General features: G+C 35.9%; 3 protein-coding genes and 1 long non-coding RNA gene across 4 annotated transcripts; 1 reads left to right on the top strand and 3 right to left on the bottom strand.

Moving 5' to 3' along the window:
• Nucleotides 1-39,836: 39,836 nt before the first annotated feature.
• LOC113309493 lies at nucleotides 39,837-41,282 on the bottom strand. Its single transcript, XR_003340625.1, has 2 exons — nucleotides 40,823-41,282; nucleotides 39,837-40,716 (listed from the first exon to the last, which is right to left on the bottom strand). It is a non-coding gene; the product is annotated as an uncharacterized LOC113309493 (long non-coding RNA).
• Nucleotides 41,283-41,872: 590 nt separating this feature from the next.
• Nucleotides 41,873-45,833, top strand: LOC113308415 (syntaxin-61-like). The gene is made up of 8 exons (XM_026556877.1): nucleotides 41,873-42,018; nucleotides 42,400-42,475; nucleotides 43,464-43,577; nucleotides 43,912-44,025; nucleotides 44,341-44,519; nucleotides 44,615-44,705; nucleotides 45,275-45,340; nucleotides 45,585-45,833. The coding sequence occupies exons 2-8, from the start codon at nucleotides 42,422-42,424 to the stop codon at nucleotides 45,693-45,695; spliced, it is 729 nt and encodes a 242-aa protein (XP_026412662.1). The 5' UTR covers nucleotides 41,873-42,018; nucleotides 42,400-42,421; the 3' UTR covers nucleotides 45,696-45,833.
• A 378-nt stretch (nucleotides 45,834-46,211) lies between these two features.
• LOC113313357 (CASP-like protein 4C1) lies at nucleotides 46,212-47,544 on the bottom strand. The gene is made up of 3 exons (XM_026562117.1): nucleotides 46,989-47,544; nucleotides 46,759-46,894; nucleotides 46,212-46,638 (listed from the first exon to the last, which is right to left on the bottom strand). The coding sequence occupies exons 1-3, from the start codon at nucleotides 47,219-47,221 to the stop codon at nucleotides 46,414-46,416; spliced, it is 594 nt and encodes a 197-aa protein (XP_026417902.1). The 5' UTR covers nucleotides 47,222-47,544; the 3' UTR covers nucleotides 46,212-46,413.
• A 4,375-nt stretch (nucleotides 47,545-51,919) lies between these two features.
• Nucleotides 51,920-54,624, bottom strand: LOC113314427 (ubiquitin-conjugating enzyme E2 7). Its single transcript, XM_026563221.1, has 6 exons — nucleotides 54,453-54,624; nucleotides 54,246-54,348; nucleotides 53,735-53,832; nucleotides 53,546-53,646; nucleotides 52,458-52,535; nucleotides 51,920-52,342 (listed from the first exon to the last, which is right to left on the bottom strand). Exons 1-6 carry the CDS (start codon nucleotides 54,499-54,501, stop codon nucleotides 52,265-52,267), a joined length of 507 nt encoding a protein of 168 aa, XP_026419006.1. The 5' UTR covers nucleotides 54,502-54,624; the 3' UTR covers nucleotides 51,920-52,264.
• Nucleotides 54,625-67,010: the final 12,386 nt, after the last annotated feature.

Raw genomic sequence — 67,010 nt, 5'->3', positions numbered from 1 at the left:
CTACACTAAATTTTCCTAAACCGAGACTTAGCTATAAGTAGTCTAGAAATCAAGACATATAGTTTTGACAACTAAACTTGACAAAAATGCTTGAGATGGCAACGCATTCGAGTTCGACCGAGCAATGCTCTAACAATCTCCTCCTTTGTCAATTTTAGTGGCAAAACTATCAATACATATGGATTATAAAATAAATAAAACTTTGTAGCTTCTCGTCCACATGCTTGATCTCCTTGGTGCTTCAACATTACTCGAAAAATTCGTTTTTTCCAAGTACTCCCATGATTGCATAGATGTTCAATTCAGCATCATAGTTGTTGAAGATCCGTAGCTATAACAATGAGAAAACAAACGCTCTCGATCATTGTTATACAGTGTCATAGTATTATTACAGAGTATCAAAGTTCTTATATCACAACTTCGACAACAATATTATGGTGATACGTATCACTCCCCCCTTAGTCAATACTTTAATCTCAACATGAAAACCACTCCCCCTTACATAATGAACTGTAAAACACGTAAACCATATGTATTTGTAGTGTGAACTAAATATTAATTCTCCCCCTTTTTGTCAATAAAATTGGCAAAGATACGAAAACGGGATCCTAATGAAATTTCTACGGAGATGCTTCAAGACCAAAGAAAAGTACATATCAACTTGTTTAGATGCAATCATAAAGCCGAAGCTAAATGCATTCATCAAGGAGTTTATAAAGATATAAGATAACCCCTAAAATATTCCACAGCCGCACTCCCCACAAAGATATGGAAATTAAGCGCAAGTTCAAAATAACTCTCCCCCATTTGATATCATTCCCGAAAGAACAACAAGAGCGACCTTACTTTTACAAGAAAAGAAGGACTTCTTTGGACACCAAAAACCACAAAATGATTTTGTACCCAAAAATTCTCAATTAAACTAGTCACAAGAGAACCCATGATTAATTTAATCAGAATACACAACCAAATTAATCACAAACGAATCTATGATTTGTTTAGTTGGAAATGATCACATAAGAAGACTTATGGAGCCGCACAGTATATACATAAAATATGGATCAGGGAAGATCAATACTGCGGAATATACAAAGATTCATTATATCTTCATTACTATTTGCATAACGACATATAATAGACATAATCTTTGTAAACAAAAGATTTTAACCTATCTTCCATCAAAGAATTGACATAATAGGCTTAACTTTTGTTTGTCAAAAGTTCATCGATCTTGTATCAATACATGAATATCGACATATGAAAGAGATAACTTTTGACATCGTATGGGACAATAATAGTTCACGGACGCAAACACACATATCCCATAACATATTGCAATATATAAAACCATAAAGATTAATACCACAAACATCATCTTCCAAATCACTTTAGAATTTAAATAAATAAATCTAAAAACATTGCAAGATGAAAACGTTGGACATAGCTATGTGTACTCACAATAATGGCTATTCCAAACCCTAGTTATCCTTCTTAAAAAAAAACAAGAATAAAAATTCTCTTAAGAAGTTTCCTAGAAAAATAAAAACAAAAACAATGTCTTCCAGAAAACTGATCATAAGCTGCATCAAAGTTCACGTTCGACAGCTTCACGGGTTTCGAGACCTTTGAGCTTGCGATTCATATCATCAACTGCATCTTCAGAGAAGATATCCTCATTGAGAAGTCCTTTAACATGTGAATTTATGAGACCAAGGTCAATAGTAACCTTTTTCAACTCAGTTCTAATCACATAAAGATCCTTCATAGTATCAACAAGTTGCAGCTTTGTTTTCTCAAAATATTTAAGAAAATCATGAACCACTTCAGCAGAAACCATATCCTCGGTCTCAACATCTTGATGTGAGTATGCATAGTAGCATGAGGCATTGGGTACACCATCTTCTACCAGAGTTCTTTTCTTCCTCCCTTTTGATTCGAAACCGAAGCCTTTCTCAAGAAATCCCTTTGCAAAATCACCATTGATTTAGATTAACAATCTGTAGTTGCAGGAAATCAATGGTGATTTTTCTCATGATTTAGCTGACGTCGTTTATTATTTCGTTTCTGAAGTTTTTTTGCGACGCTGTTGTGTTGTGTTGTTAATAATTTCGCTGAGGCATTACTATTGCGAGATTCTGATCCTACATCTTGCCTCTTCTCATATCTTCTCTGCGAAGTAGAGAATGATGTGAGAAATACCGCAAATGTCCATCTCTTCATATTCTGCATTTATCACACGTATCCTTTCTTCCATTTATTTTTTGACACGTCTTCTGTAACCGCTGCTTTTTAACCGCTCACGTCTTTTCACATTAATGGTGTTTATTTCTTCGAGTAAAAAAAATTTTTCTCTATATATTCTTCTTACTCTTCTTTCCATTTTCTTTTTACTTTCTCTTCTCTTTTTATTCTCTCATCTCTGCAACTCTATTGTTCTTCCATAAATTCTTCCATTGCAACTTTTTCTTCTTTCTTCTTCTTTTAGTCCTTTTTAATTTCTTCTCCATCTCCATACTGTTCCCTCTGTAGATCTTCACTGTTCGTAACTTTCTTCCTTTTTAATTTTTACGAATTAATCTCCATGCTGGTGTTTTCCATGGATTCATCGAGGTTAGTTTTCTTTTTTCTTTCTTATGGGTTTTGCTGAAATTGATCTTGCTTACTGCCTTATTTGATGATGCTGCTTATGTGATTCCCATACTTTTTTATTTCAGCAAAAACGCCTCTAACACCAAACTTACGGTTCAGAACCCTAATATTCCCAAATCGCAGCATAAGATTGTTGTAAACAAAAGAAAGTCTGCGAATCAGAAGGTAGTAAGAAACATTATTCTTTTATAATAACAATATTGTTGCCTCTGTTTCTTAGGACTGTGATTCGCAGGGTGATAAGGATGCTAACAAACCTCTCAAGAAATCTCGCCACCTTAAAACCGTTGAAACCTCTGTTCCATTCCACTTACTTATCTCTTCAAAATCTCCTGCGACATCTTCGCAAGTTAAACCATTATCTTCAAATCGCGAAAAGGTTGCCTCAGATTTCATTTCTTCAACTGACCTTTCAATGATTGAAACCCCCCTTATTAATCCTTCTGTGAATGAAACTTCTTCTCTTCCCATTGATAATGTTTCTCAACCTTCTATCATTGCCAGTTATCTACCTGAGCCTCTTCCTTTTTCGAAAAAAACCGTGGAAGGAATAGATATTGCTTTCAAAGTTTTGTCTGAGGTCCTGGATGATGGCAAGAAGTCTCCCATTGATCCTGTCAAGTCTGGTATTTTCGAAATTCTGAGTAAGTATTTTGGCTCTGACAGAGCTGCTTCGCAGACATCTTTGGAAAACGAGTGTAATGCTCTTCGTCTCGAAAATCAAAAGCTCCAGAATATTTCGCTGGATCGGGAAAATCTTCGCAAGAAGACTGATGAACTAAGAGGTATGATTTCCTTATCTGTGTCTTCAATTTGCCTTTCTAATGATTTTATCCTTTCCATATTTAATTATCCTTGAAATCCCTCTTTCTCATGTTAAGCCTTAAACCAGAAACGAATAATGGAGAGATATCAATTTGAATCTGATGTTGAAGAAGCCCGTGTTGATAAAGATATTTTGATGGGTCAATATAACCAATTAGATAACCTATATTCATACTCTGTTGATCATATAAATAATCTTACTAATGAAAATACCCAATTAGTTCGGAGGAAAGATTTATTAAGTAATGAAATATCTCGCCTCTCTTATTCTTTAAATAAAGCTAATCTAGGGATGGAATCTTTATCATATGAGAATAAAACTCTATCTCAAGAGAATCGAATTTGTTTAAACAAGATGGCGATATCTTCGCAACAACTTAGCATTCTTCAGAAAGTATGTGATGACCAAGAAAAATCTCTTCGCTCTTTGAGAAATGAACTTAAAGAAGTAACAGAGTCATCTATGGCTGAAAGAGATACACTCATTCAAGGTAGAATAGCTTTAAGTGTAAAGGCAAACCAACTTAAAGAACAATATTCCAAATTAGAAGAATCTTATTCTTCTCTTGCGAAGAAAAATTCCTTTCTTATTTCTAAAGAGAAAAATCTTCAGTCTCGACTTAAAGGTTTAGTTGGAGATAAATTTGATGATGCGATGGACCGTTGGGAGAATAGTTGTCTGACCTTGATTCGACACCTTATTTCGCAAAAGGAAGGTAGTCATAATAGTTTGACTGCCCTAACTATCTTGTCATATCTTTCTGAGTTCTTCATCTTACTGAAATTTTGTATTCTACTTTTCGCAGAGTCTGAGAAAAATCTTTATTCCTCCATTTCTATTTTGGAGGCTAAATATGCCAAAATTCGCAAAGAAAATGCACTACTCTTCTCTGTCCTTACTGGTTCTCGCGACCGAGCAGAAAGAAGACTTGATTATCTTGCTTACTTTAAGGATATTCAAGATAGGAATCATCAGAGAGCACTTCTTCGTCAAGTTCATCTTCGGGCTGAAGTCCTTGTAAATGATATTTTATTGTCCAAATCTCTTCCTCCTACATCAATCGAACCTTTGGAAGTAGATGATGATGAAATTCCTCGTCCTGCTGATAGTGATTATGATTATTAAAGTGGTGGAGAGAATAGTCTTTTGGAAGATGGAGAAGAGATCCCTTCTAAGGAAGCAGCTGCTGGTGCTAATCAAGATGAAAACGAAAAAGAAGTATCTTCTAAAGAAGTAACTGCTGGCGATAATCAAGGTGGCGGCGAAAAAGAAGTCCCTCTCAAAGGAATTATTGTTGGTGAAGATCAGAATCGAAATGAAGAAGAGGTTGGCGATAATGAGAACATTGGCGAAGAGCGTCCATTATCTCCTTCTACTGGAATTAATACTGAAGCATGATCTTCTTGTCTAGTTCTATCTTCTTGAATTGTTTCATATTTATTATTTCTTGCGAATAATATTCTTCAACCAACTTTGGAATTAATTTTCTCTTTTAGTATTTTGCTGGTCGAGAACGATAATGCCTCTTGTTTACTGATTCCCATACTTGCCTCTCATTATCTTTCTCGAGAAATGGTTTGTTATGAATACTTATAAATATTTTATTTTGTCATGTGGTATTATTTTTCCTTCCTAATTAAAGGTCTTATTATGCCACCTCTTGTCATTGAGACAAAATCGCAGGACGTCCTTACACTTTCATGCAAAAACCCATTGATCTTGCCTTAACTTTTTCTTTTGTATTATTGCCTCTTCAGGAATGTTGCGACAATATGATAGGCCTAACTATATATTTGCGAAAATAAAGCCCCATTACATTGTCGTCTTGCGACGAAATCGCAGGACGTCTTCGCACTTTCATGCGAAAACCCATTGATCTCGTCTTATCTTTTTCTCTAGTATTATTGCCTCTTCAGGATTGTTGCACAAATGACAAGCCTTAATACCCTTGCGAGTAAAAAGCCTCATGACATTTGCGTCTTAAGACACTTATCAGCTCCCTAATGGAGGGTGCCGCCCTTATCTCCCCCTGGTTGCCCCTTCAAGGAGGCGTACTTCTACCATACAAGGTCTCCCCCTCCAGTCTTAACAACAACCAGTTTTTTCGCAGCCTCTTATCCCTTTTACCTATAGGGTTTATGGTTACGAGACTGCACCCTAAGTGGGGTTTTCTTCGGGCCGAGTGCAGTATAAGCCAAGACTTGTCAAGAATGGCAAGGTACGCTCCAGACGCCCCTGGCACTCTTGACTCAACCGTGTACCTCGGCGCCTTGATCAGATTCTGCACTCCTTGGGAGAGTCCTTATTACCTTAGTCGCCCAACCTAAGTCATATGCTTAAGCTGAGAATCCAAGGTGCCTCTCCCGGATGGGCTTTATTGACCCCAAATCTCCATGACTCAGGTTCCGGTGGCGGTGTAGCCTTTCCCTGAGCCATGCAACAGGTACCCCCTTATATGACGTACTTTAGGTCTTACATTTGCCTCTTGCGAAATTTTATTCGCGAACTAGGGTGTACGCCATAAAGGTTCGCCCCTTTCTTTTATGTCATTGTTCTATGATTATCTCTGCGAAAGTTTCGCACATCATGATCTTGTTTTGATATGAATAATCTCGCAACTATTCTTTCAGAATCCATAACTTCTCAAAGCTTCTTACGGATAATATCTTTTTAAGTACAATCTGTTCCATGGTCTGTCAAGTCTATGACCAACATCTCTACCTTCTGGATCCATTAATTTATAAGCTCCTTTCCAACTATCTCCTTAATGATGTAAGGTCCATCCCATTTTTTCGCTAACTTTCCACCATTTTCTCGCTGATATATTGGTGTCTCTCGCAGAACTAAATCTCCTGGTTGGAATTCGCGTACTTTGACACGTTTATTATATTCTCGGGCTAATCTTCGCTGATAATTCTCCATATGTTGTAAAGCTCTTTCTCTTTTTTCTTCTAATTCATCAAGTTTGCTTAAGATCAAACCCGCACTAAGATTTTTCTCCCAAGCTTCTCTCTTTGTTGTCGGAATAACAACTTCTGTTGGTAACACCGCTTCAACTCCATGTTAAACAAAAAGGTGACATTCCAGTAGCTTCTCTTCTAGTTTATAAGCCCATACTGCATTATGTACTTGTTCGCACCATGCTCTATGATGTCCTTCTAATTTCTTCTTTAATATATCTGCAATTGTTTGTTTGTTGCCTCTGCCTGCCCATTAGCTTGTGGATACAAAGGAGTAGACTTTCCACATTTTATCTTAAATGCATTAAGTAACATTTCTATGTTCTGTCCTTCAAACTGTTTCCCATTATCAGATACCAACTGCGCAGGAATTCCGAATCTGCAAATGATATTTTCGAATATGAATGTAAAGATATCTTTGTCGCGAATATGTGTACTGCCTTCACTTCTGTCCATTTTGTGAAATAATCTGTTGCGACTATTAAGTATCTTCTTTGTCCAGATCCTGGTAAAAATGGCCCCACAATATCTAAGCCCCACTTTCCAAAAGGCCACACACTGGTTGAAGATGACAATGGTGCTCCAGGTGCATGTATTTTCTTTCCATGCCGCTGACAATCTTCGCAACGTCTTGATATTTGTTTTGCATCTTCGTGCATGTATGGCCAATAGCCTTGCATTTTTGCTCTATGTGCCAAAGATCTTCCCCCCTATGATTGCCAGCATCCCCACTATGTAACATTTTTAGCACCTTTTCTCCTTCTTCTCGTGTCAAACATCTGAGTGATGGTCCATTAAAGGATTTTCGGTATAGAGCCCATCTCTTAATTCATAATTTGTTGCGCGGCTTTTTAACTTGTGTGCTTCCAATCTATTTCTTGGTGTTTCTCCTTTCGCCAAATATGCATGAAGTTCTGTTCTCCAATCTGCGATATTGTTCGTTTGTTCTTCTTCTCCACCGTCTATTATCATCACGTTCACTTCTTCTTCTTCTTTATTGATTGATGGTGACAGAAGTGTCTGTATTTTTATGCATCTCGCAGTTGGATCTGTCATCATGCTTGAGATGAAAGCAAAAGCGTCTGCGAGTCTGTTATCCTTCCTTGAAATGTGCCTCCATTTTATTTTTGGGATTTTCGCTGACAATTCTTCAACGAGCTTCTTGTATTTCTTCAAGGATGGTTCATTTGTAGTGTACTCTCCCTTTATTTGGCGAATAACTGCGAATCACTAGTGATCCTGGCATTTTCTAGTTTCATTTCTATTGCGAACTTTAAGGCATGTATCACAGCTTCATATTCCGTTTCGTTATTAGTGGATGCGAATTCCAATCTGAATGAAAAAGCCATCTTCACTCCTTCTGGCGAAATTAAAACAATTCCAACTCCATTGCCTTCTCCATTTGATGATCCATCTACCAATATCTCCCATCTATTTGGTTCTGTTAATAAGTCTTTTGGATCTCCGTGTTCTTCTTCTATATCCATCATTTCTTCTACCACCGCTTCATCTTCTTCTAAAGGAAATTCTGCCAAGAAATCTGCAACAACTTGTGATTTTGGTGAAGACAAAATTTCATATTTAATATCAAAGTGGCCTACTTGTGCATTCCATCTCTCCACTCTTCCTGATCTTTTTGAATTCTTCATCACTGATTCAATTGGTACTTTTGTTAATACCTTTATTTTGTGCGCTTGAAAATATATGCGGAGCTTAAATGATGCATAAACTAATGCTAAGATTAGCTTCTCAATCTTTGAGTAATTCTTCTCGGCAGTATTAAAAGTTTTGCTAATGTAATAGATGGGTTTCTCCACTCCTGTGTCTATTCGCAATAACACGACACTTAATGCATGCGACGTCGTCGCAAGATAGATTAATAATTCTTCTCCTGATTCTGCTTTTTGTAAAATAGATGTATTCATAAGATGTTCTTTGATCCCTTGAAAAGCTTTTTCGCATTCATCAGTCCATTTGAATTTCGCACCCTTCTTGAGTATATCGAAAAAATATTGGCATTTGTCAGATGATCGCGAAATGAATCTCCCTAGTGAAGCTAAAAGTCCATTCAACTTCTGTACATCTTTTATTGTCGCTGGTGTTGGCATGTCACGAACTGCTTGCAATTTTTCTGGATCAACCTGTATTCCTTCCTTTGACACAATGTAGCCTAAAATTTTTCCCGATGCATCTCCAATGGTACACTTATCAGGATTCAGTTTAATGTCATACTGCCGCATTTGTTCAAAAATCTCCCTCAGGTCCTGTACATGGTCTTTGGCTTCTTTACTCTTTACTAACACGTCGTCCACGTATACTTCTAATGTTTTGTGTATCCATTTCACGAACACCTTCTCTACCATTCTTTGGTATGTTGCTCCCGCATTTCGCAAACCAAATGGCATTTTCGTGTAACAATATAAACCTCTAGGGGCGAAAAAAGCAGTATGCTCTTGATCTTCTTCAGCGAGAGGATCTGGTTATATGCTTTGTACCCATCTAAAGACGATACCCTATCATTTCCCGTTGCTGATTTCACCATTTGAGGAATATCTGGTAAATGAAAGCTATCTTTAGGGCAGGATTTGTTTAAATCTGTGAAATCTATGCAAATCCTTATTCCTTTGTTTTTCTTTGGAACAATGACCATGTTCGCTATCCACTCTGGGTATTTAGCTTCTCTTATAATTCCTGCATCAAGCATTTTCTGTAGTTCTTCTTCTATTTGGGAATGGTAGGCTGTTGCGATTTTTCTTATTCTTTGTTTAAATGGTCTCACATTCTTGTTAATATCCAACTTGTGACATGCAATTGATGGATCTATTCCTGGTATCTCATCCATGCTCCCTGCGAAAATGTCTTTATATTCTCGCAAAAGGTTAACAGTTTTTTCTTCTTCTTCTTCTACATCCATCTTGGTTCAATTCTCAATATTAGAGGTTCTTCTATAGTCCCAACGTTTACTTCTTTTTTTGGTTCTACGGCAGTGTAACTGGATTTGGGTTCTCCCATTGGTGTTGGTTCTTTTATTGTTTTCACAGGTCCTTCTCCTTCTTCCGAAATTTCGCTGGGTATTCCCCTGCCTTCTTTTCCCCTTATTGTGTACACTCTAAATTCTTCTTCTTTCTTTGCCTCCTTTGCCAACTTTCTGCGAAATTGTTTCTTTTTTGCTCGTCCTTCATAATGATTTACTTCAATTTGATGACCTAATTTCGCATTGTCAACATCTCCTCTGATTTCACCTATTCTATTTGGTGTGGGGAATTTAATACATTGATGCAACGTTGATACTACAGCTTTTATCACATGTATCCATGGTCTTCCTAGCAACATATTATATGGCGACTCCATATCCACCACGCATAGTGTCACGTGTGTTTCGATCTCTCCTAGTGGAATTCGTACCACTATTTCTCCTTTAGGTTTTGTTGAGGATTTTCCAAAGCCATGAACAAGATATGTTGAACTGGACATTTCTTCATCTTTAAATCCCATTCCCCTAAACGCATGATAAAATATTATATCCACTGAACTTCATGTATCGACTAAAGTTCTGTTCAATGTTCATTCTTACGTGGATTTTGTTGTTGTCCCCTTCTTTTTCGCGCAATAGGTACCGTAATAACCAATGGAGATGTGTGGTTCAAATTTTCTTTTGGTATTTCTGTCGCCATGAATGTGATTTTTTGCTTTTCCCAATCTTTCAAGGGTGATGTCTTTTCTACCGCCATAACCTTCCTTCCTTCAAAATCTCGTTTAAGTATCCTTCCTTTGATGTTTCTATGGAATTCATTAATCATTGTTTTTGTTATCATATTACACTCCAATCTTTTGTCATCTTCATTGACTCTAATCATTTTTCTTTTAACTGGTTCACTAATTTGTTTAATCACTTTCTTGATTTGAACAATCTCAACAACAATCTTCAACTTTCAATCTTCAGCCTCCCTGTTTCTAGCGCCATTATGTAGTTGCAGGAATTCCTACACTACACCCCTCATAAGATTTCATGAACATTCAACTCATTTTAGATTAACAATCTTAATTTTATTGATCAATCGTTGAACAATCTTACAAGAAAATATAAAAGAATAAAGAATAACCACTGCTCTAGATTTTCTCTCTCCTATTTACTTACTTCTCCCTCAGAAAAGATCTTTCCCTTTTCCTTTACAACTGAACGGCTATTTATAGGGAATTACATAGTGGATGACAACTAATCTGTCCTTTATTTTCAGATATAGATTGCGACATTCTCACAGCCTTACAAATGTTAATCTCGCAAACTCTCTAATTTTCTCAGGACCATCACATTTTTCTCATGATTTAGCTGACGTCGTTTATTATTTCGTTTCTGAAGTTGTTTTGCGACGCTGCTGTACTGTTACGAGATTCTGATCCTACAAGATCGAGTACTTAAAGGTTTCTTAGGGAAGAAGTTTTTTAGGGTTTCCTTAATTGATTCGTGCCAAACACATGGGTAGCCCGTACGAGATCAATGTTGACCCAAACGAAGGACAAGAGTCATTTGCACACGACTTTGCAGAAAACTATTTGCCATGAGGGAATCAAAAAGACTCCAAAACAAATGTCTCATAAGAGAAGCAATTTTAGAGTACAAGAGTAACACCAAGTTTAACCAAAAAAAAAAAAAAAAACTGATCACAGTAAAAACAAATACTTGTGCAACAATTTTCGCAAAGATACTCATGTTAAAGACGATAAGAAAATAGCTTGAGAAACCGAAAATACCATTGCCAACAAGTATACCTGAGCATATCTCTCAACCAGGATTTTTTGTGTGAGAGATTTCAACCTTGTGATTAAGTGGCACAAGTATGAGCTTTTAGCTCATCAAATAAATATTTTTTTTGGTTAAATCTATTCCTTATGTATTTTAGAGGAAGGCTGCCATGATGTGAAAAATTATCATAAAACTTACTATAATCATAATACGACACATAGTGAGGATTCTTACCTGATGAGTGTTGTCTAGATGGAGCAGTCAGCCTGTTGATGATTTCCTTATATCCTTCAATAATCAATTTAAGGTTGTCATCCATCTTCTCATATTTGCATTCTTCACTTGATGCAAGTTTCACACATCAGGGTTATCATTATCTCCATTTCTGACAGGAGAGAGAATATGAGTTCTTCTTGGACGATATTTGTCAACAGGTCTATTCTATTTTTGTGCATTTGAGGAACTCATTGAACTGACTTTCCTGGTAGGAAACACAGGACGTGTACAAAAACCAATTGGTTTAGACATTCGAATGTCAGTTAAACCTTTAAGAATCAAATCTAAGGTGTGTTGAAGTTGAATTAGCGATTTGTTTTTCAACTTGGGTTTCCTCGTTTGCACTCTATGCCCTTTTGATTCACAAAAGAGACACACTTTCTGATCACAGAAGTGATTAGAGATTGAAGACCTAACATTATTGTTTGGAGATTTCTCTCTTCCAATTGATGTGTGAATCCTTTGTGCATCAGTTTCAGTGGGAAGAGAATCTTAAGTTACTTCTGAAACTGGAGATCTTTCAGTTTGTGTAGAAGTAGATGATATAGAGGACCTTTTTGAACATTCTTGAATGGAGAGTTTACTCAAGAGATGTTCAATTTCTAAAGCATCCTTTTTAATTTTTTCCTCAAGTAAGATACGAGTTGATCGAACTTCAGGTTTTTCCTTATAAGAGGCATTTTCACGGGAGCCACAGTCTTTTACTACACCAAGAAGGACATTGACATGTTTTTTTAACTGTTCGAATCTATCATCTTGAATTCTAACAAGATTTATAATTAGTTTACTCTCTCTAGATGTTTCCTCTTAAGCAACAGAGTCAGATTCATCAGGATAACACATGTCAGTACTGGTCTGTTTCATTTGAATACTAGGTTCGTCTATAACCAAGACTGACGGATCTTTCTCTTTGATAGACCTATTAGAAACATTGTCTTTATTTCTGGTGACGCGTTTATCAGAGATAGTACCTCTGTCCATAGAGTCAGATCGCTACAAACACAGACTTTTGAGGTCTTGAACGTGTTTGCCTGCTCTGATACCAATTGAAAAAGCGGGGGTCTAACAACCTCACCCAATATTTCGATTAGCAATCTGCATGGACTAACTCCAATATACTCTCTAGAGAATCAACTAGACAGTCAGACTCAAACTAGATAAAAGTATATCAAAGAGTTAATATCTCTATCTCTCGATTTGATCTATACTCAAGCAAATGGAAGTCTGCGAGTCTTTATTAAATACTAGAGAGATAAACTTGGATGGTACCAAAGACCAATATCCAAGTGCCAATCAATTTAAATCAACAACCAAAGGTTGGATATTTTAATTGATTGATCTTAACGCACAACCTGTGATATTTCAATTATATAACAAAATATGATGTGAAATAGAAATAACACAGACACCAGAAATTTTGCTAACGAGGAAACCGCAAATGCAGAAAAACCCCGGGACCCAGTCCAGATTGAACACCACACTGTATTAAGACGCTACAGACACTAGCCTACTACAAACTAACTTCGGTCTGGACTGTAGTTGAACCCTAATCAATATCACACTGATTCAAGGTACAGTTACGCTCCTTACGTCTCTGATCCCTGTAGGATACTACGCACTTGATTCCCTTAGCTGATCTCTCCCACAACCAAGAGTTGCTACGACCCAAAGTCGAAGACCTTAATAAACAAATCTGTATCACACAGAAAAGTCTACAATGATATATAAATCTGTTTCCCATAGATAAACCTAATAATTTTGTTCCGTCTTTTGATAAAATCAAGGTGAACAGAAACCAATTGATAACCCGGACTTATATTCTCGAAGAACAGCCTAGAATTATCAATCACCTCGAAATAATATAAATCGTATGGTAGCGAAACTAGATATTGCGGAATCACAAACGATGAGACGAAGATGTTTGTGATTTCTTTTTATCTTGTCTTATCGGAGATATAATCTCAATTCAATTATTCAATTGAATTCGTACGATAGTAAATGGAAAGATCATATCGCTCAACTACAAGAGAAGTAGTTACGTCTGGCTTCACAATACCAATGAAGTCTTTCAGTCGTTAACCTACAGGGTCTCGAGAAGAAACCTAAGGTTAAAGGAGAATCGACTCTAGCAAAACCAACTAGTATCACATAGGAAGTGTGGGGATTAGTTTTTCCAGTTGCTAGATGTCTCCTTTATATAGTTTTCAAATCAAGGTTTGCATTCCAAGTTACCTTGGTAACAAAGCATTCAATATTCAACGTTAGATGAAAAACCTGATTTAACCAAGCTAATATCTTTCGACCGTTAGATCGAAACTTAGCTTGTCACACACAAATGAAATGTATTTCATTTAGGTTTGAGTAACCGTACCTAAACGTGTACACTTAGGTGGTTCACAAATAGTTAACCAATGTTTATCCATATGAGTACTTCCATATAAACCGTATTCATCTTCTTCACATAACTAGTTCAAATGACTCATACGAACTAGTTGAAGAGTTGTTCAATTGCTTAGGTCTTTATGAATAGACACAATTGAAACAAAATTAGTTTGATTCACTTGAATAAATTCATGAACAATATAGCCACGATTTACGAAGATTGCATTACTTAATGATTTATTTTTTAAGTTCATGATCTTCCGATTTGAGAAATATAACCATCTTGGGTACGCGTACGGTTACGTGTACCATGGCTACCGGATTTGAGTTTAGAAACTCAGCAGAAATTTTCGGTTGAAAACTTCTGTGGGTACGCGTACGGGTATGCGTACCTAAGGTGACTGGTTTAACAGTTTTCAAACTTACAAACTCGACAGAAATATTCGGTTCGAATACTTCCGCTGGTACGCGTATGGGTGCGCGTACCCAACCAGTCTCCTTCACCAATACCGCATGCACACACTTGGTTTCTGACACATGGATTTATATACTAATGTGCGAACACACTATATATGCTTATATCCATAGTTGGTTACGTAATCTCAACTCTACATTTCAATCATTGAAACATTCTTGTATAATGTTATAACATTCGTTATTCACAACTATCGTCATCAAAGTTATTTTCAATATTGAAACGTCATCATGACTTTCGTCACGGGTAAAGATGAAAGGTGGTTAAAGAGAAAGCTTACCAACACATATTTCGAGAAAAAGATAGGCGAGTAAACTCGGCTCAAAATAGCAAATGTGTATGTATGAAAACTATCATACTTATACGACTTTGTCTCAAGAGTAGGAGATAGAGTAGATAGACTTTTGAGTGATAGATAAGTTCAAGTCTCCACATACCTTTTAGTCGGATGAAGTTCCACTGGTTCCTTGAGTAATTCTTCGTCTTCATAAGATAATCGCAATGGAATCTGCTGCTCAACTACACTAAACTGTCCTAAACCGAGACTTAGCTATAAGTAGTCTAGAAATCAAGACATATAGTTTTGACAACTAAACTTGACAAACATGCTTGAGATAGCAACACATGCGAGTTCGACCGAGCAATGCTCTAACAAAATGATTTTTCTAGAAGCAACACGTCTGAGGAGGAGGAGTCAAAGGAGGAAGTGAGTAAATAAATTCAAGAAGGTGAGACTGGGGATATAGGGATGCGTCGATGCTGCCAAAGCCTGGGGACAGTGATTCCTATATAATCGAAGAGCTTTTGGGGAATGTCATTCTAAAGGGCTCCTTGAGACCATGGGTTCTTAGTAATGGCCAGAGTGTGCTTCCTATAGATGATAAGCTCGTCCCCCGCATTCTTAATTCATGTGTTGATGTATCCTCCTTTACCCGGATGGTTTATGCATCCTGAGTCGGATGAGCCACCTCTCTATTCATTCAAAAAGGTTATGCACATGGATATTCACCGCGGTGATTATCTTCTTCCCTCTATCGAGTTCTGCTCTACTTCCGTAATGCAGCCCGTATAGAATTATTGTGTGAGATACATCTTCTCCAGCCCCGACTGCTTAGATATTATCAGGTCAGCGGGCATCGAGGATGCAATAAACGCATCTCTTCACCGGGAGGCAGTCAGATATAAGCGCGATGTCATGCGGATTTCTTGTCGTTGGGTGTATCATGTTCACACTTTTTTTTCTTGTGGGGGTTTGTATAGTAAATTGGACTTACTCTGTCATGACATCTGTCGGGTGGACGGAATTCATAAGGATAAGACTTTTATTCCTGCTTAGTTTATTCAGGCGTGGGCCTGGGATCACCTCCCCGGGTACAACCATGAAGATCATCAGTTGGAGGTTCACCGCGAAGAGAAGGTCAAGCAAGCAGATGGTACTATTACCATGGTTCCGGCTACTTATAGTTATCCGTGAATAACTCTTTGGAGTGGTAAGGGAAATAAGATCAAGGATGATATAATGAATTTCATGGATGTATCCAAGGACTTTAAACTCTTTCCTTATCACGATGATCACTCTGAACCTGCGCGTGCATTATGACTTTACATCCCCGCTGGAGGGTACAATGTTGAACTCCTAGCAGGTTCTTTCTGCATCGGATTTTTATTCGGTGATGGTGGTATTGCCTGGATATCTTCCTGGACTTTACACTGGTAAATTTATGGAGATGTCTTATAATCCTAATCGCACGAATCGACGTTCGACCAAGGGGTTCCTTCCAATTTCCCTCCTCCGTTTGACTCTGATATTCAAGCGGTTTGTGCTAGCTTTGACCACTTTTTTTCCAAGACTGCAACTCGTTTAAGCGATCGCGGGATCAATATTTCTTTACAATATCATGTCTCGGAAGTACTCTTAGACGTTATTAAGGCGGCTCACGAATATCAGGATTTTATTCGTCGTTGCGTGTTAAATTACATTTTGCGCCATGCGGCTCTCCTTCCCCAATTGATTTATGATGATCTTAAGTGGTTGCATGTGTCTGGTGATGTTAATCTGAATGAAGAAATAGCAGAAGAACATGGTTTTAAACCCAGTACTAAGGATTGTCCCTTGGAACCGTTGGTAACTTCTTGGGATCCACCGGAGGGGTATAAGACTATAAGGAATGAGTTGAAGAAGAAGAGCGCCAAGCCCCCTTCTTAGGGCAGGAAACCCGCTAGGATTCAAGTTTCAAGACCTGTCGTCAGCTCTCCGGCGATGCAGGTGCAAATTTATAATTACCTCAAGCCTTTTTCCTTTCTTTCTCTTTTTTTCTTTTTTTTCTTAAGAAATGGTGGATGTCGCATTCTAAGGGGGCGTTTCCATCCGACCCCGTGGGATGCAAACCACCTTCGTATATGATCGAGGAAGACCTTAATGTGCATGAGTGTGAGTGGTTTCAGAAGAATATCTCCAAGAAGGCCAAACGGGACGCGGCTATATCATCCGCCGCACGCACTTGTTCCTCCTCTAACGCATTGCATGTATTTGATAACGAGGTGTCATATGTCTCTTGATGGATTTCTCCACGTTTGCATGTGTCATCGGTTAATTTTTTGAGGGCGGAAACCTTTCGTGCTAGGGTAAAATCCCTAGATTACCCTAGTGATGTGCTCGATTCTCTTAGTCCTGCTGGGTCAAATCGTTCATTCTTAGGTGGGTCTTCGGATCATGTGGAACCTCAACCAAATCCTCCCACAATTTGTGGTGTCCTTTACTTTCGCTCTATTTATATGTCAAAATTTTCTACTCAATTTCATATTTTCTTTGTTATGTAGGTTCTTCCAGCGATTCTGGGTCATCTTGCGGCTCTTCTTGTTCTCACTCGAAGCCTTGCGATCATTCTCCGGATCCCCTCTTTCCGAGGTTAGTTCCTTCCTTTGTTTCCTTCCGGTGTGTTTGTTATTGTTTTCTTGGATTACCTCGTTTTCTCGTGTATATATATTTATCATTACTATTTATATATATTTTTTATTTTAGAATATGGGTAATAAGCGCAAAGAGTCCACAAAGCAGGACAACTCTGGAAATATGAGCGGCGTGAAGCGCGTGAGACTTGGAGGGGATGGCTCTATGCTGAGTGCCCGTCCGTCAGAGAATCATAATACTTCTGACTCACTATCATTACCTTAGGATGTCCAGTTCCGCTTTTCAAAGTAGTGGACGCTGATGAAGCTGGCGTCGACCCGCGGGTTTACACGCGGGTACATGGCTTTTGGGTCCCTTTGCCTTAACCTCTACTTACAAGAGTATTGTCGAGATATGTGGCCATATGGTGAAAGAGTGTATTCTTGATATAAGGACCTTGTGTTACATAAATAAAAACCTTTTGGAGGTCGCTGACTATCTTTCGCGGGTGGGGGATGGTCATATTGACGCGGGGGTGTTAAAAAGTTGGGAGGTTACCATTCGCTCGGATCTCTCTCTCGGTTTTCTTGTGAAATGGTTGGACGAGCTCTTGACTAAGTTCCGATATTGGCATAATCCCCGCGAGCACCTCCCCGAACAGATTGCCAAATTAGAGAAAGATTTGACCATTCTTGCCAGCACAACTTCCGTAAAGAATGAGGCACTGAACTTGCTCGTTGCTAATGTAGCGGGGGAACTACTGCAGCCAGCAAGCAGAGATGGCTGAGAAGGAGGTTCGTGCGGATATCTAGAGGAAAAGGCAGGAGTGTGTTGTGTTTTAAATCGTTTAATTTGTTTTCATCGACATTGTTGTGTAGTTGATTCTGCTTTGAGTATATTGTGGATGTTTTGCTGTTGTTGTTGTTTTAGTTTTAGGTTATTTGGGATTCCGTTATTGATGTTTATTTGGGTGTTTGTCTATCTTAGTATATTCATGTGTTCGGAGTTTACTAGTGCCTTTTACTTCTTTCTTCTCCTGCTCACCCTCCCCCCTTTTTATGTTAGGCCATTTTCTATTACGAGTTCCCGACCGCATGTCGCGTGTGGGATGAGCCGGGGTAGCCTATCAGAGTGGCATAGTGTTAGAGCACTGCTCGGTCGAACTCGCAAGCGTTGCTATCTCAAGATTGTTGTCAAGTTTAGTTACCAAAACTATAAGTCTTGATTTCTAGTCTACTTATAGCTATGTCTCAGACTAGGATAGAATGCGTAGTTGAGCATTAGACTTCACGGTTCATCGATTGAAGAAGAAGAACTACTAAGGGGAGCTTGTGGGACTTCATCAACAAAAGGTATGTGGAGACTTGAACTCATCTATCACTCAGAAGTCTATTTTTATTCTATCTCCTATTGAGACAAAAGTCGTATAGCTATATAGACTTTATATACACATTTGATATTTCGAGATGAGTTTAAATCGCTTACATATTTCTTGAAATATGTGTTGGTGATGTAGTTTTGTAGTGGTAAGTAAAGTGTTCGTTGCTCGGACTTGAAAAGATTTTTAAAACAAAAATATATACAAAATTTGTCACAGGATCAAGAGATACTAGGACTCAGGATTCCACCAAATTCTTATACTCATGCGAAACAACTATTAATTCTAGACAATTATAGCTTATATTGATAACAAATATCGACTCTTTTCTTTGCGAAAATAGATTTTATAAAGTATTAGATGTAAATCATAAGCATGATGCATCAAGAGTTCCTATACTAAGCATACATCATCAGATAAAATCACAAATAATCAAGAAAAATCATAAATCAACTCATAATAGTGCAAATAGTCATAAAAGAATTAAATAGAATTACTCATGCATAAAGAATGGTTTCCTCCATCATCCCAGATTGGGGTTTAGCTACTCATAATAATCATGTTCTAAAAATACATACTTGATGCTCAAAATATGATTAAAAGAGTGAAAAATATAAAACAATGAAACTACGACCTTCTATAAGTGTCCAGAGAAGAACGATACGTACTGCTGCTGAAGAACAATACTTCAGCGCTGCTGTTGAATAACGACGCAAGTCTGCTGCTGCTAGCACTGTTTGAAGAACGACGGACCTGGAGGGTCCGTTCTTCGTCTTCTTCTTCCTCCTCGAGCAGCAGCAGCAACAGCAGGAAACTTTTCCTGCAACTCCTATTCTTCGCTCCTCCGGTCTCTCTCTGGTCCCTGCTCGACCCCAAACACTTGATAATCTTCTCTCACTTCGCACCAGCCTTTATATACCCAATCATCTCCAAAAATCCCGAGAAAATCTCCTCTTCATCCTTTCTTCCAAGTCACGGCTTTTCTTTTCTACACGGCTGCTGATCCTTGTTCAAACTCTTCGTACGCGTCTTCTGTTGTTACCAAACTTTCCCAAGATATAAGGGAATCGAATAAGAGAAGATATCCTCCCTAATCCTCCACGCAATTGCCAAAACTAGATCCAACAGAATCCCGTGAAAACAGCATTCCCTGTTGAACTTTGTTCTCTTTTCACAACTTATCCAGCCCAATTTGCTTCGTGAAATCACTTACACTATCCATGTTTAGCTTAATCACGTTCATCCCAACTGTTTCCAGCGATTGAATCTCTTCAAATCTGCTCCAAAATTCGAACCCTAAAAATTGTTCTTTGCTGCCCATAGTTTCCCGCCAAAACGAATGTTTGAAAACGTGAAGAAATGTGACCTTCCCCTATCCAGTCCCGGTCTCCCTTTAGCAGATGCCTGGAAATGGGTCACCCCTTAATAATTAGGTTACCCCTTATCCAAAGTGAGAGTCTGTATAGTAATTTTCTCCCACGAGCGCAAAAACCACTTTTTTAGCCAATTTCGCCGCAAAAGCTTATTTCTCCAAAAATACCTACAGGGACATAAAAATCCATAATAAATATAAAATCGAGCACTAATAATATATACAATTGAGATTATATAAGACACAGAAATGTTCCTATCAGTTGGTAAGATTTTGCTTTAAACAAGTTCATCTTTATTCTTGACGAAAGTCAAAAGATGTTCATGTGAAAACCACCTTGTAACATCTTACATGATTTGTGTGAGACAGTCATTTGATGTAGACTCAAAATGTTTCGTATTTATCTATTAATCACTTGAAAATTGCTTGAAGCTAATAGTTTGTGTGAGACAGTTATTCCCGTCTTCCAAGAGTGTTTCAATGATTAATATGGAGTTTAGAATGATTAACCATTGATTGAATATAGCACAGTATGCGTACTTGTTAGAGCACTGCTCGGTCGAACTCGCATGCGTTGCTATCTCAAGAATGTTTGTCAATGTTAGTGATTAAAAGTATAAGTCTTTATTTCTAGCCTACTTATAGATGTCTCAGACTAGGACAGTTTGTATAGTTGAGCTTAGACTTCACGGCGTTTCTCACTTGAAGACGAAGAACTACTAAGGAGAGCTTGTGGAACTTCATCGACAAAAGGTATGTGGAGACTTAAACTCATCTATCACTTGGAAAGTCTATTTCTACTCTATCTCCTATATTGAGACATAAGTCGTGTTACGATATAGTTTTCTCTATACACATTTGAGATTTCGAGTTGAGTATGTCTCGCTTACATATTTCTCGAAATATGTGTTGGTAGGCTTTCGCTTCGACCAAGTTCATCTTATATCATGAGAAAATTTCCGAGTAACATCTTACATGGTTTGTGTGATACAATTATTTGGTGTAAGACTTGGAATGTTTCGATAATGATTATTTCAATATCTTGAAAATTGCTTTGATGCTAATTGTGTGAAAACGACGTTTGTCATTATAGAAGAATGTTTCAATGATTGAAATAAAGAGTTTAGAATCTTGTAACCGTCTTTGGATATAAGCATGGTGTGTTCACACATTAGTGTATAAGTCCAAAACCGGGAGCCTAAAGTATGCATACTTGTGTGTATACAAAAAGGTTATAGGAGACTGGGTAAGTATGCGTACCCGTACGCATACTGGTGGAAGTTCACGTCCGTGAATTTCTGATGAGTTTGAAAAACAAAACCAAACTCATACGGTTACCTAAAGTACGCGTACCCGTACGGATACTGGCGGAAGTTCCTTTAACCTTAGGTTTCTTCTCGAAACCCTGTAGGTTAACGACTTGAAGACTTCATTGGGATTGTGAAGCCAGACCCAACTATTCTCTTTGTAGTTACGTGATATGATCTTGCTGTTTCTATTGTGATTGAGTGCAATTGTAAAATTGGATTGAGGTTTATATCTCCGATAGGCAAGATAGAAAAGTAATCACAAACACCTTTGTCTCTTCGTTTGTGATTCCACAATAACTTGTTTCGCTAGTCGATTAAGTTTATTGTGAGGTGATTGATAATACTAGGTTGCTTTTCGGGAATATAACTCTGGTTTATTAATTGGTTCATGTTCACCTTGATTTATCAAAAGACGGAACAAAAACTCTTGGGTATTTCTGTGGGAGACAGATTTATTCAATCTTATAGACTTTTCTGTGTGAGACAGATTTGTTTATCAAGTATTCGACTTTGGGTCGTACCAACTCTTAGTTGTGGGTGAGATCATCTAAGGGAATCAAGTGCGTAGTATCCTGCTGGGATCAGAGACGTAAGGAGCGCAACTGTACCTTGAATCTGTGTGAGATTGATTAGGATTCAATTACAGTCCATTCCGAAGTTAATTGGTAGTAGGCTAGTGTCTGTAGCGGCTTAATACAGTGTGGTATTCAATCTGGACTAGGTCCCGGGGTTTTTTTGCATTTGCGGTTTCCTCGTTAACAAAATTCTGGTGTCTGTGTTATTTCTTTTCCGCATTATATTTTGTTATAAAATTGAAATATCACAGGTTGTGCGTTAAGATCAATCATTTAGAATATCCAACCTTTGGTTGTTGATTTACATTGATTGACACTTGAACATTGGTCTTTGGTACCGTTCAAGTAATTCCTCTTATATTCAATTGGGCTCGCAGATTTCTATTTGCTAATTGCGGATTGAATTAAGAGTTAGAGATATTAAACTCTTTGATATGCTTTATTCTATATTGAGTCTGACTGTCTAGTTGATTCTCTAGAAAGTGTATTGGAGTAAGTCCTCTCATATTTCCAAACGAATTGTTGGGTGTGGTTGTTAGACCCCCGCATTTTCAGTTGGTATCAGAGCAGGCAAACATGTTAAAGACCTTACAAGTCTATGTTTGTAGCGACCTTATATGGACATAAGTGTTATCTCAATAAATGCACCACCAGATCCAGGGATTCCATAAGTTGCTTCTATGTCTGATTTAATTAAAGCCATTGAAGAAATTCTGTCTAAACATCCCCCAGGTTTAAAATCCCTTGAAGTTCTTTCAGGAATTGAAAAGAAACTTGAAAGCCTGTCTTCTGATGATGATATTTATCTCCAGAATGAACAAGAGTCTTTTGACAGGCTAAATCAAGTTATGATAAACAATAGTCATGTTGAGGTTTATATTGATTTGTTAATCAGTAAGAGCATTTCTCCTCCTCTGTGTAATCCAATCAGTTGTAATAAACTAAACGATTTACAAGAGGAGTCTAAATCTCAGTCTTCTGAGTATATCACCCTAAAGCATGAATTGATTCAATACTCAATTCCTGACACTTACTATCAAGATAATAGTATTCTCTTCATTAAAGAAACAAGGACGTCTCTTTTATCAAAAGAGTTTTCCTTTGCAATACTAAAAACTATCCGCAAATATTGTTTCTCATAAGGTTGAATCTAAGAAATCAGAAACACAATTTTTATTGTGCTCTCTGGAGGCTCTTCGAAAAACCTAAAGAAACAATTCCTTGGGTTTTCACCAATATTGTAAGATGTAAGAGATGCTGAAAGGAGACTCTCTCTTGGTGCCACAGTGTTTTATACTTCATTGTTGATTGACTATGGTGGCCGTTTGTAAGAATATTCGTTGAGTTCTACTCCGAATATGTGTTCCTGTTTATCCACATAAACAAACATGCCCTTGTCAGCACACGTGCGGTTCGCATACCCTAAGCCTATCATGTCCATTTTAAAATCGTGTTCCAGGACGTTTTTAAACTGGTTCAGGTTCCACCGATGTCACTTAGAAAAGAGAGAGTGTTCTCTTCGTTCACCACGTCCTCCTCTTCTTCTTCTTCCTCAGCTCGTGGACGAAAGGGAAAAACCCAACAATTCATTCTTCTTTGATTCCCATCAACCTTGGTTCTCAACCTATTTGAGCGCTTTTGGCCTTTTAGGGATCGCGACGAAAAACTACTTCGGGGGTTGGTGTCCGTTTTCCTCCGTGGTGCAGTTTCGGTACTTCACCATTGTTATCAGTTCACGAACCAAGTAAGTTTCTCAAACTTCTCGTTCATTTCTTTACCAGAAATGTTTTCTAGGAAGAGAACTAATCGTGGTGAGAGTTCGGGTATTCAAAATCGTGGAGAAGAAATCCTTGACCTGAGCTTAAGAATTTGGTTCTTTAATCGTAAGGCTCGTGATTCCTATGTGGAATATAGTACTAAGAAACCTATCATGGAAAGGATTTACAATCCCTCTGTTCTCAAGGTATATGGTCTATCTATGTTCTTTGAAAATCATGAATGGAGTATTGTTCATCGTCCCATGGGAACTGCATACATGGTGAAAAGGCGAGGGTACCCAAGTATACCTCAAGCTAAAACTTTTCCTACCTATAAGTCATTTCTCCAAAAGTGATTGTCTATGGACTGAGTCGAGACAATGCAACTAATCGGTTCACACTTCGTGTAATCGTCCATGGATACGAGATCGAGACAATACAACAACGACGTGTGTTTACTTGATAAAAAGGTTCGGACTTAACCAAACACAATAGGGTTGCTTATCAAGTAAATAGGAATTAACGCTTGTGTGATTTACTTTAATTATAATAAAACAAATATAATGCGGAAATATTAAGTAAATGACACAGCAAGATTTTGTTAACGAGGAAACCGCAAATGCAGAAAAACCCCGGGACCTTGTCCAGAATTGAATAGTCTCAGGATTAAGCCGCTACACAAAATTAAACCAACTTCGTATAATTGAGACCAAGCAACTAAACCTATAGTTCACCTAGTTCCTTCTGTATTCCCACGCCTCCAAATTATGAATAAGTCACGTACTTGGAACAATTCCTTTGGTTCGTATTCCAAACAGTAAATGAACAACAAATCTGTTTGGTATCCACTCTCTTCAACCAAGTGAGGTGAGTTCGAAAAAGGATCTTCTGTTTATCTCAATAAACTCCTTCGTCAGGTTCTTAGATATATCTTATGTTCAACTACTGAAGTAATTGTTAAGATTTTGCAATCAATACTTTTAATCACAAAGAATTGTATTGATGTCGATCTACACAAATAATCAATCCAATCTACTACAAGGATAAACCGATTATAGTTGGATCCTCTTATTCCGAAACAAGTATTGTGCACACCAAAGATTATGAACCACAAATCAGAAATCTTCAATATCTTCTTTGTCTTCAAATCTTCTTAGATCTTCAATAAACGCATTCACACACCAACTTGAATCTCTTGTGATCAATCACGCACAAAACGAAGTCTGTTAACAATGGATTATCACAAGATCGTCTTTAGCACTAACAACAGTCTAAAGATCCCTGTCAAAACTTCGATCTAGTTTGATTGAATCTTATATCAGAAGAGAAGATTCTCAAGCATAAAAAAACTAGGTGCAATCAAGGTTCAACCACCGTTAGTTAATCAAATCAATCGAAAACACAAGATAAATCGCAATTATCTAGTTTCCCACCAATGGTACTAATAGAGATTCTCAATCCCAAAGAAGACTTTAAACTGAGCGGCCATAAGAGATTTTGCCTAATTAGGTTACTCTCCTCTACGAATAGGCGGATTCACTAGCAACAACACAACCGAGGAAGTTTGTTGTCACGAAGGATTAGTTTGCTAGAAATGCAAACTTCAAGTATTTATAGACAAGGAAGTTTGGACACCAAGGAATTTCCAAAACCGAAAATATTCCAAACGTGTTGCACATGTCCATAGGATCGGTTCCCCTTTTCCTAAAAACGTGTTGCACATGTCCATAGATCGGTTCTCCTTTCTGCTACAAACTTGTTGCACCTCATATAAGGATTGATTCCTATTTGTGATGTGTTTCACCTCTTACTAGGATCGGTTCCCCTTTACCCAGATTCGGTCATACACAAATCACAAACTCGATCATACCATATCAGGTGATTACTTAAGATCGGTTTGACTAATAAAAGTCATACCAATACATAAGTCAAGCCTTTGTGAATAGTTTTACCAAGAACACAAACAAGTCATGAGTGGTTATACTAAATCACACATATTGGTTGTTCAAAAGATATGCAATGAATAACAATACCAATAACTCCTGGCGATTTCCTTTTTGATTCATAAACAAGTTTATGAACTTACTTCCTTAAAACACATGTAAAACATTGTTTTCTAGGATGAAATCCTCACCTCATATCCATATATAATCACAATAGCATTTAAACGATTATTTCGATGTCTTATCTACAAAGTTTAATGGTTAAGCAATAAACCTCGTACTGTATTCCTTAATACTATGTCTATCTAGAGTGTTCATGCTTCGCAGTTTTGTTTTCAATATGCACGACTTGGAATATACGTCTGGGAATGAAACAGTTCAAGTCAAATATCACTAACCTCAAGCGGAAGGATGATGTTTTCGTTGTAGCTTCTTACTTCTTCACTTCTTCAAGTCTTCGCAATACTTGTAATGTCTCATATCCTAATACTTTCAAGCTAACCTATACGAAGTTGACTCTAGTACATAATCAAGCGACTCTTAAATGAGTTTTGATTCACTAAAATATGACAACCAAACTTGACATACCAACGCTTGGTGGGTTCAACCGAGCTATTCTCTAACCATCTCCCACTTTGTCAATTTTAGTGAAAAAACTCTTACAATCATATGGATAACAAATTACAAGAATTCATTACACATACGCTTGATTACCGAATTCAACAGCACAATAACCTGTATACATTCAGTCCTTAAATGTCGATGTTGACATTATAATAACAAAGCTAATACTCCCCCTAAAGGTGAGATAGGTAGATTTTATCAATCCGCACGTCTTTGTTATACCAATTAATATGATATGTTACTCCACCTTAGTCTATGCTTTCACTCTTCCTTTAGATAAACGTTCAAGCACAATTGTCCTTTTTCTTAGTGATACCAATCAATATAAAATCAATGCAAGTATCACTTGTTTACTCCATATATTTCTCCACCTTTTTGGTCACAAAATGACAAAGAAACGAAAAAATAAAGGACAAGCCGAAAAGAATCTTACAAATCTCAAAATAGATTTGAAAACCTATAGAGTTAAGCACGAGGGTTCCACACACCATTATTGATAACCAATATCAAAATCGAAACTACAAAGTAATTCGTTTTGATATGTTATCAAGGAAATAATTGCCAGAAGAAATTTTCCCAGTTTAGTTTAGCAAACCAAAAATCAACTAAGCACCTTAGTCCCTTTGCTAAACCGATTGTACAAATACAATCGCTTCATTCGATAAGACCAAAATAAAGATAACTCTATTTTTCTCATCAGGTTTTAATTATTTATATAACTTAGACCTTTAAATTTTAAACAAGACAAGTACTATGTTAGTTAACTAGCATTTCTTGTTAAGGCATTCGATTAGACTTGAATAACCGAAATCTCCACTTTGATAAGTCTAACTAAGATAAACTTAGCTTCTCTTATCCGGAATCGAATTGGACTAAAGAATCCATCCCGTAGACTTTTTCTTTCGTTAAGCCATAAATAATTCATACAAACCAAAATAAATCAACTTGCATAATTATTCACCTCAACCGGAAGCAATTGAAACAACATAGACATTATAGCACCGCAATTGCACTGAAATTTTGTAAGCCTAAACAATTGATACCACACAATAAAGCAAGATAACAATAGTTTTCTTAACAGGAACCAATTGAATCACACACACATCCATACACACATAATGGAATAAGTCATCAATTGTACCGAAATTTTGTTAAGCAAAAGCAAAATATATATAATAAAATCAGGTTTTTCTTAAACAGGAAAACAATTAACTAACAACATTATTACCTCAAATTTCGCATCCGCTTCTCCAATATGTTTGCATCTTCTTCCAGGGAGAATTGATATCGAAATATCATTATGTCGTCATCCTTATGCAAAACAAAAGAATAACAACAACCAACCTTTACCACAGAAAGGTTGAAAACCGGTTTTTAACTATTGCAAGCAAAAGTTGAAAACCACCGAAACACATATGCTTTTATGCTAAACCAAAACCGATTCAACATATTGTGACTTTTTCACATATTGTTTCTACCAGAACCTCTCATGATCCTTTGATAAAGCCTACCAACATGGGCTAGAACTTAATCCTGCTAAATCAAAAAGTCACCCAAACCATAAGGGTACACAACATTATGAGATCGAATATCAAGTTAATAAAACCAAAATGAAACATCCCATAAACATCCATAGCAATAATAAAGCATTCAAGCACAGGCTATGTAAATAAAAAACGATCACAAGAAAAATTATAAATCAAATAGTTTTATTAATAATAGATTGTAATACAACCATTAAAAGAAATAAAAAATTGATGTCTATTTTCTTGGATTAAGTATTACAGCATATATCTTAATCTCTTGTGGTGCTCTCATTGTTTACTGAAGTTTCATCAGTATTCACACTGTTAAAGTATGTCTCAAGGATTTTGTTGACAACCACTTTCTGTTTTCCAAGATTTTCAATTTGAATCTTCAAATCAGCTAGCTCGCTTCTTGCTTCTTCCATTCTATCTTTCAGACTGTCTCGATCTTGTAACAAAGAAAAGAGACTTCCTATGAGTTCTTCAAACCCATGCATACCATCTGTAGGAAACCACTTGGTAGAATCTGAATCATCGATCGCAAAAAGACTTATTCCATCTTGAGATCTATCAGAGTTGTGATCAGAAACGATTCTTGAGACGATCTTCCTGATTCTTCGTTTTGAGAGAAAACCTGGACAGTTTCTAACAATTTGAGCTTCCCTTTTATTACTCCTTGTAAAACTTCGAGTTATAAGAGACATGATTTTTAGTTCATGACTTTTTCCAGGGAAGATCTAACTCTTAAGAGAAGATTTTTTCTTATAAAGATAAGAATATATTCAATTCACGAAAATAGGGTTTCCGAGAATAGGTTATTTTACCGAACTTCTCTTTTTATTAAAGGACATTATCCCCTATTACCGATTAAACAAAACAGTACCCAATTGTGCTCTTGTTTTTATGTGCTTCTCTCATCCAAGGTTACGAGCACAAAGAAAAACGGATGAGTTTGCACAGTCTCCCTACAACTAGGTTGTACTGGAGTAAGCCTTTTCTGGATTACAGTGAGTATCAGAAACATAGTTCATGTTTCTCTTCGGGAATTTCTGCCCAAAATATTTTCTCCCAAGACGATGATCTTTTCTAACTCTAGAGATATGATCATGTGGAGAAACTATACTGACATGAGAATTTTCAGGGATTGATAAATCTCTCTTAATTCTATCAACGAGATTTTCGTAAGATTTTCTCATTCTAAGGACTTCCTTGTGATTCAGATCAGTGTTATTATCTGAAATAATTATCGGAGATTCTTGATTGTTTCTTTTGGTAGAGATTCTCTCTTTCCCTTTCTTCTGGAATCGTTCTTCTCAAAACAAGGATTGTTTCGATATGGATGAGGAGGAATCCTTTTCCAGAAGCGATTATCAACTCTTTTTTCTGATTCTTTTGAGTTGGTCTTATCGGGTAGTGGTATGATCTGTCTTTCTACTGAGGAATGGTCTTTCAGTTTTTTAAGACAAGAAACTTCCTTCAATATTTTTACCACCGTATGTTGAAGAAGTATAAGTTTCCTGTCAAGTGACTGAAAGTTGTATTCCTTAAGATCACGCTCACGGAATCGGTTCAAAGTTTTCTTTGCACAAGATTTCGTTTGATCATCAGTAGATCTAGAAGCTGGTTTTTCATCCTCTTCTGACTTGATGTAGTTAGGCAAACTACTATCATATTGATCTGTTTCAGATGTGACTAAACCGGTTTTATCACAGTATGTAAAAGTTGAGCAAGGACTTTTAGTTTCCTCAGCATCAGAAGAAATCAAAACAGCATCATTAGTCAGATTCGTAGGACGTGTCTCTTTAACAAAAGTAATAGATTTACCAAGAACTTCTAGTTTGAAAGTGAGATCCATATTCTCTTTAGCCAGACAATTCAGCTGAATGTCTTTATCTCCGATCTCCTATTTAAGAAGATTTATCCCTGTCTTTAATAACACATACTCTAGTAGACAGATATTTAATAGGCTTTAGGAGTTTTACCAACTCTTTATCAGCATCTTCTTTTCCATCAGATATGGACACAAACGTTTTCGCAACTCCTGGATCATGAGTCAACGAAGTAGTAACATCTTCAACTTTTTAGTAGTCAAACTCTTGCATAACGTTAACCGAATTAGACATAGATTCAATTTCTTATAGGCTGGATCGCACCAAACACAGATTGTTAGATTTTTTCGTGTTTGCCTGCTCTGATACCAATTGAAAAGGAGAGGATACCCAAATATGCCTCAAGCTAAAACTTTTCCTACCTATAAGTCCTTTCTCCAAAAGTGATTGTCTATGGACTGAGTCGACACAATGCAACTAATCGGTTCACACTTCGTGTGATCTTCTATGGATACGAGATCGAGACAATACAACGACGAAGTATGTTTACTTGATAAAAAGGGTCGGACTTAACCAAACACAATAGGATTGCTTATCAAGTAAATAGGAATCAACGTTTGTGTGATTTATTTTAATTATAATAAAACAATTATAATGCGGAAATATAAAGTAAACAAGAATTAAATGCGTGATTTACTTTATTTATAATAAAACAATTATAATGCGGAAATATAAAGTAAATGACACAACAAGATTTTGTTATAGGAATTAACGTTTGTGTGATTTAATTTAATTATAATAAAACAATTATAATGCGGAAATATAAAGTAAATGACACAACAAGATTATGTTAACGAGGAAACGGCAAATGCAAAAAAACCCCGGGACCTTGTCCAGAAGTGAATACTCTCAGGATTAAGCCGCTACACAAAATTAAACCAACTTCGTATAGTTGAGACCAAGCAACTAAACATATAGTTCACCTAGTTCCGTTTGTATTCCCACGCCTCCAACTTATGAATAAGTCACGTACCTGGAACAATTCCTTTGGTTGGTATTCCGAACAGTAAAGGAACAACAAATCTGTTTGGTATCAACTCTCTTCAACCAAGTGAGGTGATTTCGACAAAGGCTCTTCTGTTTATCGCAATAAACTCATTCGTCAGGTTCTTAGATATATCTTATGTTCAACTACCGAAGTAATTGTTAAGATTTTGCAATCAATACTTTTAATCACAAAGAATTGTATTGATGCCGATCTATACAAATAATCAATCCAATCTACTACAAGGATGAACCGATTATAGTTGGATCCTCTTATTCTGAAACAAGTATTGTGCACACCAAAGATTATGAACCACAAATCAGAAATCTTCAATATCTTCTTTGTATTCAAATCTTCTTAGATCTTCAATAAACGCCTGCACACAACAACTTGAATCTCTTGTGATCAATCACGCACAAAACGGAATCTGTTAACAATGGATTATCACAAGATCATCTTTAGCACTAACACAGTCTAAAGATCCCTGTCGAAACTTCGATCTAGTTTGAGTGAATCTTATATCAGAAGAGAAGATTCTCAAGCATAAACAAACTAGATGCAATCAAAGTTCAACCACCGTTAGTCAATCAAATCAATCGAAAACACAAGATAAACCGCAATTATCTAGTTTCCCACCAACGGTACTAATAGAGATTCTCAATCCCAAAGAAGACTTTAAACTGAGAGGACGTAAGAGATTTTGCCTAATTAGGTTACTCTCCTCTCCGAATAGGCGGCTTCACCAGTAACAACACAACCGAGGAAGTTTGCTGTCACGAAGGATTAGTTTGATAGAAATGCAAACTTCAAGTATTTATAGACAAGGAAGTTTGGACACCAAGGAATTTACAAAACCGAAAATATTCTCAAGATATGCAATATAATTCCAAATTCGGTTTCCATAATTCTTCGAAATGCTCTGTCCAAAATAATGAGCGAAAATCTCTTTGGAAAATCTTTAACTAGTAAATGCACATTACTAATTCTCATTTTCCTAAAATAAAATTATGTCCTTAATTAAAAGATTCTTAACTTATTTATGTTTCGATTCTGGGATTTTATTCCTTTGGCTATTAAGGAATAACTTTGAACAATTAAAGATAAACATTACTGCCTGTGTTCAAAGTGTGTCGACATCCTTACTTTGTAACTCCTCTTTTATACTTACAACCTTGAACCGATTTGCCACACTTCCAAACAAGTTTAGAATTGGTTCATTTGACTTTGAAGAACTATGTGATTGATCAAGAACACTCAATCACAAATCATGGGTTAAACGGTTCTACCAAAACAAGTTTCGGTTCTACCTCCATGTGAGTATTGTGCATAGTGACACTAGCTTTCCAAAATTCGGTTGATTGGGTACTAGGATCGGTTTCCCACATATATATGGTATCTAACTTATATGTGTTGCACATGTCCATAGGATCGGTTCCGCTTTGCCTAAAAACGTATTGCACATGTCCATATGATTGGTTCTCCTTTCTGCTACAAACTTGCTACACCTCATACAAGGATCAATTCCCCTTTTTGATGTGTTGCACCTCTTACTAGGATCGGTTCCCCTTTACCCAGATTCGTTCATATACAAATCACAAACTCGATCATACCATCTCAGGTGATTACTTAAGATCGGTTTCACTAATAAAAGTCATACCAATACATAAGTCAGGCCTTTGTGAATAGTTTTACCAAGAACACAAACAAGTCATGAGAGGTTATAATAAATCAAACATATTGGTTGTTCACAAGATATGCAATGAATAACAATACCAATAACGCCTGGCGACTTCCTTTTCGATTCATAAACAAGTTTATGAACTTACTTCCTTAAAAAACATGTAAAACATTGTTTCCTAGGATGAAATCCTCACCTCATACCCATACATAGCATTTAAACGATTATGTCGATGTCTTATCTACAAAGCTTAATGGTTAAGCAATAAACCTCGTATTGTATTCCTTAATACTATGTTTATCTAGAGTGTTCGTGCTTCGCAGTTTTGTTTTCAATATGCACGACTTGAAAGATACGTTAGGGAATGAAACAGTTCAAGTCAAATATCACTAACCTCAAGTAGAAGGATGATGTTGTTGTTGTAGCTTCTTACTTCTTCACTTCTTCAAGTCTTCGCAATACTTGTAATGTCTCATATCCTAATACTTTCAAGATAACTTATACGAAGTTGACTCTAGTACATAATCAAGCGACTCTTAAAATGAGTTTTGATTCACTAAAATATGACAACCAAACTTGACATACCAACGCTTGGTGGGTTCAACCGAGATGCTCTAACACATGGAGCTAACTGCTCAATTTTACGCAAACCTTCATGAGCCTGATACTGTCAACTGCTCCTTCAAAACTTTTACCGAGGGAACAACTTTTATTGTAAATCAACAAATAATTGTTGAATTGATGTGTTTGCCTCTTACTGGTGATTTTCTCTTGCCTCCTCCTGAGCATTTGAGACCTTCTATTGAGGTGCTCTCAGACCTTCTCATGAGTAAGAATGCTCTTAGGCACAAAGGGAAAATTGATGTTCATGATACTGATTTGTTCCTCAATGTTGCTGGAAAACTTTTGGTAGCTAACCTGGTTCCCAACACAATTGACAGACAACTGTGGACCAGACCTCCTGCAGAACTTGTGTATTATGTTGTGGAAGGGAGACATATTGACTTTTGTGGACTTATTGTTCTTCAGATGATAAGTGTCAAACAAATTTCAAAGAAGACTCCGAGTTTTCCTTGTCTTAAAAATTCTATGAAATTGAAAGGGATTATTATGAGCTGAGTGATTAATCTCTGTATTTGCAATATCTTTATTTGTTGAACTCCTTGTGTTGATCTACCTTTGAAACCTTTAATAGTTGTAACAACTCTTATGTTGAATGACTTTCTTTCAAATTAAACTGCTACATATGTTAGATCCATAAGGAGTACAAATACTCATGGTCAAAAGTTATCTCTATTATGTCGATATGAAAGTATTTATTAAAGATATAATGAACTTTTGACATTACAAAAGTTAAATCCTTTTATGGAAGAAAGGATAAAACTTTTGTTTACAAGGATTAAGTCTATTGTATGTCATTGTGCAAATAGTGATGGAAAATAGAATGAATCCTTGTCTATTCTGCAGTATTGGTCGATCTCCGATCCACATTTTTGTGCATATACTGTGTTGCTCCATAAGATTTCTTATGTTTGATCATGACCAGTTGAATTCATCATTATCTTGTGGTCAGTTTATTTGTTGCTCCGTAAGTTCTCTTATGACGAGCATGTCAATTGAATTGATCACTTTCTTGCGGTTAATTTAGTTGTGAAATTCCGATTGAATTAATCATGGGTTTTCTTGTGGTTAATTTAATTGTGCACTTCGATTGGAGTAATCATGAATTTCTTTTGTGGATAATTCAATTGAATACTTTGGATTCAAATTCATGTTTTCATGTGATTTGGTTATGTCCAAAGAAATCCTCCTTTTCTTGTGAAAGTATGGTCGCCGTTGTTGTTCTTTCGGGAATGACATTTTATGGGGGAGAGTTCTTTTTGAACTTGTGCTTAATTTCCAAATCTTTGTGGGGAGTGCGGCTGTGGAATATTATAGGGGTTATCTTGTATCTTTATAAACTCCTTGATGAATGCATTTAGCTTCGGCTTTATGATGGCATCTAAATAAGTTGATATGGTATTCTCTTTTGGTCATGAAGTATCTCTATGAAAATTTCATGAGGATCCCACTAGTTTTCGTACCTTTGTCAATTTATATTGACAAAAAAAGGGAGAATTAATGTGTAGTGTGATACTACAAATACATATGGTTTACGGATCATTATGTAAGGGGGGGGGGTGGTTTTCATGCCGAGATGAAGTATCGACTAATGGGGAGTGATACGTATCACCATAGTATTGTTTTAAAAGTTGTGATACAATTGAACTTTGATGTTGTGTAATAATACTATGACACTGTATAACAATGATTGAGAGCATTTGTTTTCTCATTGTTATCGCTACGGATCTTCAACAACTATGATGCTGAACTTAAAACCTTTAGGATCATGGAGTACTTGGAAATGACGAAGATTTCGAGTCGCGTTGAATATTCCAAGGAGATCAAGCATTTGGATGAGAAGCTACAATTTTTATTTATTTTGTAATCCATATGTATTGATAGTTTTGCCACTAAAATTGACAAAGGGGGAAACTGTTAGAGCACTGATCGGTCGAACTCGCATGCGTTGCTATCTCAAGCATGTTTGTCAATGTTAGTGATCAAAACTATAAGTCTTGATTCCTAGCCTACTTTAGATGTCTCGGACTAGGACATAGTTTGTGTAGTTGAGCTTAGACTTCACGACGTTTATCACTTGAATACGAAGAACTACTAAGGAGAGCTTGTGGAACTTCATCGACAAAAGGTATGTGGAGACTTAAACTCATCTATCACTTGGAAAGTTTATTTATACTTCATCTCCTATATTGAGACATACGTCGTGTTACGATATAGTTTTCTCTATACACATTTGATATTTCGAGCTGAGTATATCTCGCTTACATATTTCTCGAAATATGTGTTGGTAAGCTTTCGCTTCGACCAAGTTCATCTTATATCATGAGAAAATTGTCGAGTAACATATTACATGGTTTGTGTGATACAATCATTTGGTGTAATTAAGACTTGGAATGTTTAGATAATGATTATTTCAATATCTTGAAAATTGCTTTGATGCTAATAGTGTGTGAAAACGGCTATTGTCATTATAGAAGAATGTTTCTAAAGAGTTTAGAATCTTGTAACCATCTTTGGATATAAGCATAGTGTGTTCGCACATTAGTGTATAAGTCCAAAAACGGGAGTCTAAAGTATGCATACTTGTGTGTGTACAAAAAGGTTGTAGGAGACTGGGTAAGTATGCGTACCCGTACGCATACTGGCGGAAGTTCACGTCCGTGAATTTCTCCCGAGTTTGAAAACTAAGTACGCATACTTAAGTGGTTACGTTCTAAAATCAGTTGTACATGAACCTAAAACATTTATCAATAAGGAATGTAATCTTTGCAAACCGTGGCTATAATGTTCATATATTGATTCGAGTGAATCAAACTGATTTTTCTTCAATTGTGTTCTTGTATAAATCCATGAAAATATAACAATTGAACAACTCTTTAACTAGTTTCATTTGGGTCATTTGAACTAGTTATGGTTAAGATAAATAAGGTTGATATGAGAGTAATCATATGCCTAACCTCGGTTCACTATTTGTGAACCAACATGGTGTACACGTTTGGGTACGGTTACATAAACCTAAATGAGGGTACATTTTATTTGTGTGTAACAAGCTAAGTTTGATCTAACGGTTGAAAGATATTCGCTTGGTTGAATCAGATGTTTCATCTAACGGTGAATATTGAATGCTTTGTTACCAAGGTAACTTGGATTGCAAACCCTGATTTGAAAACTATATAAAGGAGAACTCTGGCAACTGGGAAACCTAATCCCCACAACTCCTGTGTGCTACTAGTTGCACAACTAGAGTTGATTCTCCTTTAACCTTAAGTTTCTTCTCGAGACCCTGTAGGTTAACGACTTGAAGACTTCATTGGGATTGTGAAGCCAAACCCAATTATTCTCTTTGTAGTTGCGAGATCCGATCTTGTTGTTCCTATCGTGATTGAGTGCAGTTATAAAATTGGATTGATATTTATATCTCCGATAAACAAGATAGAAAATTAATCGCAAAATAATTTATATCTCCTATCGTGATCTTGTTGTTCCTATCGTGATTGAGTGCAATTATAAAATTGGATTGATATTTATATCTCCGATAAACAAGATAGAAAATTAATCGCAAACACTTTCGTCTCATCGTTTGTGATTCCACAATAACTTGTTTCGCTAGTCGATTGAGTTTATTGTGAGGTGATTGATAATACTAGGCTTTATCAAAACACGGAACAAAAACTCTTGGGTATTTCTGTGGGAGACAGATTTATTCAATCTTATAGACTTTTCTGTGTGAGACAGATTTGTTTATCAAGTCTTCGACTTTGGGTCGTAGCAACTCTTAGTTGTGGGTGGGATCAGCTAAGGGAATCAAGTGCGTAGTATCCCGCTGGGATCAGACACGTAAGGAGCACAACTGTACCTTGAATCAGTGTGAGATTGATTAGGGTTCAACTACAGTCCAGTCCAAAGTTAATTGGTAGTAGGCTAGCGTCTATAGTGGTTTAATACAGTGTGGTGTTCAATCTGGACTAGGTCTCGGGGTTTTTCTGCATTTGCGGTTTCCTCGTTAACAAAATTCTGGTGTCTGTGTTATTTCTTTTTCGCATTATATTTTGTTATAGAACTGAAATATCACAGGTTGTGCATTAAGATCAATCAATTAGAATATCCAACCTTTGTTTGTTGATTTATATTGATTGACACTTGAAAATTGGTCTTTGGTACCGTTCAAGTAATTCCTCTTATATTCAATCGGGCTCGCAGATTTCTATTTGCTGATTACTGATTGAATTAAGAGTTAAAGATATTAAAATCTTTGATATACTTTATTCTAGATTGAGTCTGACTGTCTAGTTGATTCTCTAGAAAGTATATTGGAGTAAGCCCTTTCAGATTGCCAAACGAATTGTTGGGTGTGGTTGTTAGACCCCCGAATTTTCAGTACTTGTATGCTAACTGTTGCAAGTTACTCAAAGTCCGGGAACCATAGTATGCATACCCATATGTGTACTAGTTGGTTAATTGAAAGTCCGGGAACTTAGTATGCATACCCTTATGCATACCGGCGTAAAGTTCGAATCCGGGAATTCAACTGAGTTTGGAGGTATGCGTACCCATTTGCATACTTGACTGGGTTAAGTTCTAAAATCGGTTTGTTCATGAACCAATACATTTATATATTAAGGAATGAAATCTTTTGCAAACCGTGACTATAATGTTCATGAATTGATTCAAGTGAATCAAAATCGATTTTGCTTCAATTGTGTCTTGTATACTTCTATGAGAATACAAACAATTGAACAACTCCATAACTAGTTTCATGTGAGTCATTTGAACTAGTTGCGATTAAGATGAACAAGGTTTATATGAAAGTGTTCATATGGCTAACTTCGGTTAACTATTGTTGAGCCAACTATGTGCACACGTTTGTGTATGGTTAGTCATACCTAAGTGAAGTCACATTTCATTTGTATATAACAAGATAAGTTCGATCTAACGGTTGAAAGATATTGGCTTGACTCTAATCAGGTTTTCATCTAACGGTGAATATTGAATGCTTTGTTACCAAGGTAACATTGATTGCAAATCCAGATTTGAAGACTATATAAGGGAGAACTCTAGCAACTGGGAAACCTAATCCCCGCACCTCATGTGTGATACTAGTTGCGACTATAGTCCGTTATAGATTAACGACTTGAAGACTTCATTGGGATTTTGAAGCCAGACCCAACTATTTTCTCTAAAGTTACGTGTTCTGATCTTACTTTGTTTTATCGTGTTGAGTATTATCTTCTCTAAGATTTGCTCGAGATTTAATCTCCGATAGGTAAGATAAAAAGTAGTCACAAACATCTTTGTCTCATCGTTTGTGATTCCAAAATCTTGTTTCGCTTCCATACGATTAAGATTATTGTGAGGTGATTGATATTACTAGGATGTTCTTCGGAAATATAAGTCTGGTGTATCAATTGGTTCATGTTCACCTTGATTTATCAAAAGACGGAACAAAAACTCGTAGGTATTTCTGTGGGAGACAGATTTATCTATTCAATAGACTTTTCTGTGTGAGATAGATTTGTTTATCAAGTCTTCGACTTTGGGTCGCATCAACTCTTAGTTGTGGGTGAGATCAGCTAAGGGAATTAAGTGCGTAGAATCCGACGTGGTTCAAGAGGCGTAAGGAACTCGACTGTACCTTAATCAGTGTGAGATTGGTTAGGGCTCAACTACATTCCAGTCTGAAGTTAATTGGTAGTAGGATAGAGTCTGTAACGGCTTAATATAGTATGGTGTACAAATCTGGGCTAGGTCCCGGAGTTTTCCGCATTTGCGGTTTCCTCATTAACAAAATTTCTGGTGTCTGTGTTATTTCTTTTCCGAATTATATTTTTGTATAATTGAAATATCACAGGTTGTGCGTAGTTCAATCAATTATATATTCCAACCTTTGGTTATTGATATAAATTGATTGACACTTGGATATTGGTCTTTGATACCATCCAAGTTATTTCTCATATTAATTCGACTCACATATTTCTATCTGTTCGATTGCAGATTGATTTGAGAAATTGAGATACAACTCTTGGATGTATTTTCCTTGATTGAGTCTGACTGTCTAGTTGATCCTCTTGGAAATATATTGGAGTTAGTCCATACAGATTTCCTAAACGAAATATTGGGTGTGGTTGTTAGAACCTCGGTTTTTCACATAGCTGCTAGATTTGTTTTATGTTCTTGTAATCTAGCAAGAGAAAAAGCATCAGCTAAAGTTTGTGGGTAAAACATGGAAACAGATCCACCTATTTCATCTTTCAAATCACTGAGAAAACTTACAAAAAATATAAAATTCATCCAAGGATGGATTCATTTTCAACATTAATACTTTTAATGATTCAAATGCTTCGTAATAATCATCAACACTGGAACCCTAGACTAGTTTATTAAATCTACCAACAAAATTCTCTTCAACGGGGTTTTCAAATAAAGCACATTGATGTTGAGACAAATCATGCCATGTAATTCTATGTCTATTAACATGGAAATCTAAAAAACATTTTTCAGCCTTACCCTCAAGATAGATTGCTGCAATATCCATTTTCATGTGTTCTTCAATGTCATTCAGTTGAAAACATCTCTAGCTTTTCTGAATCCAACTGCTAGGATTATCACCATCGAACCTTGGAAAGTCGATTTTGGGTATTTGATGGATGATAACAGAAACCCTGTGGTGGGTTAAGAACAAAACTCTCTTCTCCCTCATGCTCAACATGAGAACCACTTGCTTGGTCCTCTGTGTGTGGGGTATGCTGAGATTGATCCAATTTCTTCATGAGTAAATCGAACTTAACAGCTAGGTCTGTTGATATTGCAAAAACATCAACTTGTAACTTAGTGATTGTTGTTGTGTTGCTATCAAACTTATCTTGAATATCTTTGAGAGTCATGGTTGAAGAGAAAAAAATTTAACGGATTTTGAACGGCTCTGATGCCAATTATTGTATCGCTACAACAGTCATACAAATAGAAGAATAGAAAATGGTGATAACACCTCCTAAATCCAATGATTCAGACAAAAAAATAGAGAAAAAGACTCTTCTTACATCTTTTAAGGCGAATGATTGAACCCTAATCTAACATATCTGGTTGATAGACGCGTGTTGACATCCTAATGGTCACCCTCAAATTAAACTAAAAACCTACCTGAACTACAAAAGCACTCACACAAGACTCTATTGGCAGACTCTGGGGTGGCCCGTAACTGAGGGATATAATAGTCATGAGAGCATACTTGAACAAACAATAATTTAGGTACTGGTATAAAAGGGGATCAAGGATTGATAGGGCTCTTGGTAATGCTGAATGAAATTCTAGTTTTCGAGCTTCAAAATTACATCACTTTAACTAAAGGGCAATTTTGTGTTTCCTCACCTCCCAAGATTGCTAATTAGCGTTTTCTCTCCAAATAGATTAAAACTAGTGTTTCCTCCCATCGTTAGTTTTTCCATCCATTGTCTGGTTAGCTGAGTCAGCACCTGTGCGCTTGTGGCAAAAACAAATACCTTTCCAATAAACTGCCCAAAATACCCTCACACCTAAAAACAATGCTCAACCATGTGGACCGCTCACGATCCAGAAGTTCGATATCAATAGTCTTCTTCTTCGTTTCCTATCTAATCCAAATCTTCATCATCTCCCGCGATTCGACTGTCGGCAACAGAACAAATTTTACAATCAACATGAAATTGACGATGATGACAACCGTGTTTCAGAATCCTCAATTTGTTTCCTACTTTTACACACCAAAATTTATCGAGCTAAAAAAGTTTCTCAAATTTGTTGAGGTATAGTTTTCGATTTCATCATGACCTTGATCCAATTGCATGAACACCGAATTACCCAGAATTTCATATAAACCAAGCCTAAATCAACAAAAATTAAAACAATTGCAAACCCAATCAACCGTGGCGAACCAAAATTTTGATATCAGAAATCAAATTCAGATGATGAAAAAAAGTTTGGTGATACCTGGGATCGAGATGTTCTAGTAGAATGTGATTAACATTTATATGAGCTCTCATCCATGGGAGAACCAGGATTTTCTTCGATCTGCTTCTGGTACCGACGAATTTCAAACATGGGAAGCAACACCAAAAGATATGGCAAAAGAGAAACCGTTGAATAAATTGAAGCAATTCGATGTTATCATCGGCAACCATAACAGTGATCATCGGTGTAACTTGCTAGCGTTATTAGCATCAGACTGCTAGATTACAAACCCAAAAGTAGATTATTATTATCCTTCACAATTTGGTGTTTGATTGTTGATTGATGGTGAAATTGATGAATGTGTAAGATTCCTAGTTTGTTAGACATCAATGGGTTGTGTATGAATTTGATTTTGTAGGGAAGGACATTTAATAAAGAAGTTGAAGAACTCATAAAAAAAAGCTCTCTCCATCACTACCTCTGAACTGCATATCACTTGTTCGAGAGAAGACCTAAGTGAACGGTACTCTAGTTATATTCTGAAATAGGGTTGACACACATATTTCGCAAAAATCTAAGAGGGTATTTTGGGTAGATTTTAAATAATAATATTAAATTTGCCACATTGCACATGTGCTGACTCAGCTAACCGAGTTATGGATGGAAAAACTAACGATGGGAAGAAACACTAATTTTAATCTATTTGAGGAGGAAACGCTAATTAGCGATTTTGGAAGGGGAAGAAACTCAAAATAGCCCTTAACTAAATGAGTAGTCATCACTACCCAATTATTATTACAACCAACCAAAACTCCATATATTTGTTTCTAATTCGGATCTGACTCGGCTGATTCAAAAATATGCGAGTCAGTTGTTTGGTTCCATGAGTCAGGCTATTTTGTTCCCTGACTCAACCAGATCAAAGTCAAGGATTAGACTAAAGTCTGATAACGAGTCAGCTCTGACTCAGATGTCAGACACTGAGTCAGTTCGAGTGACTCAGATACAAGATCGGACGAGTAAATCACAATTCACACAGCCTATACCAACACTCAACTCACGTGCCTGCCCATAGTACTTGTCAATTAAGTATTTTCTTTTCCTTTTTTCTTTCACACTCTCTGAAATTCCTTTTCCATCTTCTCAAGCTCTCCAAATTTCAAAGAAGAAGAAAAGAAAATTTCGTTTCTACAAGTAAAAATTTCAACCAACAACATAACAGAGATTATCCGCATGTAAGCATCTCCTACTGTTTCCTCTTCTTCTTGTTCATACTCACAGATCCTGCAATTCTGATAGATTTTTCAGTTTTTTTGGGGTTTTTGTGGTAAAACTTCGATTAGTTATGGTATATATTGAGTTTTAGTATTTGGATCTGATGAAAATTAGTGAATAAATCTGATCTAAGGGTTTAGAACTGTGCGAATTGGACTGAATTTAGGTTTTCTAATTCTGGATCTGATTATAAAACGGAAAATTGCGATTATCATCGGGGATTTTAATTTGCATGATTAGTATAGGAAGACTTTTTATGGAAGAAATGTGTGTTGATTTTGATATGTATACGATCTGTTCTGGATGTTGAATTTGAGTTTCTTTTGTATCTAATTGTGCAGGATAATGTAAATAAGGTTAAAAATGTCTTCACCACAGGATCCTTTTTACATTGTTAAGGAAGAAATTCAAGATTCTGTAAGTGCTTCTACTTTTGTTACTCTTATGGTGAAGTTTTCTTTGAATTTGCGTTGCTTTTTAATTTCATCGATGTTGTTGGAATTCATTCGCATGGGATACTTAGCAGTGAGATTGTTTTAAGATAGTGTGACAATTACTGGTTTACATGAATTGTTTGTTTTTCTCCCTTTTCACGTGGTTGTGATCATTGTTAGTAACCTTTCATGTGAAATGTACAACAATGTAACAACTGATGTTAAGCTATGTAGTAAAAGTGCATAAGATTTGCTTAAATTGAGTATATCTGTATGTGCTTAACATCACATACTGTAGAAGTTAGCCGAGAATTGCAGATTGTAGAAGTTAGCCGAGAATTGCAGATTATGTATAGGAATATTTGTGCTTCTAAACTGTGAATATAGTAATAATTAGAATACTGGCACAATATCTACTGGGTAGTAGACTACTAGTGCTGGCATGGTATATCAGATTCGTTCAGTAAAAGATGAGATCAGTAAGTAAGAACGCTGGCATTGTATCATATTTTTTCTGATGGAAATGATGGAATACGTTTGCTACTGTTATTGTTGATGTTGGTTGGCTGTGTTCGATTCTTGTTGTTTTGTTTTGTTTGCTTGAAGGCAAAGTTCATGATTGCTCCACTGACGTTACAGTGACTTGTAATTGTGGTGTAACAACTTGGGTATATTAATATACCCTTTGGCATCATGGAGATTAGCTGACAATTTTTTCTGTAAAGTTTGAATTGTAACCAAAATATGTACATGGAACCTGCTGTATAGGAGTCCTTGGATGTAGTATATCATATTCATAGGAGTGCTGGCATTTTATGGTATCCTTTATGATGACAAAGCTAGAAGAAATTTGTTGGTGATATCTTGCATATGTTATATTATATATTTTAGATTATTTGAAGTTTTCTTCATGATTGTTCCAGTGTCCTTCCAGTGACCTGTAACTGAATGTTTTAAGTTTCTTTGGTCAGATTGATAAACTACAATCTACTTTTCACCAATGGGAGACTGTCTCTTCAAACACTGGAGAGCGAGTCCATCTAACGAAAGAGCTACAAACTGGTTGTGAAAGCATTGAGTGGCAGGTATTACAATCAGTTTGACAAATAATTCGTTAGAAGAATATTTGCTAATATGTAACTAATTTCGTTTCTGTAGAAGAATTCAAAAAGGCACTCGTACTTCCTTATAGAGACTTGAACAATTTTACATTGCAATGCATATTTACTCTAATTTTACATTAAAAGGCACTTGTACTCTAATTGCAGTTTAAGTTAAATGTACCTTTGTTCTTTTACCTAACTACGGCTGCTGTAAACTTTAAAATTTCCCACCTATCCCTTCTACACAGAATAGCATATTTCTTGGCACTTCTTGCCCTCTCTGTATCTGCTGAACATTTAATTTCTTGATAGGAAGGTGGATGAATTGGATAAGGCGATTGCTGTGGCATCTAGAGACCCTTCCTGGTATGGCATTGATGAAGTGGAGCTTGAGAAACGTAGAAGATGGACAAGCACTGCTCGCACTCAGGTATGTTGGAAGAATCCATCCGATGGAGACTTTTAATTAAACACTCCAGGTCCTACAATCATTATTTCAATTTTTGTACCTAAACCTAAGCAAATGAGTGAAGGTTTTCAGATATTCTGAGTTATTTGCATTCTGTAAACTTATTCGTGGGTTTCTTTTTAAAAAAGTCTCCCGAGTTAAATGAAGAAAACTGTTGAACAAACTTAAAGAAAGCTGCCTGGTATGCGGCTTTTTGGGTCGTTTTCTTTCGAACAATTTCTTCCTACAAGTTGATTTAAAAAAAAAAAATTGTTACTTTTTTATGTACTCATTTAGGTGGGTGTCATGAAGAAAGCTGTCGAAGCTGGAAAAGCTAGAAGTGCGAACGGTATGCGCCAGGAGCTAATGAGGGTCCCTAATGATCCTTACCAGGCAGGCAAATCCAGATCATATGCAACACAAGATAATGATGATTTCATATCATCCGAGTCAGATAGACAGATGCTCCTCATAAAGTAATCTCCTCTCTTTTATTCCCCAGTGGTCCAACGAATACCAGGATACAGATTTGATTCTTACCGATTGCTTTTTTGCCAACTGACTTTTCTAGGCAACAAGATGATGAACTGGATGAGTTAAGTGCAAGTGTGCAAAGAATTGGAGGTGTGGGGCTTACTATACACGAAGAACTTACAGGACAGGTAGAATTTCTGATTGTTATTCCTTTTGTAAGGTTGAAGTATTGTCTTGTTTGTTGGAATTTGAAGATACTACGTTACTGAAGTCCCACAGTTGCTGTTCAGCATTAGAGATTGTTAGATTTTCTCAACGGAAACTGTCTCTTAGAATTGCCTTCCCCTGCAGTCACAAGTCTTGTTAACTTCTTTGTAATAGCATATGTTATTTAAGTATGTCAGTCCTAGAACGGGCATAGTTTATCAGGTAGAATTATGGCCATTCCTTTTGTAAGGTTGAAATGTTGTCTTCTTTGTTAAAATTCGGAGATACTAGGTTATCGAAGTCACACCCTTGGTCTTGCTGTCTCTTAAGTTAAGTCTTCCCCTGCAGTCGCAAGTCAGAGCCAACTGCTTATAATCTCATACTTCCATTAAGTATGTCAATGCTATTGCTAGCACAGCCCCAGTTTACCAAGTAGCTGCTGCCAAGTTTTCCTGAATTTATACAGGGACCTTTTTTTTATTATACTAAATTTTGAAAATTTTGTTTCAGTTTTCATACATAGTAACTAATAATGTTAATGGTGCAACAGGAGAAAATCATACATGAACTTGGATTAGACATGGAGAGTACTACAAATCGTCTTGATTTTGTTCAGGTATAGCTGCTTCTGAGCATATATATCAGAGTTACCTATAAATATTTTCTTGAGTTTAACCTTTAAGAGGATACATGAAGGGAGATGAGGGACTTCATCCTGTTACAGGATTACCCTCTTTCTTGTATTTAACAAAGTATAACCTACTTGAAAACCATATTTGATATATTTGACATTTCTCCATTCAAACCTTTTCTGGTAAATCCCAATCTAATGGAGCAAAATCAATTCTTATTTGCTGCAGAAAAAAGTGGAGATGGTTATGAAGAAAGCTGGGGCGAAGGGACAGATTTTGATGATTATATTCTTGGTAGTTTTATTCATTGTTCTGTTTGTTCTGGTGTTTTTCACCTAAAGTTCATAGATAAGAGAGAGATAGAGCGAGAGTATTTGGTAGTCGAATCAATACATTATACATAGATGTGTGCATTGCAGACATTGAATTTCTTGAAATAAATCCACTTTGTCATATCCCTCTTCTGCAGAATTATTATACCACTTGAAAAAAGGAACTGTTGGCAAATTCAGGTCAAAACGTACATTTTTGCCTGTGTTGGTCTCTGACAATTGCAATATGTGAAACTACATCACAAGCGGTGATTGCTTCTGCAACATCCCAGTCGGATGTCCAAGCTTTTCCGACAAAAATTGTCGAACCTGGTTTGAGGTATTGGTTTTTGTTCGAACCTGGCTTGACAATTGTAACATGTGAAACTACACCTCAATGGGTGATGGTTCAGCACTCCTGAGTCAGATGACCAAGCTTACCGTTATTTCGGTTATTAGCCTGGCTCCCAAGACATCGGACATATTGCATCCACATTCTAGCAAGTGTGGTGATTCAGATGAGTTAAATCCAGAAAAATCCTCAGGAAAAAAACAAACAAACATACAATAAAGCCTTTTCCCAGTCTTACAAAGAACTGATACAAATTTTCTTTCATTCATTCTATATCTCACTCTCATCAGACTTCCTATAAAATACACACAATGACAATCTCCCTCAACCACAACAATAACATTGTAATAACAATAATCTTTTTTTCTCTTCTCTTGTACATACATTTTTCATCTCAAAGATGAAACCGAGAACCGTTAATGATAAAACAAACGACTCGAAATCCAGACAGTAACGAAGAAAACCCTAGAAATAAGAACCCAACATATCCTAAACTAATTGATATGGTTGATTGCACACAAAATGAGCTATTAACACTACATGTATCCCCATCATTTCTCAATGTTCTTACCATTGTTGTTCCTGCCACATTTGCTGATACCAGCAAATACGCAAACACCTAATGGGCAAAACAAAACACAATCAATCACTCTCCGGAAATTCAACTTCTGGAGAACCAAATTCCCATCAATTCAATTCCTTTCAACTGAGACTCCATCAAATTAGAAAATGCATATACCTGGTCATGACTGAAATCAAACCAAACTTGAATGGTTTCAGGTAAAACAGTAGTTCCTTTCAAAATCTCCCAAATTGAAGCACCCATTTCAGCTAATGAATATACAGCAACAATCCCATTTGCAGCCACAACAACTCTGTGAAAAAATTCAAAACCCCAGTCAAAATTAGTCAATTTTAGTCAAGATGGGGGCAATTCAAGAAAATAAATGAACAAGAGAAATCACTTACCTAAGAGTAGTAAAATCAGCCCAGGTGAGTGAATTAGTAGCCATGAAAATGGTAGAAGCAAGACAAAAACAGAAAGAAACAAAACGGAAAATGAGAATAAGGGTATTGAATCTACGGAGTTTCAGTAAAGAAACAGTAGAATGGAAATGATGGGGTTGATGATGGTGGTGGTGTGGTGGTGTTGAAGTTTCAAGAACCCCATTTCTAAGTGATTCTTGAGGAGATCGCATCATCTTCTATTTCTTGTTGTTGTTTTTTCTTGGAGAAAAGAGAAGTCATGAGAGGAAGGAGTAAAATAAGGCTCTCACTTTCTAAGAAGTGAAAGGTATGGGAGAATTAAAGGACTGATGTTGTTGATGTGATGATGATGGATGGGGTTGGGTTGGGTTTAGGGTTCACGGGGGAGATGATGGCAAGAGATCCATGAGCATGAAGTGGTGAGAAAAGGATATGAAACAAAGAAAAGGAAACAAGTGATGAAAGATGAGTGAGAAAAACTAACTACTACTTTCTTTTCTATTTTCTTCTACTTGTTTCTTTTCTCTTCTATTCCCATTCCTTTTCTCCACTTTTTCTTGTACTTGGTTATACCATCAGTCTTTATCTTTGGGGTTGGTTGGGCTAGTTTGTTAGTTGGTTTTAGACTAGGAGGAAGTGGATCAAAGGTTCTTCTAACTTGGTTGGCCGTCGTGACAGGTGACAATACCAGTAACCTGAGTTCAAAACTCGTCAGCATCATATTCTTTATCGATGAAAAAACATAAATTGTGTTCGTCGTGTTAGGTATCGTTGTATTATCAGTATTCATTGACATTGATATCATACGTTCGTTTGGACGATACTAGTCAATGCCGGTTGAAACTGAGATCAAAATTCTTGAGCACCGTATTCTTTATCGATCAAAAAACAAACAAACAAAAATCGTCGTGTCAGATATCATTGCAGTCAGGTACGAACTCAAAGTCTATCTAGCTAGGTCTAAAATATCAATAGTTGTCAATGCAATCGAAGATCGTGGCAAATTTTTGGAACGAATTGTATAATTATTGGTTAAGTTATGGGATACCACTGGTTGCCTATAAAATACTAGATAAATATACAAATAAAAGATCAAAATCGACACACTTTAATTACAAAATATGATTGGGGAAAGAAATTTATGGTTTAAGGAAGGAAAATGAGAAAGTAAATGGATGAAAATAAACAAGTTTCATATTTTAAACAAAGGACTAAAGCTACATTGATTAACAAAGGTAGGCTGATTACTAATTTTACAAAAAAAATTTAGGAAAAAAGTAGAAACGGGCTATAGCCCGGGTTAATCCTTTGTTAGGCCCGTTCCTGGGTGTGATATCAGTGTCCTTTGATATTGATATCAAAGGTGTGTTTCGACGATATTGGCCCATGCCAATTGATACTGATCAGGGAAACCAGGTTTGCGGATGAATCATGTTTTGAAGTATATTCAAATATTTTGAGGCATACATATTCATTTTCCGATCTAGAGTGGGTTTATAAGGGATGTCCTAGTAATTGATAGATTACTAAATTACCCTTAATTATTTAAAATTACTTCAGTACCCTTCACCTAAATTTAAAACATACCTAAATTAACCAAAATCCAAAATCGTTTTTAAATAAAAAAATCCTTTCCATTCTTAACATAATTTAATCATTAATCAAAAAAAAATTTATTTTATTTTTCGTCGGTGATTAATTGTTGATTCATAAATCTTTGATCATTGATTAAAACCATAAATATAAATGAGTCGTGTTAAGCATTGCGCAAAGAGATTTAGCTTCAGATCCGAATTTTGGAACCCATATATTTGCTCTTTGTTTTTTTTTCCAGAAAAACATTTCGGCTGATAATTAAACATGAAAACGATAGTCGAACTTCACTTTTTTTAAAGAACACACTTAGTTTGGTTGTTCAATTTTTTATTCGAATCAGCTGAACCTAAATTCATAAGTTACAGAGTTGAGTTCCCCTGATAACTTGTCAACCGAACCTATGTTTTTTGAAAATATACCTAGGTTCGACTGACAAGTTATCAGCCGAACCAAGGTATATTTTCAAAAAACATAGGTTCGGCTGACAAGTTATCAGCCGAACTTCACTCTGTAACTGACGAATGTAGGTTCGGCTGACAAGTTATCAGTCGAACTTCACTCTGTAACTGACCAATTTAGGTTTGGCTGATTCGAAAAAAGATTAAACAACCGAACTAAGTGTGTTTTTTAACAAAGTAAAGTTCGGCTATCATTTTCATGTTTAATTATCAGTGGAACTGTTCTTCTGAAACATAAAAGGCAAGAAACAAAAACGAAGAACAAAGATTTGTGTTCCAATATGCGGGTATGAAGTTAAATCTCTTTGTGCTACGCTTCACAAGACTCATTTATACTTGTGGTTTTAATTAATAATCAAATATTTATGAATCAACAATTAATCACCGACGACAAATAACATCAAAACGGTTTGATTAATAATTAAATTAGGTTAGGAATGAAAATAATTCTTAATTTTGAATATGATTTTGGATTTTGGTTAGTTTAGGTGTATGTTTTAAATCTAGGTGAATGGTATTTAAGCAATTTATAGAAATTAAAGGTAACTTAGTAATCTACCCACTGTTAGAACACCCCTTGCAAACCCACTCTAGATAGGAAAATGGTTTTTTATGCCTCAAAATAGATTTCATTTTAAAACGAAAAAATGTCAAAATAAATACTATTTGCGCTTGGGTGCCAGTTAGGCCGAGTGTGCGTATCATGCTCCAAGTTGGCTCCACCCTTGACACTGACCATCGTTGATTGCAAATCTGATGAGTTGAACTGTGATTTTTATGCTTAATTCTGGTTGCATTCGTATCATCTTGCAAATTTAGTTGTTAATTACATTAATGAAGTCCTTGGTAAAAAACTTAGTTAAATTATCGAAATTTTGATGTTCTAAATAAATAAATAAAATATTAAACAATAATATTGGAATGGTACAGACTGATACGATTTCGTGTCAGCCTGAGACGAATTGATACAAAATTGATACTCGAAGGATCATGTTTCAAATGAATTAGGATTGAGGAGTTTTATAAGGCAGATATCTTTCGTGAATTCGTGACCACAAACATCATAGTTGTTAATGGGTGTACCAGATTATTGGGAGTGCACCAAAATTCATATAAGATAAACTAAAAAGTGATTTATCTAATATAAACTTTGGTACCGGTAATTTAGTACTCCCTATTGGTAATGTTGAAAAATATGTATTTACAATTCAAAATTTATATCATAACCCAAATTTTGGATTGTAGAAAAATAATTACTTAATCTTAACATTGGCGACAAATTGAAATCTGGTCGAAAATCTTACAGGAATACCCCTTGGTTAACTTGGTCAGAATCTTAGCGGTTGAACCATGAGGTCAAGGGTTCAAATGTTCAAGTTCGAACTCGAGGCACATTAGTACAACTACCAAGAGTCTGACCAAAATAATTAGTGGGTACTTTTTCTTTTTCTTTTTCTTTTTTTGTAGGGTGGAGGGGTTTGTCACCCAATTTGATCAATCCCTTAAGCATTGGGGTACATCTGATTGCTATGACTTTGGTAAGAAACCACTTCTTTTTTCTGGTGTTAGTTGTGTTTGTTATATTGTCCTGTCATTGCTCTCTTTCCTAGTTTCTTCTTGCTTTCTTTTGTTCCCATTCCTTTCTCCTTTTTTTCATCTACATTATCATACCTCCATGTTTATTTGGCTGCTTAAGTTCTAAATTATAAAGAAAGTCTCTGTTTCACAAGTGGCTAGGCATGAGAAAGAATCTAAGTTCTAATATCTAATCTGCTAGAAGTTTTCACAACTGTCCATTCACTTGATTGGTTAGGCTCTTGGTGGTACAAAGATGTCTTGAGTTCAAACCTTACCGGCATCCGGGAGAGACTCGACTTTTCTTACCACGTGGATAGAAGAATAAACTATACCGGAAAATGGGTCATTTGTCCAAAAAATTTTAAAACATGGTTCAAATGGACGAGTAAAAAATTAGTATGGGTAAAATGGACAAAAAAGAATTAGCAAGGATGAAACTGGATTCATCCTGGCTTAAACTTAAAAAATAGCAAGGATGAAACTTGATGCATCCTCATGTAAATTAAAAATAAGAAAAAGTATTTGAAAATGGGTAGGATGAAACTGGTTACATCCTGACTATTTTTATACTTTTATCCATTTGAACAGTATCTTTTTTATTTTTGTCCATTTAGACAGTATCAAAATGTACAAGTCTTTTTCACCCAGGAATTGTTGATTTTGGTCTTTTTAACCAATTTTGTGAAACTATAAAGACACCCTCCCTGATGCAAGTGGGATTTGAATTCCAGACTTCTCCAGATCATACCCCTTACCAACTCGGAATGATCGGACACTTCAGAGAAGTGTTTTTTCTCCCCAGATGGGGAAAAACAAATACGTACTCCCTTGATGCAAGCCGGACTTGAACTTCAGACTTCTCCTCTCTTATGTACCAATGAGTGGACACTTCAGAGAAGTTTTTCTTTCACCCCGCAAGGGAAGAAACAAATACATTCTTCTTTGATTCAAGTGGGATTTGAACTTCAGATTTGTCAAGCCCCCTTTACCAACTCAGTAAAGTGAAGGTTTGTTTGCATTATAGTAGGGAGTACAAATAAGGCACTCTGCCCGCTACAAATCTCTGCATGATGCTGATAGCACCCATGGTGTTTTTCTTTGCTTGGTTGATTAAACCAATCTGACCGTAATCGCAAAACCGAAGACATCACCGGCAACATATCTGCCTCTATATTCGAGCAATAAACCACTTGCTCTCAGCTAATGGTGATCACTCTGGGACAGCAGAATTCACAAGAAAGTATTGTGTACATCTGCTTAGGACTGCATTCTCTCTTCATGTAGGGTTTCTCTTAATTAGGTTAAGAAGAAGCATCAAACCAAAGTTTATACATAGAAAAAAAAACTCCGAATCAAACTTAACTGAATACACATTTTTTTAGAATGTTTACCACTAAGAGAATTACTGCAAAATAAATAAACAGAAAAGAAAAAGATATAGATATAAGAACTTGAATTGAAGTTCCACAATTACTGAATCGATGATGCATTACGATGACGACCACATGACCCAACAACCAGTCTCTCTTCTTCTTGTAGTTCGCTTATGCAAACGAACGTTGACTTGGAGCAAATTTTGCATTGTCGCTTCCTTGACTGTGAGTTTGAAACTCTCTGACTTGCCATTCAGAAAAATTCTTGGGACTTCCTCACAACTCTGCTCACTTTCTTTTTAAATTCATCCCTCTTGTCTCTCCATTCCTTCTGCAAATTACCCGAACATTAACTACATTAGAAACCAAAGATATGACGCCCATGGCAAAAATAAATATAACCACTAAGATATTTGTATAAAACAACAATGAAACAGGACACTTACAGCGGCTTCAACATTTGCCGGGGATTCATCATTTGGACTTGAAAGCATGGAAATAATACTCAGAACGATGCTCTCAACCTGTAGATTAAACGTGCAAAAACAGAATTAGAGAAGATCCTAAAAGAGTACAGTTTAGAGCATCAAAGGGAAATAAAGTAGAAGACATCTTTTAAAGGAAAGGTAGATAACTATTCCTTCATTGACAAAGAAAGAATATAATATACGATACGGTGTTTCGTTCAAACAAGCTACTGTATATAAAAACAACTTTTCCAAAGATTCCACCTATCTCTGGATGAGCTTAATGGAACAAATCAATAAATTAAAATATATCGTTAATTTTGACTCTACACATATAGATAGAGACAACATATTAAAGTGACCTGCTATGGATGGGTTTCATAAAAAATGTGTAACGAAGAAAACCTCGGACACTCCTAGTATTCAAACTCTCATCTTTAAGATCATTCGAGTATTCTGTAATAGACTGCTGTTGCACCAATTGCACAAGAGGAAATGCCGAGAAAACAATAATTGCATTAGTATTTATACATTATTACATTTGCATAATCATTGGCGCCAACTGACATGTTTAAACAGAAATTTTAAGGCCTAGATTTCAAACCAAACATCCACTCGCAGCTCACAGGTCTCAACTGCTCTTGGTTCAATTGAATTGTGGTAATTGTTCTACAGTACTAGAGGTACTCTACTTCGGCATTGAGCGGAAAACTATTATCACATATGACAGAGACATCCCGAGACTTATCAGTCATCCTGTGACTTCTCAATCCCCCTATATCCTACCGAATAACTCATTCATTCCCCAACCTAAAACACGTGGTTAGCTGATTATAGTTCATATAAAGTATGCTTACTGATAGATTTAGTTGTCCATGGACATAGTATAAGATAGATGACATGTACAAGCTCATAACAAGTACACAAGCCACGTTGATAAGTTTCTAAACCCAATGACTGGTGAACCAAATAATGTAAGAGAAGCAATGCAAAGTGGATAAGTTCAATGCATGAGAACGTTGACAAGATCAAGCGAAGAGCACTAAATCTAAGAGGCGAGAAAATACCGTATGAACAGGTGTCCATCGCTCACTTGCAAGCTCATAGCCATTAGGGTCATCACCAGGAGCATGGAGAATAGATATGCAAACGCGCCCATCAGCATAAACTACACACAACAATAGAGCCAATTAATCGAAACTCTAACTATAAACACAATACATGAGAAAGCAAACAAAAGATAAGCAGCTACTAACCATTAGGATGCCACATGTCCGAAGTAAACCTCACTGTCGGAGGGCTATTTGGATAATTAGGCGGAAAGCTCATAATTGCATTAAAATACCCTCCATCACTGCAATTGACATACCATTCCCAATCAACAACAAAATTAACAAACAAGTCATTACAAGTAAAGCACTTTCGCATACAAACAAAAGCCCCAAGCAGAAAACCAAAATCTTTACCATTTGAAATACAAACAAAAACCCTAGATACAGAAAACATCAAAAAATTCTAGATCAAACGCGCTCGACAACACACATCAAGCTTCAATCAAACACAAGCAATAGAATCAGCAATTGAACCCCAAATCAGCAATATTACACATGAACCAATTAATCTAAATTTTCCATTTTATTTGAATCCTAATCAAACAAAAACACAAAACCCAGAATCCAAAACTCCATACAAAAGTGAAATTCACAATAAAAATTCAATCTTTAATCTATATAAACCATGATAAATAATCCACAAAATAAAACTTACTAGAGAGTATCTGGTGGTCCAATAATTGTTACACTCCATTCAAAAACATTCTTATCATCAACCAGACCAGCTGAGAATCCATCAACAGGATTCCTACTAAGATCTGCAAACACCAAAAACAACAAACAACCCAAATCAAAATCAAAATCAATTTTTTTCCAATTCAAACCCTAGAAAAATCAAAAACATGAACTTTGATCATCAAACCTTTAAGCTGCTTCTGAAGAAGAAGACTTGCTTGTGTTGATTGACCCATCAAAGACTCCTTCACCAAAGATTGATTTTTTATTGGATTTGGATTGATGAAAGAAATCTCTCTCTATACTTGCTGCAGCAATCTCAGAGATTTTTCACAGGCCGGATAAATTGCTAAAATAAGCCGACACTTATATTTATAGGAGGGGTTAAACATATTTTTATTTATTTATGGAATCCTAATTTGTACTTTGTGTTTTTTATTTTATTTTTTTAAGTAAAAATCTTAGGAGGAATATAGAAAAATATATGGCCTTAGATTTACTTTATGAATATGTTTTTTATTTTTTTGCAAATTGAAAATGAAAAAGAGTCCATGATTTTGAGATTGACTGAATTTAGACCACTCTCTACCTTTGATTCTTTAGTTCTCGGGAAAAAGGGTAATTGATACCTTTGGTCTAGCGGTGGCAATGTGGTATGGGTCATTTTACCTTCGGCCTAGTGATAGCATGGGTAATTAACCTTTGGTTTAGTGGACGAATCATATTTTTTATTTATTTTTACTGGTAAAGAATTTTGTGTTGGCGAGTTTTGAAAGAATGCAGATTGTTGGTATTATCATTCAATGATTTTAGTATTGTACTACAGTGGCATCGGCTGGAGGAATGATTTTAAAAATGGCATTACCTGACGTGTTGTAATTCTCGCAGATGTAAATTTTTATAGGAAATCATAGTCTGACGAGTTTGTTTTACAGAAAATTATAATTTAATGGGTTTCTTCTGATATGGTTTTACCGATGAGTTGCCAATTCTTTTGATAAATTTGATCTTACCAAGTAACTGTAACTTTTGAGAACTCGCAAATTTTTACGCATGCAATTCGTAGAATATCGAGTAGGGCTTTAGCTTCGGTTCCGGGACTACCCAAATATATTTTTCTGAGGCTTTCTGAAACAATTCTCGGCTAATAAGTATTTGTGTATGATCTTTTATTTTTATTATTGAACATTGTTTTCCTATATACTCAACTTGAATTTGTTAATTAAACACTGAAATTTTTAGCTAGGAAATGCTCCTTAATAATACCTTTGTATGTAAGAAATTCTTGCAAGAATGCTCAGATTTCGCTACGATGATTATCAAATTACAATCTTTGTGGAACATATATGAATAATATAATAGCATTTCATTCACTATATCTACAATAATAAAGATAAATCATATGTGTTTGTGGGTTCCAGATTATGGCAAATTGGTATTTATATTGATTGCATAATAAGCACACAAAACTAACATATGGAATAAATCTTGTTTAACATTTGAAATAACATAACGATTTGATTTCATTCCATTAATAATATAATATAATTAAAAAAGTATAAGGGGAAACCAAAGGTTGAGGAGAAAGGAAAGAATTGAAGTTAATGGACAAGGAAAGACAAAAGAAAAAGTTGTACCCTAGGTTGCACAGACGTACCAAAAATGAGGCCGTGTCCGCGTCCGACGTGCAAAGGACGCGTATTGGACGCAGACACAACACGTGTCTGACGAGTCGCGTGCGCACCACATGTGCTTTTTACATGGACGCGAGATGGACCAAGCTTTGATACAGGTCGGACGTAAATCAGACAAGTATGAGACGCATATAACTAAACCTAACCAAAAACTAGTAGAACACAATCACACAAAAAAAGTGAAAAAATCACCATGAACTCGTGAAAAAATCTGTTACATTTCGCAACTTCACGTCTACAACTCCAACTCGTCAAGAAACTTAGGTAAACCTTAACTTTTAGTTTAGCTTGATTGTTAATTTGTTATTTTTAGTTTCTTTGCTTGTTAAGGATTGGTGGTAATCTTAGAAAATCCTAACTTTTAATTTTCTTTCTTCTTCTCATATACAGTTAATATTGTGCTAATCAAAGTTGATGATGTTAATGTAGTGATGGGTTTTCTTTTATGTCTCTGAACTCGAATTCAAAACATCCCAAACATCAATAATTGTACAGACACAATTCTGTCCAATCCAGTCAAGTTTCGACCCCAAACTGCACCACCAAATTCCTTCTCCTTGCTTCTAAGATGCATATTCAATTCTTCATTAACAAAACCCCTAATCTCCTTCATTTAAAATTAACCACCAATACTCTGCCAAATTTGGACTCAAACCCTCAAACACAACAATCTTACCCATAGAAGCAACATCAACATCTTGTATGCTCTTGTTTGAAATTCAATCAAAACTCCATCCAAAATCAAACCATATTCCCCGATTCATTTAATTTTACCTTCAATGTTGCATATCTTATGCATTATGTCCCTATATTAAATACAATTGTTGGTTGTTATTGGTGTGTGGTTTGTATCATAAATTAGTGAACAAGATTTAAGTTCCACTCCTCTATGGAAGTTTATGACTAAGAAGATTAAAATTATAGGGTGTGGAAATTAGAATATCAATAGTAACCACTGCAATATTGGGTATACTGCTTCTTACGGACAAGTGAAATCACATTTGTTAAAGATTCAAGGTCAAGGTATTAGAGTATGTCCAGGGATCAAAGAACCTCAATTTATTGAGGCGGTAAAATTGAATAATGAAGATGAATCTAGAGATAAAGTATCAGCGCCAAGAACTGTGCTCTACCAACATCTGCATCAGGTAGAGGTTCTTCTTTCGCATCAAATTCTTCTTATGATGTTGAAGATCCTAAGAAAAAGAGAAAAATGAACGAGAACCCAATACAAAAAATGTCAAATGCTACAAATGTGAAGAATTGGATAGCTAGATTGCACGCTTATTTTACTCAGTCGGGTTGACATTCCACCTTGCTAAGAATCCACATGTTATAAATGCATTCAAGATGGTATGTCGGATGGAAAATCAATTCAAGGTTACATTCCTCTAGGTTATCATAAGTAGAACAAGTCTTTTACCAAATGAAATAACACATATTGAGAAAGAGTTGCATCCAATTAAACACCCTTGGAATGAGAAGTGTGTACCATGTGAAGGATGGTTGGACAGACGAACAACGAAGACCTCTTATTAACTTCATTGTTGTTTCATTGGCTAGTCCAGTGTTTATCAAAGTAATTAATACTCAATGATCGGTAAAAGATAAAGAATACATGTCAAGGTTGATAATGGAGACGATTGTTGACGTTGGGCATCAAAAAATTGCATAAGTAATCACTAATAATGCCCCGGTTTGTAGGAGTGTGTGTTTTCTTATAGAAACACATTTTTCGGACTCATTGTATAGTACATACACTTAACCTTAATTTGAAGAACATATGTTATCCTAAAGATAGTTAAACGAGTGTTATAACATATGTATGCGGTATTTGGATCAGTGAAATAATTACTGAATTGTTATTGATCAGAAACCTTATCACGAAATAGTCCATGAGATTAGACATGTTTAATGAACATGTGGAGTTAAAATTATACATGTTGAAACACGCTTTGTATCCAATGTTATAATGCTTCGGAGATTTAAATATGTTATGCGCAATCTCTAGAATTTGGTACTCTGGAATGAATGTGTTTTGTACAAGGATGATGATCCTAATAAAACAATATTTATAAGATAGACAATTATGGATGTTTTTTCGTGGGATAATTTAGAATACAATGTTTCTTTTACAAAACCTATTATGACCATGCTTAGATTTTGTGACATGGCCCAACCTTGCATTTACTTGGTTTATAAAATGTGGGATCAAATTATTGATGAAGTAAAGAGCATTGTATATTACCAAGAGAGGTTAGAAAAATTGATATTCACTATTTTATATGGCGGTAGATGAGATAGTAACAAGTCGTTGGAGTAAAAGTAACACACCTCTTCAATCTTTGGCGCATGCTTTGAACCCAAGGTATGTAATGTACATATGATAATTTGTTATCTATGTTAGAGCACTGCTCGGTTGAACCCATAAGTTTTGTTATCTCAAGCTTGTTGTCAAATTTAGGTGATCAAAACTATGTCTTAATTTTTAGTCTACTAAGTCAAGTCTCGGACTAGGTTAGAATTGTATTTGAGTATCAGGAATCAACCTTGAAGACTGAAGATCGACGAAGACATTTGGATAACTTCTGTATCCAGGTATGCGAAGACTGACTCATTCTATTTTACTCACTATGCCATCATTCATCTTTTGATACTATGTTGTATGACTTATAGTAGATTTATAAAGAAGTAGCTTTCGAGTCAAGCTTGTCTTGCGAAGAATCTCGAAGTGTGACTTAGCAATTATATGTTCAATGGTGCTTCAACAATATCATATCTATGAAGTAATTTGTGGATCAATTGAAACTTTCCCATGCAAATGATTCATCACGTGGTAATGTTTCAATACATCCTAATAGATAATATGAACTTACTGAATTTTGTCTCAGGGTAGGCTAGTGAACTAGTTCGCAAGCCATAGGTATTTGAGTTACATAAATACAGTGTCGGTTGGTAAACTCAGTTTACGAACCACAAGTTCAGTCTTGGACAGTTCACGAACCAAGTTAGAAATTCGTGGTGAACTTAATTGTATGTTGGATAATGTTGGATAAATTGGCTAGCAGTTGGCGAACCCAGTTCACTAACTGAGGTCAACTGAGTTCCGGAGTCTTGTAGGGTTTACGAAATGTAGCACCCTGACTCGTGAACAAACCTTCTGGTTCACGAACCGTCGTACCAATTGTCCCGACAATGATTATCAGATGCACAAAAGATTTATTTTTAGCATTGCTTAAACTCTATTAAACACTTATAAGACTTCATTAATTACTTAAACACTTATGTGTGTGCTTCATGATGAAAGTCTTGAGTGTCTAAATGAACATTAAATATCTTTTAGTTTTTGGCTAACTTGCCAAACCGAACATTCATTATGTACTGTACGGTTGTCGAACCAAACGTGTATATACTCTTCTTTTGTGTTTCAAAGACTGAAACGAGTACTTGATTCTCAAGTTATCTTAAATTGAATTCTAAGCTAACCATGGTCTTTGAAAACTATAAATAGAGCCTCTCTGTGAACTGGGAAATTCAATCCCTGACACTTTGTGTCCCAGTTGATTCTAGAGTCATCCTCTATCGACCGTTTAAGTCTACGACTAAAAGACTTCGCTTTGGGTATTCCTGAAGCCAGGTCTGACTATCTTTACCTTGATAGTTCGTGTATCCTGATCTTTCTTTTCTGTTATCGAGTGTTTTCCAATCTCTTTTAGACAAGATAGATAGTAATCGCAAAGTTCTCTTAGTCTCAGACTTGTGATTCCTCAAGATAGATATCTAAAGATTGATCTTAGTTGATATTTCGACGATTTTTCTTGAGAGGTGGTTAAGAATCTAGGATGCTCTTTGGAAGTCGTAAGTTCCGTATTTGTGAGGTTTGATAGATTTGTCTATTGCAAAACGATTTCCACACCTTGATATTTCGATATAAACGGAAATTAAATAGGCTTATCCGTTACAGGCAGATTGGTATCAAAACTCTTCACTTAGGATAAAGCAAATATTAGGATGTAAAGGACGTCATCTAAGGTAATCAAGTGTGTCGAACCTTGCGAGGTTCAACAGACGTAAGGAACGCAACTTCAGCTGAATCGCTTGGAAGGTGTGTACGGTCTCAACTACATTCCATTCCGAAGTCTAATAGTAGGCTAGTATATGTAGCTTCTTAATAAAGTGTGGTGTTCAATATAAACAAGGTATCTGGGTTTTTCAGCTATTGTGGTTTCCCCGCTAAAAAAAACTTCGGCGTCTTGTGTTTTTATCTTTTCGCATCATATTTTTTATCTTTATAATTGGGTTTACACAAGTTTGTACGTATCCAAATTAAGTAGATATGTCCTCTTAATTGTAATCGATTACGAGACTTGTTCCTTGTAGAATTCGTATCATGAAATATAGATAACAAGTTTAACCACTTGGCAGAATTCCGATTGAATTATTTGGATACGACTAGATTGATCTTGGATATTGATTTTTGAGATTGTCCAAGTGCTCCGCTTAACAATCAGGTTCACGGACTTTGTCCGTGTATAGGCACTGATCGAGTAGAGGTTGAGATATAAATTTTATATACATATTTTCAAGGGTCATTAAGTTGGGCGTCTTGAAATTGTATTAAGTGTTGTATATACAGGTTGCTGAACGAAAAAGTTGGTGTATTTGGTATCCCTTGCGTTTCAATCTATTTCAACTTTTTCGTGTTTGCTTTGTATATTATATAGTTATACTAAAAATATCACTAAACTGAAATATGTATTATAGACATCGATGGATTAATGAGGTTTCAACACTTGTTACACCACATAGAGATTCTCTTATTTCGAGTCAAAGATTGGCATGTTTCGAGAGATACTATGACGCAGATGTTTAAGCCAAGGTAACATTGAGTATGCTAAGTTTTATGCTTGCCTCGGAGTATTTGGAAATGGTAATATCTTAAATGATAGGTGGAGTATGAATCCTTATATACGGTGATTACTTATGGAGTGTCTACTCCTTTGCTGAAAGAAAAATCACTCAATCTACTTGGACAACCTCGCTTCTTTTCTTGTAGCAAGAAATTGGAGTAATATATATCTTTATAAATTCTGTTAATAGGAACAAAATACTCCACAAATAGGTGAAGATTTGATATATGTACATTTTAATCTTTGTCTTATATCACGAAGAAGTCTTAAATACATGAAAGGTGATACAAGAATGTGGGACGTTGGAGGTGATGCTTTTGATACCATACAAGGTGTCGGTTTACCTGAAATTGCTGAGCTTTCACTTGATAATCCAAAGATAGAGGGGATAATATTCAATGATTTGGAAGCCAATGTGGAGGAGCTTATGCCCCCTGGCCATATCCCTGTTTAATTTCACTTTTGATATTTTAGGTGGAGCTTCAAAGAAACATATGGAGAAAATCTCTCAGTAAGTTTTTGTTTGATACTGTTGCGGCGAAAGGTTTATTACTTTTTGAAACCCTTAAGCTTTGGCAACGTATCATGACATATACTGTCAGACGGTTATATTTGGAACATTTTTTTTTTGCGAATTTTGAATCTTTTGTATTTGGAAGATGGAGAACATTTATATAAAAAAAAATATATTATAAAATAATCAATATATAGTGTCCGCATTCTAGTTTTTTTATAATTTTTCTTGTTCGCATCCGCATCGCGTCGTGTCCGCGTCCGTGCAACCTAGTAGTATTTCAAAGGAAGTTGCAGATCGAAAAGGTCCAGCAGGGAAGAGGATGAAGTTTCTCAAACTTAAAGAATTTATCCAACACAATCTGAAGTCATCCCACCACATCTAAGGAGAAGTATATGTAAATTTATTGTTCTTATAAGTTATTTTAGACAAAAACTGGTTAGTATGTGTTATTGGGTTTTGAAGTTAAAGAAAAAACTAAACTAATTACATCTTTGTATTTTTGTTATAGTAAATATTGTGACATGTTTTTAATTAAAATTTTAATCACTCGAAAAGAAAAACTGAAATATCGGCATCCGTAAGAACAAAGTTATGGATCTTATGACGCATAAATATTCGTGCTAAACAACACAATGCATATCCAAACAAAACAAAATTGACCAACAAATGCCAACACATGTTTATCTTTTTTTTTTTTTGTTGACTGGCCAAAATATTATAGAAATGTATTTGTGTACATTTTATGTTGTGAAACTCATCTGAATTATGTAGCAAAAGCAAAAGATGTTCTGATCAACCATTCAACATGAGTTTCTTTTTTCTTATAGGAAATATGTAATAAATAATGATTTTTCCACATTCAAATGAATGTACGTGTTTGCCATTGTTGTTATCACCAGTGATCTTAAAAATCACTGAATCTCAGGAGCATAGTAAGTTCTCTCAATACATACTTTGACTACAAAAACAATTTCAGTTGCATACATGCCAAATTTATGACAATTATTAACTTTGGCGCATCTTGAAAAACCAGAACGTAACAAATAAAAAGATAGATGTGTTGGGACGTCAATCGGTTTCTCTCTTCAACACTAAAGAGGGTTTTTCAATATCGAAGGGTATCGAGAAATTGAGAGGAATGAGTATATGGACGTGACTTAACATAAGTTGCAAGCCATCCAAACTTCCTGGAAAACATCCTTTTTACTAAAAGATCAACAAGGTTAAATAAATCAAGATAATATGTTCCCAGAGAAAGTAATCTGTAACCACTTAGTCATTTTCTACAAACAAAATTTAACGGAATGTATATAGGAAACAGTGGAAAATGATCTCTAATATACGATCGTTGATACTATTTGCAACATGTTGCGGGGGACACTTTCTGCCCAATTAGTTATGACATTTACGATCGATCTATAACAGGACAGGTGCACCGTGAAGTTTGATTTCCAGTGTTTAATTGATGAACAGTTATGTGAGATGATTTTTTTGGCCACATATGAACATCTACTTCACATAAGTTTGGGCCCATTTGATGAATGGGACAAATGTGATCCAAAAGAGTTATTGCAATAGGAACTGGATGAGGTTAAATACGTTCTAGATGATAAATTAGATGTCAAGAGAGTCTTACATGTAGAAGTCAGATGTTGCAATTGGCTTATTTTGTGCTTGATAAAGATAAAGAAGGGGGAAACATATGTTATGAAGTGGTTGATATGTACAAATATAAATCATAAACTTCATGTAAAAATTTGTAAACCTTACAAATAAGGAAATCAAAACAACTCTGGAGAAACGTTGTTAACCCAATGGATTGATATCCACATCGGTATATGCCAGAATAAAAGTGGACCTTAATGAAGGTCGGTATAACTTTTACTAAGTGGATGACCTTGTTCTTAAAAGAGCAATTCGGTTTGAAAAAAAAGCACAACCTAAATTTTTGCCAGTTTAGTATGTGTGTGCGAATAAGATGAAGAGAGCAGTATAGGACATGAATCGTGAAGTTTTTTCAGTTTGTAAGAAAGTTAATTATCTACTAATTTGGCTCTAAAGGAAGATACTTAATGAGGAGTTCACTTATTTTATTTTTTTTATAAATAAACACCAAGAAGAAATAGATAACGTACACAATATTTTATCCCCTAAGTATCGGTTAAGACTTCTAGAGTATTGGTTCTTTGGATCATTTTGTTTCTTTGTTCATCATTTACTATGAACAAGATTTAACGAAATATAAAAAACGACCAATGAAAGAGGAGAACCAAGATATAATTTGCAACATGTTTTGAGTGGGGAAAATTTCCTACCATATGGAAGAGTATATAGATACCAAAACCTTAGTATAAGTTATTAAAAACATATTATTATACTCCCTCCGTTTCTTTTTAATAGGATGGTTTCCTAAAATAAATGTTTCAAAAAAATAGGTTGGTTTCCTAATTGGGAAAGTCAAATGCTACTCTAGTTTTCTAGGACCACTTTTCTCTTAACTTCTTTTGATGACAAGTGTCATGTGGACCATTTCACTATACTTCTTTTGCTGACAAGTGTCATGAGGACCATTTCACTTCACTTCTTTTATTGACAACTGCCATGAGGACCACTTTCAATGATTATTTCTCTTAATTTCCTTAATTTTCTCTAAAAACAAAATCAGACTATTAAAAAGGAACGTACGGAGTAAATAACTAAGAAACTATGAAATTGTTATTTTATTTATTTAGGTTGTGCAATAAAAGAAAAAAACTATGTTCATACAATATAAGTTATTCTATACTTTAGGAAGTATGCGATAAAAAATTATTTATTTATCTTGTTTTCCTTCTAATTAAAGACTATCATTGTCATCACTAATCCTAAAAATTTGTAAATCTCAGGGAAGGGTAATTGATATCTTTGGTCCAGTGATGGCAATGTAACATGCATACGTCGTTTACCTTTGGCCTAGTGCTGGTATGGGTGATTAACCTTTGGTCTTGTGGATGAATAATTTTAACAATATTGATAATTAATAGTGGGGGTAAAATTTTACCGGAAATGTTACCAAATATTCAAACCAAATCAAACCAAAAATATAAGTTAATTAACTTAAATAACTACGTTCGCCCGATAGAAAAGAAAAAACTTGCATAAAAGTAAAAGAATCAAAGGTGGACTTCGGCGAGTACCATAAGAAACTGGTTTTCTTGATAGTCACAATCATTTCCTCACCTGATTTACCCTGGCGATCATTCATCCTCCCGTTTCGTTATTTGCATAATACTCGAACTATAACAAACACTAAAATAGGATAAATATCAACTTTCTTATCTTTTAAATATTCCCTTTTCCAATATCGTAAAAGTGTTGTCACCTCAAAAGGCATAGCCTGATCCATTTTTAACGTTTCCAAGAAGCTATTTCACATCTCCGTAGTAAAGGTGAAATAATAAGCAGATCGATGTTGAATTGTTTCGTCTTGTCTATTATAAGGAGTACTTATGATGGACTAAAAATTTTCGCTTTCGATGAGTTGGGTTATGACCAGGGACGGACCCAAGAAGTTCTAATTTTTTTCTCAGCCTGGGCTAACAGCCTTGGCCCAATATAGCATTTCAATTTTTAGATAGTTGGGCTGTGACGACTACCTGGGCTAAAGCCCGGGTTAGCCCAGCTGTGGGTCCGTCAGTGGTTATGACTCACTTGGAAAACTCCGACTCCCCAATACGCCAACCGAGGAACCAATATTACCAAGTTTCACTGAAATTTTATTTTTCTTTCGAAGTAACAGTCTTTCAACTCCTCAAGCATTGCTTTATAAACATGTAAACGTAACTCTTATATCAAGGGTCATCGAATCCTCCATCGTTTTGTTGTGAGTAACAATCTCTAATATCAGGATAGTTGGATACCAGTTACCTTCCCGAATGACTTCGTATATGAGAAGTTTTAAAGACATTGAATGTAAGAGTTTCAGGCGCTCTGTGTGAAGATTTTAACTAATAGAATAAGTTAAACCTGAGAAAACTATATGGTATCACACCAATACCCCCTATTAAAAAAAAATCATGATCTCAAAGATTAATACAAAATCCAGAAGCAGAGAGCATTACCTATTATCGCATCACATGAAGAAAAAAACACTGGTGACTCCCAAACACACAATCTCACGTGAATCAGATTTTCTTTAATAGCAACTTTGACCGACCATTATAAAGTTTTCGCTTCCAAGGGATCGGGTTTCGACCCTGTAGTGAACATCACTACAATTGGATATACAGATACAAATCGGATTGATAGGGTTTGAGATTATTGAAGAAGGATAGAAGGAATGACAGGGTTAGAAGGATAAAAGGAAGAATTAGAGGAGGAAGAAGACATAGACAGAGATAAATATTGAGGGATAAGATTAGTTCATTGATTATTCAATAAAGCATAAGGAATACAACCAGTTATGTAGCTAGGACAAATACACTACTACTACTGCTAACAGCACGCCCTTAACCAAAATGGACACCTCCCATTGGGACATGACAACTACCGACCCCTTTAAATATTCCTTGACCTCAAAGATAGAAACTAAGAATTGAACTCGCATAATGTAAGACACGGTAGATGCAATTTCTTTAATACAATGGAAATCGTCACATTTCTCACCTTTCTCGACCTCATAAATAGCGTTGCGATCGACAAAATCAGTACCTTGAGCATGAGAGGGTTCCCCACTAGCAGGTGAGGTGTTAACCGGAACTTTCGTGTTTTCTTCTCTGCAATTAGCTTGTATCGACAGTTATAATAGTAACCTCACCTTCTCAACCAACACCAAAAATGTCACTAGCCACTTTTTCCTTGGAAAGCTAACTTCTTCCTTCTTGTTCTTCAGCTGCTTGTGGCCATTTTTCAACAAGTCTTGATCCAATAATTTTAAGTCACCATTGCTGTTAAATAGAGCTAAACCCCATATCCAAATTGCGGTGACAATAACTAATATAGAAAGAGTGAAGTAAGTTGAACTATTACCATTAGTTGTGTAAACTGAAGGGGATGGAACGAATACCAAGAACGGACATTAATGATGATTTTCAATAAGCAAACCAGCTGAAATACTACACCCCTCAGGACCAACAACCCGTATTGTAGAGAAAACTAGAAGTGAGTTTCTCATAAGGTCCTTGAGCGAGAAAGATATGCTCATTCCAGTTATTTGACTAGTCTCTCTAAAATGATGAGAACTACTAAGCTCTTGATCAAACTTACACATGGTCTATATCTCATCAAACACAACACCAATAAGATTTCCTACCAATATACTCTCAGCTCCTTGAAGCCACTGGTCAATCCTTCCTCTGAATATGTCCATTACAGAACTACAACTGACTCCATTAGTTTCAATGAAAATGCATATTTGAATCACCATCACGGAACACTTCATTACTGCATTTTTTTAGCTGAGTACAAACCCCAACAACTCCTTCACTTATTATTATCAACGGTTGTTGTGGTATGCTCCCACAATCATTAACTAATACAAGTATTATCTCAATTCCCATTGGTTTTTCGCTGAACTCCACCCTTCTATAACCCCTATTCATCTTCAAGAGCTTATAATAAATGTCATCAACTAAGAAAAACACCAT

The sequence above is a fragment of the Papaver somniferum genome, chromosome 9 (assembly GCF_003573695.1).
Source record: "Papaver somniferum cultivar HN1 chromosome 9, ASM357369v1, whole genome shotgun sequence".
In the NCBI taxonomy this organism is placed as follows: Eukaryota; Viridiplantae; Streptophyta; class Magnoliopsida; order Ranunculales; family Papaveraceae; genus Papaver; species Papaver somniferum.
Note: the sequence above shows the minus strand (reverse complement) of the source record. Positions and strands in the feature narration are given on the sequence as shown.

Coding starts and splice junctions, on each gene's coding strand:
- LOC113308415 (XM_026556877.1), top strand. CDS start 42,422: ATGTCTTCACCACAGGATCCTTTTTACATTGTTAAGGAAGAAATTCAA. Junction 44,520..44,614: donor AGACAGATGCTCCTCATAAA/GTAATCTCCTCT, acceptor TGACTTTTCTAG/GCAACAAGATGATGAACTGG. Junction 44,706..45,274: donor ACGAAGAACTTACAGGACAG/GTAGAATTTCTG, acceptor ATGGTGCAACAG/GAGAAAATCATACATGAACT.
- LOC113313357 (XM_026562117.1), bottom strand. CDS start 47,221: ATGATGCGATCTCCTCAAGAATCACTTAGAAATGGGGTTCTTGAAACT. Junction 46,895..46,988: donor GCTGATTTTACTACTCTTAG/GTAAGTGATTTC, acceptor ATTTTTTCACAG/AGTTGTTGTGGCTGCAAATG. Junction 46,639..46,758: donor TTGATTTCAGTCATGACCAG/GTATATGCATTT, acceptor TTTGCCCATTAG/GTGTTTGCGTATTTGCTGGT.
- LOC113314427 (XM_026563221.1), bottom strand. CDS start 54,501: ATGGGTCAATCAACACAAGCAAGTCTTCTTCTTCAGAAGCAGCTTAAA. Junction 53,647..53,734: donor GGACATGTGGCATCCTAATG/GTTAGTAGCTGC, acceptor TGTTGTGTGTAG/TTTATGCTGATGGGCGCGTT. Junction 52,536..53,545: donor GATGGACACCTGTTCATACG/GTATTTTCTCGC, acceptor TTTAATCTACAG/GTTGAGAGCATCGTTCTGAG.